At 38.4% G+C, this 72,089-nt stretch overlaps 2 protein-coding genes and 2 long non-coding RNA genes across 4 annotated transcripts; 3 read left to right on the top strand and 1 right to left on the bottom strand.

Moving 5' to 3' along the window:
- The first annotated feature begins 30,850 nt into the window (after positions 1-30,850).
- Positions 30,851-37,972, top strand: LOC109178163. The gene is made up of 3 exons (XM_019327734.1): positions 30,851-30,862; positions 37,228-37,527; positions 37,873-37,972. The coding sequence occupies exons 1-3, from the start codon at positions 30,858-30,860 to the stop codon at positions 37,955-37,957; spliced, it is 390 nt and encodes a 129-aa protein (XP_019183279.1). The 5' UTR covers positions 30,851-30,857; the 3' UTR covers positions 37,958-37,972.
- On the top strand, positions 35,654-36,168 carry LOC109178171 (3-dehydroquinate synthase, chloroplastic-like). The gene is made up of 2 exons (XM_019327743.1): positions 35,654-35,986; positions 36,150-36,168. Exons 1-2 carry the CDS (start codon positions 35,679-35,681, stop codon positions 36,151-36,153), a joined length of 312 nt encoding a protein of 103 aa, XP_019183288.1. The 5' UTR covers positions 35,654-35,678; the 3' UTR covers positions 36,154-36,168.
- Positions 37,973-39,291: 1,319 nt separating the features above from the next.
- On the top strand, positions 39,292-59,066 carry LOC109178182. The gene is made up of 3 exons (XR_002053680.1): positions 39,292-39,371; positions 46,506-46,511; positions 59,054-59,066. It is a non-coding gene; the product is annotated as an uncharacterized LOC109178182 (long non-coding RNA).
- LOC109178178 lies at positions 41,019-43,263 on the bottom strand. The gene is made up of 3 exons (XR_002053679.1): positions 43,033-43,263; positions 42,829-42,934; positions 41,019-41,321 (listed from the first exon to the last, which is right to left on the bottom strand). It is a non-coding gene; the product is annotated as an uncharacterized LOC109178178 (long non-coding RNA).
- Positions 59,067-72,089: the final 13,023 nt, after the last annotated feature.

Here is a 72,089-nt window from a genome sequence, read left to right as displayed (position 1 = left end):
TAAGTGGCTTGGTAACTTTTTTATAAATGTTGCTGCCCTTACTCAGTTACATCTCTGGTATTCTGGAATTCTGGTATATCACTTCCCTTCCTCTCATATTCTCCTTTATGTTTAGTTATGGCTATGATGATGCTTCTACCATTTGTCTGAATTAAAAGGACTTTGGGTGTTTGGTATGTTGGTCTGAGACAAAACTCATGAAGCAATTTGCCCCCAACTCTAAAATGATATGAAAAAAAGCAATCTGAGCCTTTCTTATTAATTATTATTAGTTCTCTACTTCTCTTTGTCTTTATTGCCTTTAAAGTTTAAAGCCTTTAATGGTTTTATAATTGAGCAGGAAGATGAGGAATAGATGAATGCTGATTGCTGAAGGCTGATTGGTGAATGGTGACTAACTGACTAATGCTGATTGCTGACTGCTGAGTACTTTAGTAATTAGTACTTAGTAGTTTAGTGTTGTTTGAGAATTGTTTGAACTTCATTTTTGCTTTTTGAACACCAGTTGGAAACTGCAATATGTAATTATGTATCTAAATGCCTACATAGCTTTGGTAATTTAGTTTAGGGTTATTACTTATTAAGTTTGAACAATTTTACAGTTTTTTTTTGGTATGTTTTATAATCCGACTTCAAATCGAAATCCGACGCCCACCCGACCGTATCCAAACAGGGGAAATCCGAAAGGATTACCCTCTTAATTCGAACGGATTGGGGTAGTTTTCCCCAATCCGAAATCCGATCGGATGGACGGATTGGACATCCGATCCGTCCGTACCCAACCGATGCTTAGTCCTACGGGGCACATTGTCATCCTTACTTGTGAGTCTGGTGGTTGTCCTATGGTCATGAGGAGTAGAGTCTAGGTTGTTCCTCGTGGGTCGTGGGTTTGTATTGTGTCAATTGTTGATAAGGGTTTATGTGGTTGTTCCGCCCCTTCCGTTAACTACCCCATTGTGAGGTATTGTTGAGTATGGTGCGTCGTTGTTGTTATGTGTTGGTTGTTATTGTTGATTGTCCATGGAAAAAAGAAAAGATATGAGATTGGCGGTACAAATCGATAGGCGGATCTGATGGGGCTGTAACATTTTTGGAGTGTGGTGCTACAGTACCTTTGGTGGCAAGGGTTGTAGCACTTTTGGAGTGTGGTGCTACAGTACCTTTGGTGGCATGGGCTGTAGCACTTTTGATGACATGGGCTGTAGTACTTTTGGAGTGTGGTGCTACAGTACCTTTGATGTCATAGGTTGTAGTATTTTTGGAGCGTGGTGCTACAGTACCTTTTGTGGCATGACTGCAATACTTTTGGAGTGTGGTGCTGCAGTACCTTTGATGTGTTATGGGCTGCAGTACTTTTTGAGTGTAGTGCTGCAGTACCTTTGATGTGTTATGGGCTGCGGTACTTTTGGAGTGTGGTGCTGCAGTACGTTTGGAGTGTTACGGGCTGTAGTACTTTTGGAGTGTAGTGGTGTAGTACCGTTGGGGTGTTATTGTGTTTTGGATTGGCGGAACAGATTGGCGGATGGAGTTTGAAACTCGTTGGTGTCTTGTCTTGTAGACTTAGGTTGCATGCTAGTATCTTTATGTGTTTTTATATTGTCGAGTCTGTTGTTATTTTTCGAGTCTTGATCTTGGTTTTAAATTTGGAGTTGTTTAGGACTATATATGTATTCCCGAGTCTCAAAATGATTTTTTTATATTTATATATATTGTACTAAACGCGTGGGAGTAGGTTACTCAGCATTATTCGCTGTCGGTTGTTACACCAAATGTTTTTCAAGTACTGACCAGTAGCTTCGGAGCGCGCTAGATGGATTCGTGGACTTAGCTTTAGTTAGTTCTAGCCTTAGTTTAGATGGCATGTGCGCCTCGGTTGTATTTGGATATTAATTGTGGATTATGCTTAGTTTAGTTAGTTATATCCTGTGCATCTAGGTTCTCAAGCCTAGATGTGGCAAAGCACCCCAATACTTATGTTGTTAACTTCCGCTCTGTTGGGTATTAATGATAGATTCGCTTTTATTTCATAAGTTTTAAATGTTTTAAAAATTAAGAGTGTTACAGTTGGTATCAGAGCCTAAGTTCGACCCTGGGATAATGCCTTTAGGACAAGACTTTAAGATGTTAGGCTTGAGTTCTAAGTGTTTGAGATATTTAGGGAAGGATTTTAGGATGTTAAGCTTGAATTCTTGGTGTTTAAGTACTTAGGACTTAAGAATCTTAGGACGCGCGGTGAGATTGTGAGTTTATTTATCGCTACCTATTAAGTTTCTTGTGCTTGTTCTTTGTTTAGCTTTATTTATTTTAGTTAAGGCACCGGGTAAGGGTGCAAGTAGATAAGTTTACCTCCGTAACCGGATGATGTGCAACTCCTGGTAAGTTGTCTCGTTATTCAGATCTACGCTAACCTCAGGAGTGGGAACCTAAGTTTCGCACAACTGAAGTCCAATAGGAAGCAAGGGCGTCGATTGGATTTTGAAGATCAAGACTTGGAGACCCTCGCTCACGAGGGGTATTCAAGAGCCGTCGCAGGCGCTCTAAGAAGAGGTCACCTCACGCCTAGTGGTCGTCTTTGGATCAACACGATAGAAACCCCCAAGATTCAAGGAACTAAGATCCAACCTTGGTCATCTTAGAGCACGAAGAGTCGAAGTATAAGGAGATGAGGATGTGGATTATGAATGAAGGACATCGTAGCCCGTAACCGGTGCACCCTGGAAGTGGTAACTTGAATAAGGATTCAAGGGGGTGTGGCGATAAGGGGGAGAGGAAAAGTAACCGAGTTGCAATCAATTGATGGAGTTGTCAAAAGACTAAAATCGACAAGAGCGAACATAAATCAAAAGTAGGACTCGGTGCCGATGATCCCTAATAAGAGACCTATCCTTGAATAAAACAAGGAAGGGACCGAGATGAGCTAAACTTGCAATCGAAAGTTTAAACAGTCAAAAGGATAAGGCTGACAAGAGTGAGCTTAATGACGAGTTCCATTCTTGAACTTCTTTAAGTAAAGCAGGTGTGTGCAACAATGGAGATTTCAAGAAAGGCTTGCCGTTAATCAAGGCAAGGAAAAGACAAAGTTGGTTTATAACCGACTACCTTGTAAAGATTACAAGGTTGTTAACTGAAAACAAGACTCGACCTACTAAGCAATATTAAGGACATGCGTGAGTCTTGACTTGTCTAAAACTCGTGTTTAGGGTCCAATAATGTTGTTCGTTGAGTCATTCTATGTATTCAAGTCCCTTTTGTTGTTGTTCATGTGAGTATGGAATTGTTTGGACTTGAAATTGTGCACTCTTGGGATTTTCCCCGAAGTGATTTCTCCTTCACACACACGTACCAGCGGGACCCTGGCAGGTGGTCAACTTCCCACCGTATTGCCCACTGGTACGGTGTGTTGATTTCTTGACTTCTCGTTTTATTGATTCATTACGCACTTGTGTGTCTCGATTGATGAGCGTGAGTCATGAGTAAGGAATCATGGATTGTCTCAAGATGTTGACTTTGGTAAAGACTTTGACCCACATGACGTTTTAGAAAAGGCACTATCAATTATGTTAGACATGGAGTTGTACTTAGACTCTACAATGCAGGGATGGTTGACGAGAAGAATCGTGCAAACCAAGAAGTCGAGTTGGGAGCTTGAGCCATAGACTTACAAAGGCCTTAAGTTAAGCACTAAGGATGGACCAGGTTTCCAACAACCATGGTCATCATTCGAGTATTCAAAGGGCTCCTTACAAGGTTGTGTAAGATCAAGAGTGCCAAAACTCGTGGTGCTCAGGAAAGCATAAAGAACACAGTGGTATCAAGGCCTCAATGGTTTTAAGGACCAATAAGGAAGTAAGATGACTCGTAAAGTCACTGAGTCATTTCGCAACAAGAGTAGGTAACCGACTGCACTTCAAGAAGAAGATGAGCGTGCTAGGAACCTTCACCATTAAAAGTAACACAAAAAGGTGCAACAATCCGAATTCCAGGGAGGACATGAAGTCTTGCTAAGAATTTCATTCACTAAGGAAGAGATGAAATTCAATAAGGCGAGAAAGTCAACCCGAAGTTTCTTGATTCCCAAGAGACCTTGGGAAGAATTTGGAAATGTGACCTAAAGATTGGCTTTGTTGAACAAACTTGGTCAAGACTTTGGGTGCATTAGAGAAGTATGTGGTGGATCATCGCAAAAGATTCCCTCAAAATAGTAAAGAAGGATAAGACTTTAGCTTGGGAACCAAGGTCTGTGGAGATCTTAAAGTCAAGTTGTGTCGAAACCAAAGAAAAGGGATCATCAGCTCATCATTATGTCGTGATCAAAGCTTCAAACCGGAGTAGTCACTTGAGGTCGAGAATCCTTAACCACATTCTAGCCGAATTCCTTTCATTTCTTTCTTTTTTTTTTTTTTTTTTTTTTTTTTTTAAGAAGGAACTCTTATTAAAAACCAAAACAACGTCTTGCCAAGGCCCAAAAGTGACCAAGGCTACAAAGAGATAAAAGAATAAAGCAAAGAGGCCTAAGGCTAACTAATAAAGGAAATAAACTCTAAACCACCAAGTGGGCCCAACACCCATTCTACAAACCACCAAGGAAACATCATTACCTTTCCTTTCCTTTGACAATCGAACACTGTCTTATTGAAAAAAAAACCCTTTTTACCTTTCAAACCTCATTCTCAATTCCGTATTTTAAATGATTCCATACAAGGTGGCAACCTTACTTCTTAAGTTGCAACTTTGGAAACTTTGATTCTATTCCTAATTAACGTTGTCCTCGAGTTGAGAACCTAAGTCTTTCATTCTAATCTTCCCTTTTGCTACTATTCCTGTTTTGGACCTTTCCATCCGGGGCCAAAGTTCTTGAAGTCATCAAGTGTTGCTTCTAAGAGAGGTATGGGCTGCGTGTTAATGCAGGTTTTAAGTTGGCCACCCTTACGTCATCATGGCCCAAGAGTTATGAGGAAGAACATTCTACTCATAATTTCGAGTTGGCAACAACGGCTTCTGTTGAAGGACTTGGAACCATCATGAGCATGAGGTTTAGTACAAGACCCATTTGGATCATAAGAGTTGGACTTAAAACCTTACTCAGAAAGTTTTAAACTGGAGCCCAGGATTTTGGTTCAAGCTCGTTAAAAACCATGTCATAGTGATCCTTTGTCATGAGGACCAAGCTAACGTGGTGGCAAGACCCGTTAAGAGGAAAAACAAGGATTTCCCTCTCCATTCTACTTGGGATTTAACTGTGAAGTGTGTAAATATTCGCAAAGTATTCTCTGGAAGTAACAGATCAGGTTCGAGTGATTGCCGAGACCAGGTTGTTTAATATGAGGATCCTGTCACTATGTTTGGAGAAGATAGGGGTGAATAGTTGAAGGACGCAATCATTGTTCTTCAAACCAAGGCAATCCTATTTCAAGACTTAGAATTTCCCCTTGGTCTGGTTGGTGCTAGTTTGTGATCGATAGGAATCATAAGTGTGTTATAGCTCAGAAGCTAGATGATTTTAGTCATGTGCTATATTTAGAGTTAAGTTGAGTAATCTAGCAAGCTCGGGGACGAGTTTTTGTTGGTTTGGCATGGTGTAAAGCCTCATGACAAGCAACCCTTAGGTTGTTAGCCATGCCTCTAATTTTGCCACAGAACTTACTGTCCAAACTGCTTGTTTGTTTGACCTCATTGCCTCTAAGCTTCGCGGACGAAGCTTCTTATTAGGGGGGAAGAGTGTAACACCCCGTGTTACGCCATTTAAACCCAGATTAATTATTTAATTAATTCGTAAGTTCCCTATCAATATTTTAGTGGTTTCTATTAAAATAGTTAAAAGGATTTAATTTGGACCAGGATCCCTTAAATTATTGCCATGATTAATATGTTGATCCTTGGTTCAACGAATCTGGACTTCATCATTGGTTCAATGAATCTGGACCTTAATCCCTTTTCAGATAAAATAAGGAGGGCCTAACTACCACTAAGATTAATATTAGGAATCCTAAACCTCTTACCTTCTCAAATTAGTACTAGGATTCCTAGATCTATATATAGGGGATTAGAAAGCATTTAGAACCCTTTCCACCAATAAGCTCTATTACTCGAAAATCCCCCCAAAGAAACCTAGCCAAGGAATTCCCCATCACCAAGCCTAGGAAGATCAATCGGAGGAAAATATTGGACAAGGACTTTAGGAGCTAAGGAAGATTTAATTAAGGCTAAAAGGTAACACATGTCTTACCGCTCACTGGTATGGGAGGGGCGGTGTGTCGTTTGTCCCCAGTTGTTGTTCCCCCGTGTCCCGTTGTGCCCGTTTGATGTTTGTGAGTCTAGTTTGATGTTGTGGATACCGAATTAGGATTTGTGAGCCTTGGGTATTGCATACGGTTTAAATTGGTATCCCGTTGGCCTAGGATGAGGTTTGAATGTTCCCTTGTGAGTCTGGTGGTTGTCTTATGGTCATGAGGAGCAGAGTCTAGGTTATTCCCCGTGGGTCGTGGGTTTGTATTGTGTCAATTGTTGATAAGAGTCTATGTGGTTGTTGTGCCCCTTCCCTTGACTACCCCTTTGTGAGGTATTGTTGAGTATGGTGCGTCGTTGTTGTTATGTGTTTGTTGTTGTTGTTGATTGTCCATGGTAAAAAAAAGAAGATATGAGATTGGCACTACAAATTGACAGGCGGATCTGATGGGGCTGTATCACTTTTGGAGTTTGGTGCTACAGTACCTTTGGTGGCATGGGCTGTAGCACTTTTGGAGTGTGGTTCTACAGTACCTTTGATGGCATGGGCTGTAGTACTTTTGGAGTGTGGTGCTACAGTACCTTTGATGGCATGGGTTGTAGTACTTTTGGAGTGTGGTGCTACAGTACCTTTGGTGGCATGGACTGCAGTACTTTTGGAGTGTGGTGTTGTAATACCTTTGGAGTGTGGTGCTGCGGTACCTTTGATGTGTTATGGGGCTGCTTTTGGAGTGTGGTGTTGCAGTACCTTTGGAGTGTTACGGGCTTGATGTTATCACATATGCGCATGCTTTTATAGCTATTCTTATTCATTTCAGTAACAAAGTTATTGAATCGTGCATATTTAATACTTGTTTTCCTTGCTTTCTCGTTAGAATATGGTTTTACACTTGTTTTGAATGTCTTACGGTGTTTGGTAGTGTTTTTTCACCATTTCAGGCTAAGTGTAAAAGCAAGGGGAGAATTTCAAGCACGAAATGATCAAAAGAGGAAGAAGTCGAAGTAACAAAGCCTTGACGCGTCGAGCCCGCTGCTCGATGCATTGAGAATTTCCAGTAGCAATAGTTTGAGCTGGATCAGAAGCTCGACGCGTCGAGATCGCGGAAAGTTGAAATTTTGGAACCTTCCTAAACTAATCCCATTGGGTTGCTACTATAAAAGGATCATCTTCCATCAACCCTAGAGTTCTTCTTTTCCCAGATTTTTGGTATTTGGAAGGCAATCAAGAGCAAGAACAAAGAAGACCAATTTGAAGATTTACAATTAGGTTTGGAGTAGAGAACTGGCTAGGAAGATTCGGGAGAATTCTTTCACTCTTTCTCTTATTCCTTTTGTTAATTGTTTACCTTTAAAGATTGTATTAATTGTTATTATGGCCATGAGTGGCTAGAACCCTTAGGGATTTTTGGGTGAATTTGTTTATGAACCTACACTACAAGAAAAATGCACATAGACAACGGTTAATAACCGTTGTCGTAGAGGTATAATTTATGTTGTTGAAGTTGGTGTTGTTGTAAGTCTCGCGCATAGACAACGGTTTTTTAACCGTTGTCTTTTCTAGAAACAACAACGGTTATTTAACCGTTGTCTATTAAGTGTTGTTGAAGCCGGTGTTGTTGTAAGTCACGCACATAGACAACGGTTAATAACCGTTGTCTTTTGTAGAAACAACAACGGTTTTTAACCGTTTTCTATTAAGTGTTGTTGAAGCCGGTGTTGTTGTATGTCACGCACATAGACAACGGTTAATAACCGTTGTCTTTTCTAGAAATAACAACGATTTTTTTAACCGTTGTCTATTAAGTGTTGTTGAAGTCGGTGTTGTTGTATGTCACGCACATAGACAACGGTTAATAACCGTTGTCTTTTCTAGAAACGACAACGGTTTTTTAACCGTTGTCTATTAAGTGTTGTTGAAACCGGTGCTGTTAAAAGTCACGAACATAGACAACGGTTTTAAACCATTGTCGTTTCTTCCAAAGACAACGATTTTTGACCCGTTGTCAATTCAATGTTGCTGAAACCGGTGTTGTTAAAAGTGATGCACATAGACAACGGTTGTTAACTGTTGTCTTTTCTTTAAAAGACAACCGTTATAAATTGTTGTCTATTGTGTGTTGTTGAAATCGCTGTTGTTAAAAGTCACATCCATAAACTGTTGTCTTTTGTAGAAAAGACAACAGTTTCAACCTGTTGTCTATTGTAAAATAGACAACTTTTAACCTGTTGTCTCAACCCGTTTTTAACCTGCTTAAATTATAATCATATAAAAAAACAATTTATCCATTCACCATGGCCAAGTGTAGTTACATTGCACAAGCTAAGCAAGATTCATAATAACAAGTCTAAATACTGAGCATGACCAATTCTAATCAAATCATCATCCAAGTCATAATACTACAAAAAAACAATATAATTCCAATCCACGAACCAAGTCTACATGATCACAACTTCAAATCATACCTACTCTATATAACTTGATAGAATATCGGCCCGTTCTGAACGCACCAGATCAATAACCGCTTTGTCATAATCAACTTGTTGGACCTACATGTAAATAGTGAGTAAAAGTTTGTCATCCCACCCGACCCTCCATGTAGTTATTTATAAAAGTTTTTATAACTTCATTTAACTTTTTACTATTTTTATATCTAAACTACTAAGTTTATTTTTAAAAATTAACAATAATTGAGTTATTATATTTAAACATTTCTATTATTTTATGTTTTATAATAACTAATGAATATTATTAGTTTATTATGTGTAAGTAATTTAAATATTATTTTTTAAAAAATAATAATAAGATTATAAGTGGTGGGTACTCGTAATGGACACCCGCACCCGGTGGGGGTGGGGGTGTGTTTTGAAAAAGTCCACCCGATGTGGGTTGGGAGTGGGAGTGGGTGGAGAAAATATAAGGTGGGTCGGGTGATGGATGTAGCCCTTTCCGACTCATTGCCATCCCTAGCTGAGGGTCGTGTAAATCTTTTTGTTTAGGAGGAAATTCAATTTTTTTCGCTAATAGGGTGTTTGGTTGGAGGGAAATTATATTCCATTCCCATTTGATTTTTCCCTTTTAACCTAAAATTGATGTCTAACAACAACAATGTACATTTTAAATTTTATACTACTTATTCCCTTTCAATACCTATTTAAACCAAACATTGGAATTCAAATTCCCAGTAATTTTATTCCTGTTAACCAAACACTGGAATTTAAATTCACACTTTATTCACAGTAATTCATCTCCCGTGGAATTGCAATTCATTTCCCACGTAATTTCATCCCTCCAACCAAAGCGACCCGTAAGTGTACCGTGTGATTTTTATTTTTTTTTTCTGGGAAGGAAACATAAAACATATATATGATGATTTTATTGAGACCGGGTCATGACCGGTTGTTAATGCTACCAGCCTGAAAATATAGGAACAAATATAAAGTGTCGTGCGTTAATATATAATTCATGGTGTGGCTTGGTGGGTTGAGGGGCACTTCCCATGCTAGAGGGTTTTGGGTTCAACCTTTATTGCTAGCATTTTTCTTTGTAGTGGTGTATTATTCAAGTGCGCTTAAAGCCAACACACCAACGACCACGGTAAAATAAAATCGTTGTCGTTTTAAAAAAAGAACGCACAAAGACAACGGTTTTTTTAAAACCGTTGTCTTTGTAGTGTTGTGTATTATTCAAGTGTTCTTAAAGACAACATACCAACAACAACGGTTAAAAAAACCGTTGTCTTTTTAAAAAATAGCGCACAAAGACAACGTTTTTTTTTAAAACCGTTGTCTTTGTAGTGTTGTGTATTCAAGTGCGCTTAAAGACAACACACCAATGACAACAGTTAAATAAAACCATTGTCTTTAATTAAAAAAATGCACATAGACAACGGTTTTAAAAAACCGTTGTCGTTGTGGTATTGTCTTTTCACAAAATGCACAAAGACAACACACTTATAACAACGGTTAAGTAAAATCCGTTGTCTTTGACAAAAGTGTTGCATCAAAGACAACGGTTTTGGACCAAACTGTTGTCTTTTATACAAAAGACAACACTTTTGTTAAAAACCGTTGTCTTTCTAGTGTTGTCTATGTGTATTTTTCTTGTAGTGCTATATGCCTAGTTCGTTAATTTCTTAATATATTTATGTTTGGTTTTATGATTTGTGTTGCAATCTTGTTTTAACCTGTTGTTGTTGGTAATTAAAGGCCTAAATTACTTGCTTCATAGCCATGTTTGTGTCACCAACGAGAGTTGGGGCATAATTTACGGCACACACGATTGCACCTAATGGTTGGACCTTGAGAAAGGGGAATTTATTAGGGGGAATCTTATTCTATATTATTGCGCATCGAGAGATGGTAGTAATTAGGAATAATTGAATGCTGATCTTCGATCTTATCGGGTGTTTAAGCCACGAGAGTGGAAATTCACTAGGGGTATTACGAGAGTAATTCTATTCCACTTTGCATTCTCACACAGTTCTTAATTCCAAGCTAAATATTACAAACGTTAATTGGCACTAGGTGATTAAACATTGTGATCTCAAGAATCATGTTTTGCTCTATTGTTTACAAAACCTTGTTATTTATTTTATTCTGCTTGTTATTTTCTGCAATTACCCAATCTTCAAGTTTCATTCAGACTAGTTTCATATGAGTAACCTAGTAGTTAGTGCTTAGTACCCCCATCTCCCTGTGTTTCGACAACCCGAATACTCCGGGTATTATTTGTTTGTCCCAAATTACCGCAATCAGGGCTGCAGTACTTTTGGAGTGTAGTGTTGTAGTACCTTTGAGGTGTTATTGTGTTTTGGATTGGTGAAATAGATTGGCGGATGGAGATTGAGTCTCGTTGTTGTCTTGCCTTGTGGACTTAGGATGCATGCTAGTATCTTTATGTGTTTTTATAGTGTCGAGTATGTTGTTATGTTTCGAGTCTTGATCTTTGTTTTAAAGCTAGAGTTGTTTAGGACTATATATGTATTCCCGAGTCTCAAAATGGTTTTCTTATATATATACCTATATTGTACTCAACGCGTGGGAGTGGGTTACTCAGCATTACTCGCTAACGGTTGTTACACCATATGTTTTTCAAGTAGTGAGCAGTGGCTTCAGATCGCGCTAGATGGATTCGTGGACTTACCTTTAGTTAGTTCTAGCCTTAGTTTAGATGGTATGTGCGTCTTGGTTGTATTTGGATATTAATTGTGGATTATGCTTAGTTTAGTTAGTTGTACCATGTGCATCTAGGTTCTCAAGCCTAGATGTGGCATAGCTCCTCTAAACTTATCTTGTTGGCTTCCGCTCTGTTGGACATTAATGGTAGATTCGCCTTTATTTCATAAGTTTTAAATGTTTTAAAAATTAGTGGTGTTACAAAACCCATCTACCAGACCGGATCATGCATTTCAGAGCGATCTGGACGAATATCCAACAAAACCAAAAGCCAAAACCAAAACCCAAGTTGAGGTTGTTGTTCTTCAGGAGAGGCGACATCAGGTAGGGGGTGGAGGTGGAGGTGCAGGTGGAAGTATAATAGGTGGAGGTGGATTAACAGCGGCAACGGTCACAATCGTTGGAGAGGGGGAAACAGTCAGCACCGCATGAGAGGCGGTAACAGGTGGGGGTGAAAGCATAAAAGGTGGGGGTGGATTAAAACCGGCAACGATCACCACCGTACTAGATGCGGCAGCAGGTGGGGGTGGGGTAGAGGTGGAGGTGGAGGTAGAGGTATAGCAGGTAGGGGTGGATTAACAGCAGAAACGGTTACCACCGTAGGAGAGGCGGCAGCAGGTTGGGGCGGGGGTGAAGGTGGAGGTGGAGGTATAGCAGGTAAGGGTGGATTAACAGCGGCAACGATCACCATCTCATAAGAGGCGGCAGCAGGTAAGGGTAAAAATATAGCAGTGGGGGTGGATTCACAACAACAATGGTCACCCCCGTAGGAGAGACGGCAGCAGATGGGAGTGGGGGTGGAGGTTGAGGTATAGCAGGTGGGGTGGATTAACAGCGGCAACGGTCACCGCCGCATGAGAGGCGACAACAGGTGGGTATGGGGGTTGGGGTGGAAGTATAGCAGGTGGGTGTAGATTAACAGCGGCAACTGTCACCACCTTAAGAGAGGCAGCAACAAGTGGGCGTGTAGGTAACAAGTGGGGGTGTGGGTGGATTAACAACAGCAACGGTCACCGCCACATGAGAGGCGGGAGCAGGTGGGGGTGGATTAACAGCGACAACGGTAACTAACGTAGGAGATGTGGCAGCAGGTGGGGGTGGGGGTGGAGGTGGAGGTGGAGGTATAGCAGGTGGGGGTGGATTAACAGCGGCTACGGTCACAACCGTAGGAGAGGCGGCAGCTGGTGGGGGTGGGGGTGGGGGTGGAGGTGAGGTATAGCAAGTGGTGGTGGATTAACAACGGCAACGGTCACCACCGCAAAAGAGGCGGCAACAGGTGGGTGTGGGGGTTGGGGTGGAAGTATAGCAGGTGAGTGTAGATTAACAGCGTCAACTGTCACCACCTTAAGAGAGGCGGCAACAAGTCGGCGTGTAGGTAACAAGTGGGGGTGTGGGTGGATTAACAACAGCAACGGTCACCGCCACATGAGAGGCGGGAGCAGGTGAGGGTAGATTAACAGCAACAACGGTAACCAACGTAGGAGATGTGGCAGCAAGTGGGGGTGGGGGTGGAGGTGGAGGTATAGCAGGTGGGGGTGGATTAACAGCGGCAACGGCCACAACCGTAGGAGAGGCGGCAGCTGGTGGGGGTGGGGGTGGGGGTGGAGGTGAGGTATAGCAAGTGGTGGTGGATTAAAAACGGCAACGGTCACCACCGCAAGAGAGGCGGCAACAAGTGGGGGTTGGGGACGGGGTGGAAGTATAGCAGGTGAGGGTGGGGGTTAGGGTGGAAGTATAGCAGGTGGGGTGGATTAATAACAACAATGGTCACCATCGTAGGAAAGGCGACAGCAGGTGGGGGTGGGGTTAGAGGTGGAGCTAGACGTATAGTAGGTGGGGGTGGATTAAAAGCAGCACGGTCACAACCGCATGTGATTCGGCAGCAGGTGAGGGTGGGGGTTAGGGTGGATGTATAGCAGGTGGGGATGGATTAAGAGCGGCAACGGTCACCACTGTAGGAGAGGCGGCAACAGGTGGGGGTGGGGGTGGGGCGGAGGTGGAGGTATAGCAGGTGGGGGTGGAGGTAGAGGTGGGGGTTGGGGTGGGGGTCGAGGTATAGCAAGTGTGAGTGGATTAACAACGACAACGATTACCACCGCATGAGATGCGGCAACAAGTGTGGGAGGGGGTGGGATGGAAGTATAATAGGTGGTGGTGGATTAACAGCGGCAACAATCACCACCGTAGAAGATGTGGCAGTAGGTGGGGGTGGGGGTGGAGGTGGAGATGGAGGTATAGCAGGTGGGAGTGGATTAACAGCGGCAACGATTACCACCGTTGGCGAGAGGCGACAGCAGGTTAGGCTGGGGATGGAGGTGGAGGTGGAGTTATAACTGGTAAGGGTGGATTAACAACGGCAACGATCACCATCGCATGAGAAGCGACAACAAGTAGGGATAAAAGTATAGCAGTAGGGGTGGATTAACAGCAACAATTGTCACCACCATAAGAGAGGCGACAGTAAGTGAGAGTGAGGGTGGAGGTTGAGGTATAGCAGGTGGGGTGGATTAACAGCGGCAACGGTCACCACCGCATGAAAGGCAATAACAGGAGGGTGTGGGGTTGGGGTGGAAGTATAGCAGGTGGGTAGGTTAACAGCGGAAACTGTCACCACCAAAGGAGAAGCTGCAGCAAGTGGGGGTGTGGGTGGAGGTAGAGATGGAGGTATAGTAGTTGGGGTGGATTAACAGCGGCAACGGTCACCACCGCATGACAGGCGGCAGCAGGTGAAGGTGGGGGTTCAGGTGGAAGTATAGCAGGTGGGAGTGAATTAACAGTGGTAATGGTTACCACCGTAGGAGAGTCGACAACAGGTGTGGGAGTAGGCAGAGGTGGAGATGGAGGTATAGCAGGTTGGGTGGATTAACAGTGGCAACGATCACCATAGAATTAAAGGCGGCAGCAGGTTGCGGTGGGGGTTGGGGTGGAAGTATAGCAGGTGGGGGTGGATTTAATGCGGCAACTGTCATCACCATAGAAGAGGCGATATCCGGTGAGGATGTAGGTGGAGGTGGAGTTATAGATGGTGAGGGTGGATTAACAGGGGTAACAGTCACCAATGCATGAGAAGCCGCAGCAGGTGGGGGTGGGATTGGGGTGGAGGTGAAGGTATAGCAGGTAGGGGTGGATTAACATCGGCAAGATCACCAAAGCATGAGAGGCGGCAACAAATCAGAGTGGGGCTTGGGGTGAAAGTATAACAAGTGGGGGTGGGCGTGGAGGTGGAGATGGAGGTATTTTAGGTTGGGGTGGATTAGTAGCGACAATGGTCACCATAGCATTAGAGGTGGCAGCAGGTGGGGGTAGGGGGTAGGGTGAAAGTATAGCATTTGGGGTAAATTAACAGCGGCAACGGTAACCACCGTAGGAGAGGTGGCAACAGATGGGGGTGGGGGTAGAGGTTGAGGTGGAGATGGAGGTATAGTAGGTGGATTAAAAGCGGCAACGGACACCATAACATTAGAGGCGGCAGCAGGTGGGGGTGGGGGTTAGGGTGGAAGTATAGCATTTGGGGGTAAATTAACAACTGCAACGATTACCACCGTAGGAGAGGTGGCAACAGATGGGGGTGGGGGTAGAGGTTGAGGTGGAGATGGAGGTATAGTAGGTGGAGATGGATTAACAGCGGCAACGGTCACTACCGTAGGAGGGGCGGCAGCAAGTAGGGGTGGAGTGGAGGTGGAGGTATAGCAGGTGGGGGTGGGGGTGGAAGTATAACAGGTGGGGGTGGATTAACAGTGGCAACGGTCACCACCATAGGAGAGGCGACAGCAAGTGGAGGTGGATTAACAGCGGCAACGGTCACCACAACATTAGAGGCGACAGTAGGGGGTGGGTGTTAGGGTAGAAGTATAGTTGGTGGGAATGGACTAATATCGGCAACAGTCACCAACGTAAGAGATGCGGCAGCAGGTGGAGGTAGGGGTGGGGGTGGGAGTGGAGGTGGAGTTTTAGTAGGTGGGGGTAACTGGTGGGTATAAAAGTATAGCAGTGGGGGTGGATTAACAGCAATAACAGCCGCCACTATAGGAGAGGCGGCAGCAGGTGGGGGTGGGGTGGAGATATATTACGTGGGGTAGATTAACAGCGGCAACGGTCACCACCGCTTGAGAGGCAGAAGCAAATAGGGGTTGCGGTTGGGGTGGAAGTATAACAAGTGGGGGTGAATTAACAACGGCAGCAGTCACCACTGTATCAGAGGCGACAACAGGTGAGGGTGGGGATGAAGGTATAGCAAGTGAGGGTGGATTAACAGTGGCAACATTACCACAACATGAGAAGCGACAGCAGGGGGTGGGTGTTGGGTAGAAGTATAGCTGATGGGGGTGGATTAATAGCGGCAACAGTCACCAACGTAGGAGAGGCCGCAGCAGGTGGGGGTGGGGGTGGAGGTGGAGTTATAGTAGGTAGGGGTGAGTTAACAACGGCAACGATCACCACCGCATGAGAGGCGGTAGCGGGTGGGATGAAAGTATAGCACTGGGGGTTGATTAACAACAGTAACGACTACCATCGTAGGAGATGCGGCAGCAGGTGGGGTGGAGGTGGAGATATAGTAGGTGAGGATACATTAACAGAGGCAACTGTCGCCACCGCATGAGAGGCGGCAGCAGGTAGGGGTGGTGTTTAGTGTGGAAGTATTGCAGGTGGGGGTGGATTAATAGCGGCAACGGTCACCAACGTATGAGAGGCAACAGCATGTGGGGTGGAGGTAAAGTAGGTAGGGGTGGATTAACAACGGCATCGATCACCACCGTAAGAAAGGCGGCAGCAGGTGGGGATGAAAGTATGGAGGTGGATTAACAGCAGTAAGGGGTGGGGGTGGAGGTGGAGGTATAGTTGGTGGGGGTGGATTAACAGCGGCAACGGCCACCACCGTAGGAGAGGCGGCAATAGGTGGTGGTGGGGGTGGGGGTGGAGGTGGAGGTGGAGATATAGTAGGTGGAGGTGGATTAACAGCAGCAACAATTACCACCGCATGAGAGGCGACGGCAGGTGGGGTGGGGGTTGGGTGAAAGTATAACAGGTGGGAGTTGATTAACAGCGGCAACAGTCACCAACGTTGGAGAAGCGGGGGTTGGGGTAGAGGTGGAGGTATAGTAGGTGGCGGTGTATTAACAGCGGCAACGGTCACCACCGCATTAGACTCAGAAACAGATAGGGGTGAGGGTTGGGGTAGAAGTATAGCAGGTGGAGGTGGACTAACAGCGGCAACGATCGCCACCGTAGCAGAGGTGGCAGTAGGTAGGGGTGGGGTGTAAGTGGAGGTGGAGGTTTATCAAGTAAGGTGGATTAATAATGGCGACGATCACCACAGCATTAGAGGCAGCAACAAGTGGGGGTAAAAAGTATAGTAGAGGGGTAGATTAACAGCGGCAACGATAACAACCATAGGAGATGCAGCAGCAGGTAGGGGTGGGGGTGGGGGTGGAGGTGGAAGTGGAGGTATAGTAGGTGAGGTTAAATTAATAGCGGCAACGGTCACCACCGCCTGAGAAGCGGCAGCATGTAGGAGTGGGGGTTGGGTGGAAGTATAACAGCTGGGAGTGGATTAACAACGGCAACCGTCACCACCGTAAGAGTGGCGACAGCAGGTGGGGGTTGGGGTGGAGGTAGAGGTGGAGGTATAATAGATGGGAGTGGATTAACAGCGGGAACAGTCACCACAGCATGAGAGGCGACAACAGGTGGGGGTCTGGGTTGGGGTGGAAGTATAGCAGGTGGGGATGGATTAACAACGGCAACGGTCACCACCGTAGCAGAGGCGACAATATGTAGGGGTGGGGTGTAGGTGGAGGTGGAGGTACGGTGGATTAACAACGGTAACGATTAACCGCATGAGAGGTGGCAGCAGGTGGGGTTAAAAAGCATAGTAGAGGCGGTGGATTAACAGCGACAACGGTAACCACCGTAGGAGATGCGGTAGCAGGTGGGGTGGAGGTAGAGGTATAGTAGGTTGGGGTTGATTAACAGCGACAACGGTCACAACCGCATGAGAGGCGGCAGAAGGTGGGAGTGGGATTGGGTAGAAGTATAACAGGTGGGGGATTAACAGCGGCAGCGGTCACCATTGTAGGAGAGGCGTCAACAGGTGGGGATGGGGTGGAGGTATAGCCGGTGGGGTTGGATTAACAACGCCAACGGTCACCACCGCATGAGAGGCAGAAGCAGATGGGTTTGAGGTTGGGGTGAAAGAATAGCTGGTAGAGGTGGATTAACATCGGCAATGGTCACCACCGTATGAAAGGCGGCATCAGGTGGGGGTGGGTGTGTGGGTGGAGGTGGAGGTCGAAGTATAGTAGGTGGGGGTGGATTTACATAGGCAATGGCCACCACCGCATGAGAGGCGGCAGTAGGTGGGGCTGGTATTTAGTGTGGAAGTATAGCAGGTGGGGTAGAGTAACAGTGGCAACGGTTTCCAACGTATGAGAGGCAGCATCAGGTGAAAGTGAGGTGGAGGTACAGTAAGTAGGGGTGGATTAACAGCGGCAACGATCACCACCGTAAGAGAGGCTGCAGCAGGTCGGGGATGAATGTATAGCAGTGGAGGTGAATTAACAGCAGTAAAGGGTGGGGTGGAGGTTGAGGTATAGTTGGTGGGGGTGAATTAACAGCGGCAACGATCACCACCGCATGAAAGGCAACAACAGGTGAGGTTGGGGGTTGAGGTGGAAGTATAGCAGGTGGGGGTAGATTTACAACGGCAACTATCACCACCGTAGGAGATGCGACAGTAGGTGGGGGTTGGGGTGGAGGTGGAGGTGGAAGTATAGTAGGTGGAGGTGAATTAATAGCGGCAACGGTTACCACTTCTACTACTGTTACTAGTACTACTATTGTCGCTGCTGCTACTGCTATTTCTACTACTGCTACTACCACTGCTACTGCAATTACTACTGCTACTACTGCCATTACTACTACTACTTAGTTATTTGATAAACTGATAAATGTAAAAAAAAAAAAAAAAAAATTAAAAATGATATCTTCATAAAATTTAAATATTTTAAATATAAATAGGTTTGTTCACATATTAAAATGTAATGTTTTGAAATTAAACTGTTAACATAATCATGATCTAACATCACATAATGAAATCATATCAGAAGGACACTTTGTTATTTCCATCAAGCTGCAGTTCCATTATATTGTCTAACGAATGACTGATTCTCTAGTTTGGTTTTGTTTATTAGGCAAACTCAACTGCCAGACACGCCATCCACCTACTTTATTTTCCATTCTCAGGCCTACTGAAAGAAAAGTAATTTCCTTTTCTCTGATCACCTTTTCCCATTTATGTTTTCTTCTACTTATCCCTTCTCAATTCCCATCATTTTAATTTCTCAACTTTAATTATATTCTTCCTTGCCCTAGGGTACTAAGTTATATATATTAAACATATTTACTATTTAATTTTTATATTAAATAAATAACTGTCAATAATATTTTATTCCCTCACATTGCTTAAAATTATTATTAATGAAATCAAAGGATTAAAAAAAACGTTTATCAAAGTAAAAGATCCGAGACTAAAACCTAAAAAAACATACTACTCTTGAGAAACATGAACGCAAAAATAACGATAACGATTTATCCAAGAAATTCAAGAAACCAAATTTGAAAAACGGGCTGAAAATATGAGATCGAGATGATATATATGATGCCAAGAAACAAAATTACACTAGGTTTCTAATAATATAATATAAAATAAAGCTAAGCACATCTACCAGATCGGATCAGATCGGATCATGCATATCAGAGTGATCTGGACACAGATCCAGCAAAACCAACAGCCAAAACTACGTCATCGACCGTGAGGTAGTGCTACCAGAGCTCCTCGACACTGGACAACAGGGCGGCGGAGAGGTGTTTCTACATTATCAGTGGCAGTAATAACATGTTAAGGTTGTTGTTCTTCAGGAGAGGCGGCAGCAAGTGGCGGTGGAGGTGGAGGTGTAGCAGGGAGGGGTGAATTAACAGTGGCAACGATCACCACCGCATGAGAGGCAGTAGCAGGTGGGGATGGAAGTATAGCATGTAGGGGTGGATTAACAGCGACAACGATCACCACCATAGGAGAGGTGGCAGCAGGTTGGGGTAGGGGTGGAGGTATACCTTCTTCTTTGGCTATAACACTTCCAACGTGGGAGAAACCCATAATTTCTAGGATTTGTGCTACAAATGTATCTATGCTAAATCCATAACAAAAACTTCCAACGTCAAAGTTATCGATTCCAACGTCAAAGTTATCCAAATGACCTATTGAAAGCAATCAACAGCAAAACCCTACAACATCATTAACTACGCCCAATATTTCCAAAATGGGATGGTAGAGAACGGACACTTTTATGACAACCACTGGAAGGTACATAATAACAATGGCTATACCCAGATTGAACAATAGAAGTAGGAATTTCACTACGCAAGGTTGTATGCAAAAGGGAGAGGGAGCTGAGGAAGCATATGAAAGAAAGAAACAAATGAAGAAAGATAATGCAGTGAACTACTGCGTATCAATTGTTGCATCCCTTTATGCCCTGCCATGCCCTTCTCTTCCCTATGTATACAAAACTGCATTGCACAGCACACATAAATTGCACAAATTCTATTGGTTGCTTTTCATTTTGTTCTGATCTCCCGTACTACCCATTACCTTAGCATTAATTTATTTGTGTCTTATATATTATGTATATATGTATATATGTTTTAGAGTAGCTAGGTTTCTCATGTCTCATGTTTAACTTCTTGTTTTTTTGAAAACCGTCTCATGTTTATCATTAGTTGAACTAAAATGGTAAATCTTACATTACTATTGAATTAACATATCGAATTATACTTATTATGTTCACTAGCAAACATACCAATAGAAATACTACTGCCATTCATTTTTTACTGAGTGACAAAGTCAAACCTGGGCTCTGATACCACGAACCATGAGCTCTAATATCAGAGTTATCCCATTTAGAAAGCATTGGAAACCTTTGGCCAGCTTTGCTTGAAGAGGTGTTACCATGTTGAAAGTTGCAATAAAGAGTACAACTAGCAAGGTTGTTTGCGAGGCAACTGAGGAAGCAAATGAGATAAAGAAATGAAGGAAGATGCAGTGAGCTGAGCGCTGCCATGCATCCTTCTATGCTCTGCCCTATGTATAGAAACTAAAACTGCACCACCGGACTTGGCAATCCGCATGGCGTTTGGTGGCTGGGGCATGTGGGTTATCGCAACCCACATGCGCGGATTTGGTGGACTTGGTAATCCGCATGGCATTTGGTTGCTAGGGCATGTGGGTTATCACAACCGACATGCGCGGACTTGCCGGACTTGGCAATCCGCATTGCGTATGGTGGCTTGGGCACGTGGGTTATCGCAACCCAGATGCGCGAACTTTTCGGTCTTGGCAATCCGCATGGCGTTTGGCGGCTGGCGAAAGTGGGTTATCGCAACCCACATGCGCGGACTTGGCAATTCGCATGGCGTTTGGTGGCTGGGGCATGGGGGTTATTGCAACGCACATGCGCGGACTTGCTGGCAATCCGCATGGCGATTGGTGGCTGGGGCATGTGGGTTATCGCAACCCACATGCACGGACTTGCCGGACTTGGCAATCCTCATGGCGTTTGGTGGCTGGGGCATGTGGGTTATCGCAACCCACATGCGCGGACTTGCTGAACTTAGCAATCCACATGGCGTTTGGTGGCTTGGGCATGTAGGTTATCGCAATCCACATGCACAGACTTGCAAGACTTAGCAATCCGCATGTCGTTTGGTAGTTGTGGCATGTAGGTTATTGCAACCCACATACATGTGCAGATTTGCTAGACTTGGCAATCCGCATGGAGTTTGGTTGTTGCCCGAGGAAGCGACAAATATCTGGAAAATTTGAAACTAGAAGTTGAGTTTGGGAAAGAGAGGAGGTGGTGATACCGAATTCTACTTCACTTAGGCATCAAGATACCTAAAAGAAGTGGGGGACTGGTGATGGGGATATGGGACCCAGGGGTCCATTTTATTGGCAAAGTATTGATTAACCCAAGTGGGGGTGGTGAAGGAAGGAGTTATCCCAAGTCTTATTGGGCTAAGAAGACAGTGGGGGTGGTGAAGAAAGGAGGTTGACCCAAGTTTTTTCGGGCTAAGAAGACAAGGGGGCATGGTGGCCCAAGAAGGCACAAAGGAGGAGATAGAGGATGTTTCCGGGGCAGAACCGCCGTTTGTCGGCTGGTAACTGGCCAGCGACCCACCGGTAACTGACCACCGATAACTGACCAGCGGGGTAGCCGGCCAGACTCCCAACGGCAAGGTGTGGCCGGCGGGGGCGGTGCGCCTGTGGTTGTGCCAGCGGTGCCCCACCGGCACAGTCAGGGAAATGGGCAGCTAGTAGGAGGATGGTTGGAGTAAAATAGAAAGGAGGAGGTTGTCAACAGGTTTCGACTTGCCGGCGGCGGGTCCCGCTGGCAACCTCAGGCCGAGGCGCGACCAGTGGGGGCAGTGCGCCCCTGAGCATGTCAACGGCACCCCCCCTTTCCCCATGGGATGCTAGGTGGTGTGCGTTGTGGGGGTCGCGTTGTGCGGATAGTAAGGTGTGGTGCCACGACGAATGTGTCCGTAGCGATAAATGGGGGAGTGACGAGGGATTACGTGGGGCACGTGGACGACAAGGGAGGAGAGGGGTATGCTATAAATAGGGGTCCTGAATCCTTAGCAAGGGGCAACAGAGACACGACAAGTGTTATAGTCTAGTGGTCTTGATCTCATTCTTTCAACCCAACTACCTAGGTTCGATTCCTATCAATACCATATCTAGCTATAGCATGCCCACCCCGTGGCCCACTTTTTGGGCTTATACCTCGAGCTTTGTACGTTCTATTTTGGGCCTAGCGCCCCAGGTAATAAAACTATTCTTTGTCAACCCCTCGTTCTATACCTCTATACCCGGTTTATGGTAAACCCGGTCCCAATAAAACCATCACCATTAGTTGGCTTAAAATAAAATGATAAATCGTACAGTACAATTGAATTAACAATCGGATTATACTTATTGTAGTCAATGATAATCAATACTAAACCCCGTTTTATATTTGGAAACCCTGTTTTATATTTGGTAACTGATGTGTCAAATTGTAAAGCTGCATCTTTATTATCAATCATGTTGTTACAGATTATATGGATACTACAAATGATTGTATGTTATCTCTGCTTGCATTGCATATTTCTATATCATTCAGTATACATATAAGATGTCCAACATATATGATATAGCCCTAGAATTTAAATATGTATGAATCCACGACATAACATTATACACGATAATTAATGTGTGTATTTTCTCCTATGGTGGATGCATAAATGTACCATATGGCATGTACTATCAATCTGTTATGGTTATGCGTGCTACAATATAGCCATAGCTTTTTTTATGATCAAACATATATAGCATGTATATATAGCATTAGCATATATAATGTACGTACTTATGGTGCAATCCTTCACAAGTTCGCACTTCGCAAATTAAGGTTGGTTCTCACCTGATTAGAAATATTGAGAGCATAATATAGTTGGGTATTAGGGTTAAAGTATTGTGATGGAATTGATTTTTTTTTTTTGCCAAATTATTTATATTAAGTTCTTATTTGATTCCCTTCATGTGATGAGCAAAAGTAGCTTTGGAGGGAATCCTTGCTGCAAAAAGGTAACATCTTCACATCAAGGTACAAGGGGACAAGATTCCCTTTCATGGGATCACTTTATTTTTCCTTCTTTTCACATCAAGTCATTTTTCTTATGCATTATTACAAATTTCATGAGATTAGGACTAAATTGTGTTATTCTGCAAGGAGTTTGGTTTGGAAAGCATTGGAAGCAAATGGGGCATTTTTGATGCATTAGGAGTCAATGGGAGCAAAGGAGAAGCTAGGACGATGGATAAAATACTTCCAAATGAGCCAAAGGATGGTATTTTCAATGGTTTTGATCATATAGACAAAACAAGGCAAAAGTGGAACAATTGTCAAAAGCGGAAATTCTCGCATAAATTGACATCAAAGTCTGAAAACGAAATCACAGGGATCAAAATCGTGTTTGAAGTTGAAGTTCCAAACACAGATTTCTCCCAAAACTGACCACTATTCAATATTTTGACCATATCTCAGCCTAGAAATGTCCAAACAAAGTGATTCTTGCGCCATTGGAAAGAAAACTCGATGGGCTACAACTTTCTTAAAGACCATAAATCTAAAATCTGAAGTTTTGTAGATCAAATGACACGGAAAAGTGCATGTTCGTTTCCTATGGTCGTGCCACCCATGCTCAATTTGCCCTTATTTAAGTCCATTTTCACTCATTTGTACATAGTTTTTATCCATGGTTGAACCCTAGTTACTCTCCTTCACTTCATTTCATATTTTTAGGCTAGATTTAGCATAGATTTAGGTTCTATAACATTTTGGAAGCTTGTAATCTTAGATTTGTAGCTTGGATTTCAAGATTAATTATTCTCTCATTTTCATTACATAAGTTCTTCTTCTTTATATCTCTTTCTTTTGCAAGATTTATGTTTATTACTTGTGTTTTTGTGTTCTTTATACTATTTAGTCATGAGTAGTTAGTTTTTGGACTTGAGTTAGGGTTGTATTGTTTATCTCGGTACCTTATTTGTGATAATTGGATTAGGAGAAGAGCTTTAACCTAGGGTTCATATTTTGTGAAGGCTTTGTGTTTGAATCTTGTTAATGTTTGTTGTACGGATTCATTAACATGTTTTTTTTGGAGAATTCTTGACTACAATGAGAATTGGGTCAAGGATTTGAGCCACTCCTTGCATAAACCAGACTTCTTCCTATGAAAATAGTGAAAATTTGAGGATTTAGATGCTAATTGTGCTTGAAGAACTTGGAGTTGATTCACCACGAGAGTGGGACAATTCCTTGTTCTAATCCTTATTAATTTGCTCACGTGAGTGACGTATATACTAGTATTCCAATGTGCATCCCCACTTGCTTCATTGGTTATTTGTTGTTCCTAATCTCATAGGTTATTGAAGTATCTAGAAGATAATGCTCCATAACTTGAGTCATATTTCTTTATTTCGTGTTTATATCTTGTTAATATGTCTTTGTGTTATTTTGTTTAGTTGTCGTAGCCTCAACCTCGTTGTGATGATTTTGCTTAGCTTCTTGTGCATTTCGTAGTATGCGCTAGTGCCTAGTTGCTTGTGATGGCATATTATGTGCCATAACCCCAAATCCCCTAAGGACGACATTTTACAGTCGTACACTCACTATCACTTATTTTTGCTAAACCAGTTTACTTGGACTAATACGATTATAGTGGGCTACTGTAAATGTATATTTTAGTTTTGTTTTATTAGGCTTTGAATGTATATTTTTTTTTTTTTTTTTGAAAATAGGCTTTGAATGTATATACTTTCGTTTCATTTTGGATAAACAGTCTATTGGTAATAATATACTAAAAATTAGTTATTTATAATATTTATTAAGAATTAACTTTATAATCCTTATACAAATTTACATATTTTTATTTTATATTATATTTTTTGTTCTATGTATTTATATGTGTACCTAACGAGATCTTTATACAATCGGGCATTAATATTAAAGGATTTGTATGAACGTTTATTTTGTTTTTTTTTTGTTTTGGCCAAGAAATTGTAATGAGATGTTGTTAATATATATATATATATATATATATATATATATATATATATATATATATATATATATATACACACACACACATATATATAAACGTGTGAACATATCTGGATTGTTGGATTTTGGATATCTAAGAATGTGATTAGTTTTTATGTTTTTGTGTGCTCTGTGCACTGTCGTTCATGGACATGTGCACATTGACCCAAATATTGTGGATTCACACATACATACTACGGATGTGTGCACACTCACATTTAGGTGTGTGCACTGTCGTCCACAGATGTATGCACACCCGCATTTAGGTTTTAGTTGTAATATGAACTTTTTTTCTTACAAACACCTATTGATATTTAGTAGTGGTAATTTTCCCCCAACATGTTTAATGTGTTGCGAGATATGTGTCGTAGGTTATCATGTGTAAATATGGAACAAAATATTAATATTTATTATATTTGTATAAAATACTTGGTAAATAAATTATATATATATATATATATATATATATATATATATATATATATATATATATATATATATATATATATATATATATATATATATATATATATATATATAACATGTTTTGTATTATAACTTTGATATTTAATTACAAGATAATGTAAAAAGAAGACAATTGACAATGTAGTGAATATAATAAATTAATAAATTTGAATGTAAGAAATCTTTGAATCAAGAAAATATAGATAATATAACTAATGAAATTATATTTGTTTTAATTTTTTTATAATAAATAAATTTTTTTAAAATCAAAGCATTATAGACATCTAATTCTAAATTAATTAAATGCATATGTATTATTTTTTGGTGTAGCTACTAATTTCTTTATTTTTATTTTTTGAAAACAACTAATTTCAAAAAAATAATAATAATAATAAGAGTAATAAAGTGCCGTACATACTTTTCATCAACAATAATGAAATTATTTTTTTTTTAATTTTCCATTCCTTGTTGAGTCAAATTGTTTTGAGAGTTTGTCAATGACAATTTCTACAATTGCTGTTAATAGAAGATGATAATAAATAATTCAAAATATATGGTTACAATATATATTGTTATAATGATTTAGTAAAAATTAACTTAAAAATTTCTTTAGAAGTTTTCATACATTGATAAAATTCTGATGTGCAAACTTGTTCAATTGGAGCTAGTAGAATGTTAATATTTGTCAATTATTTGAAAATGGCCCTACCGTTTTAGAGTCCATGTGTTATGTGTAATTGTATTTATGATCAACAACTTTGTAGTTACGCCGCGCAGGTCTGACAATGATGTAAGAAAAATTTTGTCCGATAAAAAAATAATAGTATTTGTAAAGTAATGTACAATTGTAATGTGCTTTAAGTAATGTGCTTCCTTCTACGTCTAATTTATATAATAGGAGGGTAGAGGTGCCTCTTGCATGCCCTATGTGTGGTGTACATCATGAGACTATCATGCATTCTTTAGTTACTTGTGTTTATTCTAAGAATGTATGGAATATTCCTGGATTAATGGTGCAGTGTATGGAGGATAATGGTTTTGGTGGATGGCTAGAGGAGGTTATGCAGAATGTTCTTAAAGACACATTTTGAGAAGATGGTGGCGGTCATGCATGCATTATGGCTCCAACGTAACTCGGCCGTATGGGAATCGAAGTTGGCCATGCCGAACCGCGTCTGGGCAGCTGCCTCGGCTGCGTTTGATGCTTGGCGATCAGCAAATGTTGCTCCGTCTACGGCTTCGCACATCGACGGGTGGAGTCCAGCAACTATGTGCCTTTGATGCGGGTTTCGTCTCCGGTGAGGGCACGTATGGGCTCATCTTGTTTGATGCGAATGTGGCCGGGGCTTCATTGTGGCCAAGAATGAGCATCTATCTACCTGCCTGAGTCCTTTTATGGCGGAAATCCTAGCTTGCAAGAAGGCTCTTTCTTGGCTTCAGGAGCGCGGAGTTACGGATGCGGTACTTCATTCAGACTGTTCAAATCTATGTTAGATTCTGTCTACGTCAACAACGACGATCCCGTCGTATGATAGTCTAGTTGTTTCAGCATGCAGAGAATTGATGCATTTTTTTTTTGTTCAGTTTCTTATGATCCCCATACTTCTAATTCTTTAGCACATTCCTAAGCTGTCGCAGCTTTTACATAGGCTAACTCCCTATCCTGGGAGTCAGTGCCCCAAACTTTTTATCAGCTTTGATTGATTAATACAACCACCATGCTTACTTTCAAAAATGTACAATTGTACTATTATAAAAAAAAAATACAAAAAATATTAATACCATAATGACCTAAATCATTCCAATAATGCAAAAGCATAATTGAAATATTAAGTTTTGTTCTAAATAGTCAAAAGAAGATTAATTGAACTATAAAAAATAAAATAAAAAACTTAACTTAAATTTGTTTAAAAAAAAAAAAATCAAGATAATCAAATGATTTTTAAAGTTCCTGATTTATAATCTTTAATGCTCAACTTTGAATGTTATGTATTTAGTCGGGTTAATTATTTGACCAAAGTTTATGTTAAATTTTATATTATATACTCCCTTCGTCCCATTTAAATGTCTTACTTTCCTTTTTATTTTGCCCCAAAATAGTGTCATCTTCCCAAAATTGAACATAACAATCACTCTACATTTCCCAATTTACCCTTTTGACTTTTAAATTTTCTTAGAGGTAAGTACAATTGTACTTTGTACAAATAACACCTACTTTTGTTGTGCAAAATTAGAAAGTTAGTAACATTTGTTATGTTATATTAAAAATCGTGCAAAAAGCAAATGAGACAATTAATTAGGACGGGGGAGTATATTTTTAATACATTTTAACATATTCATAATATATGTTTAACAATTATAACAACTCTAATTGGAATGAGATTCGAACCTAAGACCTTTCTTATATAGATTAATGAGTATGTTTATATATTTAAAGCATTGGGTTTATAAAAATATTAATTTCACCGTCCAAATTTTCTGGATAATCCCCAAGTTCTAGGTATATTTTATTGGCTAAAGTGTCATCCCGCACCATGAACTATTCCTGATTATTCATACCGTACTCTGATCTTTAATAATTGATATTTCGAGCCATAAACCAAATTTTTTTCCCACCTAGCATTTTTTGTAAGTTTTCCAGTAAAGACGATGACATGGCGCCGATTTCCTGCTGATTTGGAGTCCAAGTAAGCTTTATTAAAAATGAAATATAGGTTAAAGTGACATCCTGCACCATGACCATTCCTGATTATTCATGTCGCACTCTAATCTTTGATAAGTGATATTTCAAACCATAAATCAATTTTTTTTCTGCCTAACATTTTTAGTAAGTTTTTCGGTAAAGACGATGACACGGCACCGATTTCCTACTGATTTGGAGTCCATGTAAGCTTTATTAAAAATAAATTATATAAAATTTAACGCGACGGCGTTGAATCAATTTCTAATGAAGTTGTTCAGGGGTGATAGGCACATTTTACACTCATATTTTAGCTACATATTTATAATAATTTTGCATTAGTTATTTAATATTATCTTATAATTAGTTCTTTTTATATATAATATTTAATATATATAATATATAATATATAATATATAATATATAATTTATATAATTTATAATACCTATTACGTACTACTACTATATATATGCATTTTATATATATATCTATATATTATATATTATTTAAATAAATTAAGTGGCCCACTTCTTAGTAAAAAAACAAAACAAATTTAAGAATTATAATTATGTTGTCCTTTTTTGTCTTCAATTCGTGTGGATCATGCAGGAAAGTAGAGGAAATGCGATTCCATCGCCGAGAGTCATGCAAAAGACATTTTCAAGTAGCGATAAAAAATAAGAATTCGATGGTTGAGGTTCATTGAGCCTATTTTTAGAATGCTATAAATAGTAGGAGTTTCCTATTGTAAAATGTTCATTTCTTCCCCTCTCGATTACTCTGTAAAGCTGTTATCAATGTCCATTCATTGCTAATTTCTTTAGCTTGGTTTAGTGAATTGAAGCCCCGGAATTGATTATGCTGTAAGATTATTTATTTATTTTTATTATATAATTTTTATGCATTTGGGTATTAAATATTCTTCTAAGTTATTTGAATAGTTGTATCATTTAATTGCTAGGGAGGCCTACTAGTTATTTACTTGATATAATTATTTGCTATATTAGATAATGTTGTGCTACAAATTATTCTAATATTCAGTAGCAACTGGGTTAATTATTGACGGCTTAGTGATAATTGGACTCGGGTAGAATATTTTCCTAAATTAAATGCAACCGCTTGTGCTTGTGTTATTTAGTTTGTCGGTTTTCCTAGTTCCTATTGCTGCTATTAAATTAAATCTATAGCGCTTGTCTTAGGTTATTTAGTAGTTAGGGGTAATTAAACCGCGTGTGCTTTAGTTACCTACAACTAAGGGAAAATAGAAATGAAATAATTTCACGACAAATATTCAATTGCATATTAATTACTTTATTAATCAATGATCAGTGTTGAATTCCGGTGGTGGATCTTTACTAACCAAGGTTTCTTATTATAAGTGTTTTCGATATATTATTTTCATTGCTTTATTCGTTCAGTTAAATTACTTGTTTATTTAAATTCTCTTTTAATTTATCTTTATTCTCGATATATTCTAAACCCCCCATTATTTCCTTGAGCACAAAAGTTAAACTAGTTACTCCTCGTGGGATCGATCCTTACTCCCGCTACTACGTTTGTAAGGTCTTAATTTGGGAGCCTACGACAGCTCACCAAATTTTGGCGCCGTTGCCGGGGAGAGATTTTCTAGCTTATTTTGTGTTTGTTTATTTATTTAATTATTTATTTTGTTATTTGTTTATTTGTTTTTCAATTTGTCCCAAACGAAAATAAAAATAATAATTTTCTTTTCTTTCATTACTTTTACATAATTGCAAATCAAAATATATTTTCTTCTTGTTTATGCCTATAACTCGATCTGCTAATCAAGAACTCTTGCCGTACTATCCGGAAATTGAAAGAACTATACGCAGGTGGAAGAAACAAGCTTTGAGAAAATTGGAGTTTAGTGATCTGGCTACCGATTCTACCGATTCTACCAATTCTGATTTAGAAGAGGAACCCATGGCTCAAAATCGGACTTTAAAAGAGCCTGGAGCTCCAAATTTGGATCAGCAACCTTTATGCATTACTTTTCCCGCTCTGGATGCTAATATACAATTTGAACTAAAATCTGGGTTAATTCATCTTTTGCCTTCTTTTCATGGACTTGCAGGTGAAGATCCGCACAAACACTTAAAGGAATTTCATGTGGTGTGTTCGAGTATGAAACCCACAGGGGTTACTGAAGAACAAATCAAGTTGAGAGCCTTTCCCTTTTCGTTGAAAGATTCAGCGAAGGATTGGCTATACTATCTACCTTCTGGGAGCATCACCACATGGAATAACTTAAAGACATCATTCCTTGAAAAATATTTCCCAGCTTCAAGGGCGGCCAACATTAGGAAAGAAATCTGTGGTATAAGGCAAAACAATGGAGAGTCCCTATATGAATATTGGGAGCGTTTCAAGAAACTATGTGCAAGCTGCCCACACCATCAAATTAGTGATTAATTACTCATTCAATACTTTTATGAAGGACTTTTTCCAATGGATAGAAGCATGATTGATGCCGCAAGCGGTGGTGCTTTAGTTGACAAGACACCGGACGCTGCGAGAACTCTAATTGCAAACATGGATGCAAATTCTCAACAGTTTGGCAATAGACTTGTCCAACCGTCTAAGCAAGTGAATGAGGTAAATATTTCTGCTCTTGAACAACAAATTACTGGTTTAACTACTCTTGTTCGTCAATTAGCAGTAGGCAATATGCAAACTGTAAAAGCATGTGGAATTTGCTCGGTAGTTGGGCACCAAACTGATGCCTGCCCAACTCTTCAAGAAGAACCTATTGAACAAGTTAACATGGCTGAAGGTTTTCCTGGACAACCTCAAGGTAAGTATGATCTGTTCTCCAATACATATAATCCTGGTTGGAGGGATCACCCAAACCTTAGCTATGGGAACTCACAAGGGAACCAGTTTGTTCAGAGTCGTTCTAATTTTCAACAGTATAGACAACCATTTCCTTCAAGACAACAACCGACCCAAAACTTTAGCTCAGGTACGAATCTAGAAGATATTGTTAAAACTCTTGCTACTAACACTTTGCAGTTTCAACAAGAAACACAACTATTCCAACAAGAGACAAGGGCTAGTATTCAAGAAACAAAGGCTAGTATTCAAAACTTAGAAAGGCAAGTGGGCCAACTAGCTACTACGGTAAGTCGGTTGGAAGCACAGAGTTCTGGCAAATTACCCTCTCAAACGATCGTTAATCCTAAAGAGAATGTAAGTGCAATTACTGTGAGAAGTATGTCGCTGGAAAAGAACGTCGATATAAACAAGGGAGTATGTGCAGGTATCATTGTCAATAATAAAGAGACGTCCCAAGGTATGCTTTCTTATTTTTCTGATTATGAACCAGTACCCCCATTCCCTCAAGCTCTTTTAGAACCAATAAGAGGAAACTCAAATAATGATTTATATGAGACATTTCGTGAATGTGAGGCTAATAAACCATTTTTAGATTCTATGAAAAAGGTACCTCGCTATGCAAACTTTCTTAAAGAGTTATGCACTTTGAAAAAGAAACCAAATAAAGGAGTTGAAGAAGTGAAAGTGCAAGAGAATGTCTCTATGGCTAGTCAAGGCAATCTTCCTGAAAAGTGCAAAGACTCAGGTATGTTTACTATTCCGTGCATGATAAGTGGTGTTAAACTTGAAAATGCTATGTTAGATTTAGGAGCTTCTATTAATGTTATGCCATATCCTGTGTATGCTTCTTTAAATCTTGGACCCCTGAATAAATCTAGTATAGTAATTCAATTGGCTGATGGATCTACTACATATCCTAGGGGTGTGGTTGAGGATTTGCTTGTTAAAGTTAATAACTTGGTTTTTCCTGCTGATTTTTATGTCCTTGATATGGAAAATAATAATCAAATTTCTCATATTTTGTTAGGAAGACCATTTTTAAAAACCGCAAAAACGAAAATTGATATTCATAGTGGCATGCTTACAATGGAGTCTAATGGTAAATTTGTGAACTTTAATATTTATGATACCATGAAATCTCCTAGTGATGATAATTTTGCAATTTTTGTTGATTCCTTGAAACTTGTTAAATTTAATGCAATTGCGTCTATTGAAAATAAAGAAGAACCAAATAATAAATCATCTTTGAGTCCTAATCTGCATGAAGGGGCTGTTTCTTTGAATACTCATAATCATCGAAGGTACTCAAAAAGACGATGAAAATTTAAAGATATATCATAAGTCGAGCCAACGACGATAAACAAAGGCGCTGCTTGGGAGGCAACCTAAGGTGTGTTTGTTCCATTTTTATTTTATTTTATTTTATTTTATTCCCTATTCTCATTCAATAACCCTTTTTCTGCATGTTTTTATTCAACATTGGGGACAACGTTGATAATAAGTGTGGGGGAGGGAATTTAGTTTTATTATTTGTTTGCATATGTCAAAATTTTCAAAAAATTTTCACAAATATTTTCTTAGTATTTTATGCTAAATAAGTATTATTTTGAAAAATAATATTTTTTTTCTTTCTTGGAATGCATAACATGATTGAATAAATAGTTTGGCAAGTTGTGATTAGTTTGTTAGCATCTCTTGTTTGATATGTAGTGGCTATATTAAGTAAGCAATAAACCTGTAAGTGTTTTGAGCCACTGACTGACACTTCGGTCTTATTTTCTTTCTTTTGTGTGATTTCTTCCATAATTTTGTTTCTCTAGAACTTGCCTTGATTCTCTTTTAAAGCTAATTAGACCATGCATGATTCAAATGTGATTAAGGCCATTATTTGACTTTGAGTCTCACTAGCCAAATAACTGGTTTGTCCTATGATTTATTTCCCTTTGTTAACCACTTTGAGCTTTATGGCCATTCCTTTCTTTATTTTGGACCACATTACAAGCCTTTTATATCTAAAGTAATGCCTTCACCCAGCTGAATAACTAGTGGAGCAAATTTTGGATTATTTTTGTAATCTACGTGAGGTTGGGAAGGATAAGTATGGGGGAGATCACTTACTCTTATTAATATGATTGGGAGTGAGGTGAGTTGTATCTTCGTTGCCAATATGTTGTTGGTCTTCTATGAAAAAGAAAAGAGGAAGCAGTTCACGATTCAAAAAAAAAAAAAACATGAAAAATTGAAAAAAAAATGAAATGGAAAAATGGAGAATATATGTTTGAAAAGGAAAAATGTTACTGAAAATGAGAAAGAATCCACAATTAGTTTTGAGTTTGAAGTTACCGCTAAATAAATGAAGCAAGGAGAATTTCTGGTAACATTGCGGAAATCTTTATTTTTGAGGATGATAGTTGAAGTGTCAATGAGAAATGCTTTGAATGAAAAAAAATTGAGGGTGTTAGATTAATTGTATTTATTTTGCTCCTCTAGTTTGAAGGTTTTATTTAAACTACTTTCCGAAAATATTTCCTACCTTAACCCTAGCCCCATTACAACCTATGAAAAGTCCTTATGATTTGTGTCATGCATGACTCTTGTAGTGGTGATTGAGAAGATATGCAAGCCTATGGTAGAACAATTTTATAGGAATGAACTTGAGTGAAATTTATACCTATCAAACACTTGAGTGATGAGTGATATTCTTGTGAGGGCTTACTTATTTAGTTCTCTCAATTTTCAGATACGGGTGCTGCCTTATTAATTGCAGTGTGCTTCAGATTGTTGTTCATGATATGTTATGAGTTTTGAGAATTTTATTTCAATTTACTTCGTAAATAATATTTTTGCTTGGGGACAAGCAAACGTTTTAGTGTGGGGGAGTTTGATAGGCACATTTTACACTCATATTTTAGCTACATATTTATAATAATTTTGCATTAGTTATTTAATATTATCTTATAATTAGTTCTTTTTATATATAATATTTAATATATATAATATATAATATATAATATATAATTTATATAATTTATAATACCTATTACGTACTACTACTATATATATGCATTTTATATATATATCTATATATTATATATTATTTAAATAAATTAAGTGGCCCACTTAGTAAAAAAACAAAACAAATATAAGGATTATAATTATGTTGTCTTTTTTTGTCTTCAATTCGTGTGGATCATGCAGGAAAGTAGAGGAAATGCGATTCCATCGCCGAGAGTCATGCAAAAGACATTTTCATGCAGCGATAAAAAATAAGAATTTGATGGTTGAGGTTCATTGAGCCTATTTTTAGAATGCTATAAATAGTAGGAGTTTCCTATTGTAAAATGTTCATTTCTTCCCCTCTCGATTACTCTGTAAAGCTGTTATCAATGTCCATTCATTGCTAATTTCTTTAGCTTGGTTTAGTGAATTGAAGCCCCGGAATTGATTATGCTGTAAGATTATTTATTTATTTTTATTATATAATTTTTATGCATTTGGGTATTAAATATTCTTCTAAGTTATTTGAATAGTTGTATCATTTAATTGCTAGGGAGGCCTACTAGTTATTTACTTGATATAATTATTTGCTATATTAGATAATGTTATGCTACAAATTATTCTAATATTCAGTAGCAACTGGGTTAATTATTGACGGCTTAGTGATAATTGGACTCGGGTAGAATATTTTCCTAAATTAAATGCAACCGCTTGTGCTTGTGTTATTTAGTTTGTCGGTTTTCCTAGTTCCTATTGCTGCTATTAAATTAAATCTATAGCGCTTGTCTTAGGTTATTTAGTAGTTAGGGGTAATTAAACCGCGTGTGCTTTAGTTACCTACAACTAAGGGAAAACAGAAATGAAATAATTTCACGACAAATATTCAATTGCATATTAATTACTTTATTAATCAATGATCAGTGTTGAATTCCGGTGGTGGATCTTTACTAACCAAGGTTTCTTATTATAAGTGTTTTCGATATATTATTTTCATTGCTTTATTCGTTCAGTTAAATTACTTGTTTATTTAAATTCTCTTTTAATTTATCTTTATTCTCGATATATTCCAAACCCCCCATTATTTCCTTGAGCACAAAAGTTAAACTAGTTACTCCTCGTGGGATCGATCCTTACTCCCGCTACTACGTTTGTAAGGTTTTAATTTGGGAGCCTATGACAGCTCACCAAGGGGTTAGTTGATTCAACCCCACCGAAACTAACCTCTAAACAGCTTCATTCACTAGTACAAAAAACATCAATAAAATCGACTAATTCGCGTCCAAAGTTAGAACTTTGGACGCCTAAAGTGTAATGCGGTGGCATTTTTGTAATTAAAATGTCACTATATAAATAATTTTCTTTTTTTTTTTTTAATTTTAAAACAGTATTGGCGTCCAAAGCTCTGTACTTTGGACGCCAATAATAAAAGTCTTCTATTATTCGCGTCCAAAGCTCAATACTTTGGACGCGAATAATAGAATCTCATTCATCACCCAGTAGCTACGCGTAAACCATCTCCATCCGCTCTAATCTTCATCCACTCCGACCTTCATCCGCTCCGACCTTTCTCTCTCTCTCTATGGCGTCTTCCTGTTTCTGCCCACCCAATCCCGCCTTCTCCCCACACTCCCACCGCAAAGCCACCCTACGTGACTTCGCCGTGCGCCTCCCTGCCTCCGCTACTCTTCCTTCTCGGTGCCGTTTGGAGTCTAATGCTCCCAACCGACTAAAGGTGTTTGCAAGCTCCGCGGTTCCCGTGATGGATCAGTCTCCTCAGAGTAAAGCATCTTCTCCCGTCCCCACGGTTGTTGAGGTTGATTTGGGTGACCGGAGCTACCCGATTTACATCGGCTCTGGTCTTCTTCATCAACCCGAGTTTCTTCAGAGGTAACTCTTTACTCTTCTTCTTCTTCTTCTTCTTCTTCTTCTATGGTGTTTCTCTGATTGAATTTTAGTTAATCCATCTAAAGCTCTGTTTTATTTTTTAATTACTCTACGTTGATTCTCGGTATGCCTAAGTGTTTGTTTGTTTGTTTCCTTCACGATGTAGCTAGTTTTTAATTACTCTACGTTCAGCTATCCAATATGCGGCCTCCTATACCCAGATTTTTTCATTGGAATCTGGGTAGCACCAGAAATTTTCAATCTGGTATGTAGCTTAGTCTTTCTCTTACTGTATTTTTTTAAAAAAAATGTTCCATACGATGAATTTGGGATTCAGCTGAGGAGGTTGATCTATCTCCCGATGTGCAGCAGTTGGAAGCTCTGTCTGATTCTGAAAAGCACTTTATTAGTCATGTTCTAGCCTTTTTTGCTGCATCAGATGGAATCGTTTTGGAAAATTTGGCAGCCAGGTTCTTGAATGATGTTCAAATTCCTGAGGTGAATGGATGCCTTTCTCTTTGGAAAATTTGGCAGCCAGGTTCTTGAATGGATGCCTTTCTCTTTGGTATCTCTATTGAATTGTTTTGCAATGATGTATAAAAATAAAATAGCATTTGATTTTAGATCATTACTCTAGTTCTTCAAACAACATACTGTAGTGTTTAATAGCACTTAGAATCTGGAAAATCTAAACATGCTGAAGAAATGGTTTACTGTTAGGTATGATGGAGTACTTAGACTAACATGTTAAAAACTTACTGTTGTCTATTTTTTAATTTTTAGTACATTATGTTCAATGTGTTTCAAAGTAGTTGTTTATAGTTTGAGTTTCTATAAGCTGTTGCAGTGGGAATTCAATATTTCTGGTACATATAGAGTGCAAATCTTACTTAAAATTACCCATAACACATTTAAAAAAAAAATTGTTTAAACTAGAAGTAATAAATACTTAAATAATCAACAGAAACCTATGATGGATGTTGTTTGTAAGTGGCAGGAAATACACAGATAAAATGAACATCATTCACTAATATTTTAAGAACTTTTTTTTGTATTAGGAATTCTCTCTCTGATTGATCATTGCAAGATAGTTAAATAGATGTGGTGTTATCTTTTAAATTTCATACCGGTGACAGCTGCCATCTATTTATGTAATACTAAATGCTGCCTTTATATCAGGTTTGATGCATCAATGGCAGTGCAAAAACTCCAGCTCCCAAAGATGATGTTGGCAAATTCTACAGCAGAGATTGCTATGTAGTTCTATACACCTATCACTCTCATGATAAGAAAGAAGATTATTACCTGTGCTGGTGGATTGTAAAGGATAGTGTTGAGGTAAACTATTGTCAGTTGAATAAGAGAATCTTTCCACGGCGTGTCACTCAAAGTCAACAACAAACCCGCTCACCAATCGCTCGCCCTCCGCGCCGTCTCCGCCCCCAAGCCCCTCACCGTCGTCGCCTCCTCCAAGAAGGTCGTCGCTGTACTCAAAGGCACCTCCAATGTCGAAGGCGTCGTCACTCTCACACAAGACGGCGATGGTCTGTCTTCTCCGTGCTCTGAACTCACTTGATTTTTGCTTTTTTAAATCAACCATCGACGAAAATAACAAGCGTTTTCATTCTAGGTTTTGATTTTTTAAGATTTTAGCTGAATTTGTGTATGCAGAAAACTTCTATGTGTTCCAGATATGAAAATTTCGGCTGCAATTAAATTTATTTTATTGTTTTCTGCTTGAATAAATCGATTTTCGCCCAGGAACTGTAAGTATTGTATTGAAGGTTTTGACATTGGAGCTGTTAGTTAAATTTGTATATGTAGTCTATTAGATACGAAATTTGTGGCCATAGTAATAACATTTATGCATTGTCTCTTGTTTCAAATAGGTCCTACCACTGTGAAAGTTCGTATAACTGGGCTTACTCCTGGACCTCATGGATTTCATCTTGTGAGTATTTAGTTAAAACATAACAGCTAGTATGTTAATTTTCTGCTATTGTATTGAATTGCTTATATCTAAAATGTATGGGTGGATATTTATAATGTCTTGTACTGTTATGGGCTGTGTTGTAGCATGAGAAAATTAGATGATGTGTGTAGCTCTTGATAAGCATGAAATGCAAGGCTTCTAACTTTAGCAAAAATAAAATGAGACAGCTCTGCACTTATAGGCAAAAGCCTATGTTGTATGCTTGATTTAATTTGTTGAAGACTTGAGGTGACTAATTTTTGTTATAATTTAATGGTCGGCCTTTTCAGCTTTGCAGTGTTGATTTTCTTCTGTTCTTTACTATAATTAAAGTGTGCCTTAGGCCCTTAGTTAATATGTAAGAATTTTAGAAGATGAAATGAATAGAGCAAAGATTTGCTTTTGAAATTCTTTGTTTCCTAAGAAACTTTTGATGCTTCAATGAAACAGAGATTGGGCTAGGCTTGTTATTATCTCATTTGTTTTTGATGCTTTTGAAATTCTTTGTTATTATCTCATTTGTTTGCCAGTTTGTGTAATTTCTCGAGTTTCTTACATTTATATCCACATGCCAGCCATTAACGTGCCGTCATTTTACTGAACCAGATCCTCTTCGTATAAGGGGTTGCTTTAACGATTGGTCTGAAGCCATCCATGCAGTTCTTCATGAAACGTAGCAACTATAAGGTTTCTGCTTATTTCTTCTGATAACCCCCTGACTTTCTTGCTTCCTGCTTTCCCTATATGCTTCCATGTATCCCTCTCATATTGATGATTTGTGTGCCTTTGTAATATATGGCATGCATTTATTTATTTACTTCATTTACCAGTTGGTCTTGTTTTTTAATCATTGCATAGGGAACAATGTTGTTTGGTGCTGGCTTTCTATTTGCTCTAATTCTCTTCCCATTCTTATTTTTACCGAGTTCCTCCCAAGGTTACTCATCAACTTTCTATTTGCTCTAATTCTCTTTCCTTCTTATTTTTCTTTGGCTACTTCCAGAGCAATTGGCATTTATCATTAACATGAATGACCTTCCATGGGTATAGAAGTAGGATTCTAACTGGTTCACCTTGAGAATTTCATATTCACTATTTGTAATCAACATGCTGCATGTACAATTTAGCCCTGAAAGTCTCTATTCTTTTGTTTGTTCCCATCAGATTATCATTCATTTTTTTTTTTTTACATATTTCTCCTTTCTGCTACTACGTCTAGCATCTTTTTGTGTTTATTTGTTGAGAAATTAGTAAGTATTAATGTAGTTCATTTCATAAAAGTTCTCATAAGTTTCTTTATATTTCTGTTTGCAGGCACGGGGGATGAATTATCTCCTATATCATCTCAGCCCACCACTTTTTCACCGTGATTTGAAGTCTTCAAATCTTCTTGTTGACAAGAACTGGACTGTGAAGGTCTGATTTTGTTTTTCTTTCTTTCATCATGAGTAGTTGTAGCTTACTCTGCCAAGTCAATCTCCTTGCTTCATTTCTTGTTGTTTGGAGGTTCTAGAAATATTGATATTTCAAAATAATCTCATTTTATGATCTTAACAGGTGAATTCTCAGTGGAATAGACTCTGCTGGTTGTTGTGTTTGATCATCTAGGATTAATATATTAGTGCTGATTTCAGTTTTTTATCTTAAATATAAACAATATATATATAATACGTATAATACGCATGAACTTTGTATGCGTATAGTATTTTTTTTTAATACAAGCACTATACGCGTCCAAAGTTCATGAACTTTGGACGCGTATAGTGTTTATTTTTTTTAATAAAAAATACTTTACGCGCGTCCAAAGTTCTTCAACTTTGGACGCGAATTATCATTTTTCGCGTCCAAAGTTGACGAACTTTGGACGCGAATTATCATTTTTCGCGTCCAAAGTATATACAATCAGCGTCCCAGCTACTTTGGACGCGAATTAGGCTTTACTTTGGACGCGAATGACTGTTTCTGTACTAGTGATTAGAAATTGATTCAACGCTACTGCGTTAAATTTTATATATTTTATAAAAATAAAGCTTACATTGACTCCAAATCAGCAAGAAATCGACGCCATGTCATCATCTTTACCGGAAAACTTACGAAAAATGTTAGGCGGAAAAAAAAAATAGTTTATGGCTCGAAATATCACTTATTAAAGATCGATGTGCAACATGAATTATCAGGAATGGTTCATGATGCGGGATGACACTTTACTTATTTTATTTAAAAGTTAATTCCAGCATTGGTCTTTCGACTTTTAATTTGGACAATTTAGACACTTGACTATCAAAATGATTCTGGTCCTTCCATCCCAAGCTGGTTAAGTAGATTAAAATGAGGACTAAAATAGTCTTTTAACATGCTATGCGTATATTACATCCTCCTCCATCATATACGTGATTAAAATCAAAATACCCCCTTTTTGTGTTAACCCGTAGCTGTGGCTGACATCGTTGTTCTCCTCCATCCACGAAAATCCTAGCGACTCTATTGCAACAAAATCGTCAACGGCGGCAGCGCTCCGAAAGTCGGGATTTGAACTGGACGCGACAGAGACTTACCCTCCAGTTTCGAATCGCGGAATAGATGTTGGCGGCGTCGACTTTCTGGCAGCAGATATTGGTGCCCCCCATGGCGGCCATTCCCCAAGGGAAGCTCCAGCCGTTAGCGTGGAAAATGGATAGGGTCCACATTCAGGACCAAGCAATCATCATCTTTTCTAAACCAATGATAGCGTCTCTTTGCAATATAGTCATAGACAACATTCCTTAAAGGTGAGGGGATAACGATGAAACTACTTAGGATAGAGTAAGGCAATGGCAGGTGGGACAAAACCTTCAATGCAGCACTAGAGCCTTGATAGTATAGACCTGGGCCTTCAATGAACAAGAAGCGGCGAAGAACATCATTTCGATCAACACCACATAGACTCATGTATGGTTCAATAGCTTTTGACTGAAGGCAACAGAACTTAATTTTTCTATCTATGTCTGTCCGAATCACCCACTTCACACCTACAGAGATGGCAAACGCCATCATAAACATATATGATTGTGTGTGTACCTTTGTGACAGAGATGGCAAATGCCATCATAAATGACGTCGGGTTGAAGCAGAGTCGGAATCGTATCAGGCTTGGAAACAACGTCGTCGTCGTCGTCGATCAGAAGATTCTCTTCGGTCAAGTCGGCAGCGGGGCTGGAAGCCACGGCCGCGGCATTGGACGCCGGTGGAGACGTCGAAAACGACTTCGCGGAGAAGCTACGGTAAACCGGCTACGTGGAAACGGAGCTCAAGCTCCCTCTCAGCATTGTCAATGTCCGCAAACCTCTTCTCAGCATCATCACGGTCTTCCTTAGAGTCAACTATTGAACTACAGGTACAGATTTTCGTAGATGGAGGAGAACGACAAGTTAACAGAAAAGGGGTATTTTGATTTTAATCGCACGTATATGGAGGAGAAGTACGATGTATTATACGCAAAGCATGTTAAAAGACATTTTAGCCCTCATTTTAACGTCTACTTAACCAGTTTGGGATGTAAGGACCAACATTGGAAACATTTTGATAGTCAAGTGTCTAAATTGTCCAAATTAAAAGTCAAGGATTAATTGTGAAAAATCATAATAGTCGAAAGACCAATGCAAGAATTAACTCTTTATTTAACAAGCACTGGTTCTACCAATGTTATTTAATTACCGCACAAACTTAAATTTAAAAACGGAAATGTATTGATATTTTGTAGCCCAGTGTAAATGTGAAAGGAAAGATTACTAATTGCAGCCCTAGATTAATTGTTTGCAACACGTTTGTTTAATCTAGGACTGTTGTTTAAAAAATCGAATCGATTCGAGAATCAATGACACCATTTAATACTCTGGGAATTAATGTACGATCAGAACTCTTAGACTATTTACCAACTAAGGCTCTGTTTGGCAGAGCTTATTTAGGAGCTTATAGCTTATTTTAGAGCTTATAGCTTATTTTAAGCTACTAATAAGCTATAAGCTCTGTTTGGTAATGTTCCCAAAATAAGCTCATACCTACAAGACTAGCTTGCACCCATACATGTCAAAATTCAACCATGAAACATTTTTGAAAGAATTAAATTCAGAAAAATTTAAATGGCACATGAACTGTCTAAGGCCCTTCCCCAGTTTGAAAGGTACCATGTAATGAGAGGGCTATTTTTGTAAAACAAATCGTGGCTGTGAGCTTACTTAACATAATCTAGCTCATATAGGAACTGTGAGTTGAAAAACTGATTTTTTGGCTCACATATGAATGTGTAAAGTTTTGTTCTTTTTCTAATTTACTATAAAGTTTGTCTTAATCGATCTTTTCTCAATATTATTAGTAACTGATATCTACATTTTAGGATTTTACAGAGATGTTATTGCTAAATACATGTATTAGGAGTGCAAAATATGGTGACTTTAATTTACTGTAATTCAGAGACTCATAGGCCTTCAAACACATTAATAGTATACTACTATAGAGAATACCTACTTCAAAAACCAAAACCATGATATTATAGATTGAAACAGCATTACCAACTCAAACAGTATAACGTATAAGGAAAACTATAATTATAGCATGTAAAAAATAAATAAAGATTGGCAGTATAACAGAGAAGTCTGAAAAGACATAGCCTACATATTGTAACCGGATATTAATCACAGTCTTAGCATACATTTTAGGGTTCTATAGAGTTGAAAATTAGAGTACAATTGGTAAAGGTAATGAATGATTTTCAAACAGTATGTAGGGTAGAAAGTTAACTTGTAAAAACAATTAAACCAACAAATTGAAATAATTTTGTAGGTTTAAAACGGCGAATCCTGCCAATATACTAACAAATACCAAAAAAAAATACTAACCTCAGAATATCATTCATAGTCAAAATTGTTCTGCATATGCTTTCGAATGAATCATTTCAGAAGATCTATACTGTAATGCGACTTAGGAAGTAAACAAAATATAGAACTGCATTATAAACAATTAGGGTTGTCAGTATCTATTAAAATTCTTAAGATTTGTATGATAGAATAGAAATTAATTGAAAGATATACTATACAACTTACCTTTACTGCAAGATTCAACCTAGAATTTTAACATCTACACATCTAAAATAATGGGGCTTAGACACCCTAGACAAACTGGGCCATACGACCATACAATCGCAGAGAAGAATAAATTGCGCAAGGATCATCTTTGTAGGACTTTGCTAGCTAAGATGGTAGAGATTCAAAGTGACGAAACATAAAAGCTCAGCGAAGAAGAAGAACGAGTGGACCTTCTGGAAATGGATTAAGAGTTTGTAGAGTGAATGCAGAAAGTACATTAAAGGGGGGTTGTGAGGCTATTTTAGTCACTTTGATGCTATTAATAATAATATTAATAGTATAGTATTAATTTTATTAATTTAATAGTCTATTAATATTAACAAGCACACTACACGAAAATACACTTTTCAAGTCTCAAAATACTTCTGCTTCTACTCCTTTCTTTGCCTAAACTGTGTTCAAGGCTTTGTTCTAGTTCGCCGGGTTCGTTCGTTTGGGTGCTCGAACGTCGAATCGTAGCGCGTTTTATCTTGGGAAACCTAGACCACGACGTTCCTAGCACTTTTGGAAGGTGGCAAATAAGGTTTTAAGAAAATAGTGGTCTCTTGACTCACGCTAAAAACCCTTACCCAAATACGAGCCAATCTTTCCTTCTCTCGGTTTTGGATTATGCTTCTAAGCAAAAATCCTCCTTCTCTGTTTTAGTTTGGTTGGAATTATAATCTGTGGATTATAAATTTCATTTGGTTGATATATATATATATATATATATATATATATATATATATATATATATATATATATATATATATATATATATATATATATTTGGAATATAGATATATCGAATACTATTTTATATACTTCGTGTGTGTATATATAAATATTATTTTACGATATTAAATCGATTTTTGGTTCATTATTACCAACACTTTTAATATAAAAATAATGTATTTTTAATATATTAAAAATGTATTTGATATTCATGATTCATACAATTATGTGAACCATCATTCACACAATAATTTACCAGTAGAAATTGAAATATAAATATAAATATAAATATAAATATAAATATATATATATATATATATATATATATATATATATATATATATATATATTAGAAACTGTCAGTGGAAATTATTATCATTATTATTATTGCAATTATTATTATTGTTATTGTTATTATAATTAACAATATTATTATGGTCTTGTGAAAATTAAATGTTGATTATCAACATTTAATTTTCACAAGACCATATGACTTTATTATATATAGGATATATTAATATATTAATATAATTAGTGGACTACTAATAATAAGACATTCTTTCTTAGTACGTATAATTTCATTAACAGTATCTGTTCAAATATACTTTCTCAATCTAATGAAGCACAAAAAGTCAACAATGTCTCCTAGTAATATGTAATATAATGTTAGGTACACTTAGTATTGATAATTTTACTTGCACATGTAATACATTTTACTTGCACTAGTAATACATTTTGCTTGCACTTAGGTGCACTCTATAAAATTATTACTTGCATTTGTAATACATTTTACTTGCACATCGATGTTCAATTATTTACAAAAATACCACTGCATTTTTATTTTATATATATATATATATATATATATATATATATATATATATATATATATATATATATATATATATATATATATATATATATATATATATATATATATTAGGGACGGAGCGGGGCGGGGAGGGAAGAATACTCACCATATCCTCGCCCCTGTCCCCAACGGGGAATTCAAAATTGTGTCCATCCCCATCCCCGATCTCCAATTTTTGTGCCCATTCACTCCCCCAAAGAGGTGGAGAGTCGGGTTCCCCGTCTAATACGGACCCACAATATCGGTGTACAATGAGTTATACTAATTTATGTACAGTGTACACATTGACATATAGGTTACAATAATTTAATATTCACATTGTGGCTATGTTTGGCAATTTTAGCTGAAAAGGTAGCTAAAAGTTGAAAAACAATAAGCTAGAAGTTGGAAATTGAAGAGCTGTTAAGCTAGTTAATTATGCTTAAAAGTGTTTGGTAAAACTAGTTTTTAGATAAGCTGATAAATGTAAAAACACTAAAAACGATATCTTCATAAAATTTGAATAGTTTTAAATTTAAATACGTTTATTTACATATTAAAATTTAACATTTTGAAATTAAACTGCACTGCACAGCACACAGAAAGTGCACAAATTCTATTGATTGCGATTAATTTTATTTTGATCTCCCCCTCGTACTACCCGGCCAATACTTTAGCATGAATTTATTTGTGCCCTATATATTATGTATATATGCATATATGTGTTAGAGTAGCTAGGTTTCTCATGTCACATGTTTAGCATTAGTTAACCTAAAATGGTAAATCTTACATTACTATTGAATTAACCTATCCGATTATACTTATTATGGTCACTAGCACACTTATCAATAGAAATACTAATACCATTTATTTTTTACTGAGTGACAAAGTCAAACCTGGGCTCTGATACCATGAAACATGTGCTCTGATACCAGAGTGATCTCATTTAGAAAGTATTGGAAAACTTTGGCCATCTTTGCTTGAAGGGGTGTTACCATGTTAAAAGTTGAAAGAAGAGTACAACGGTAGCAGTTGGTGTGGAGGTGTAGGTATAGCAAGTGGAGGTGGGTGAAAGTATACCAAGTTGGGGTGAAGCTATACTTTCTTCTTTGGCTATAACTCATTCATTGCGAGAGAAACCCAGAATTTTTTAGATTTGTGCTACAAATGTAGCTACGCTAAATATATAACAAAAACATCCAACGTCTAAGTATTGCCGCATCCGTCTATGCACTGCCCTTCCCTTCCCGTCCTTATGTATACAAAATTGCACAGCACAGCACACAGAAAAAGCACAAATTTTATTGGTCGCTTTTAATTTTGTATGGATATCCCGTACTACCCAGTACGTTAGCATTAATTTATTTGTGCCCTATATATTATGTATATATGCACATATGTGTTAGAGTAGCTAGGTTTGTCATGTCTCATGTTTAGCATTTTTGTTTTTGAAAACTATCTTATTTTTAGTATTAGTTGACCTAAAATGGTAAATCCTACATTACTATTGAATTATACTTATTATAGTTACTAGCAAACTTATCAGTAGAAATACTAATGCCATTCATTTTTTATTGATTGAAAAAGTCAAACCTGGGCTCTGATACCACGAAACATGTGCTCTGATACCAGAGTTATCTCATTTAGAAACCTTTGCCCAGCTTTGTTTGAAAGTGTGTTACCATGTTGAAAGTTGAAAGAAAGAGTACAACGACAGCAGGTGGTGATGGAGGTGAAGGTATAGCAGGTGAGGGTGGATTAACAGCGACAACTGTCACAAACGCATTAGAAGCGGCAGCAAGTGGGGGTGGGGGTTTGGGTGGAAGTATAGAAAGTTGGGGTGGAGGTGGAGGTTGAGGTATAGTAGGTGGGGGTGGATTAACATCGGAAACGATCACCGCCATAGGAGAGGCCGCAGCAAGTGGGGGTGGGGGTGGGGGTGAAAGTATAACAAGCTAGGGTCAGGGTGGAGCTATACCTTCTTCTTTTGCTATAACTCCTTTGCCATTGGAGAAACGCATAATTTTTAGGATTTGTGCTACAAATGTAGCTACGCTAAATCCATAACAAAAGCCTCCAACATCAAAGTTATCGAAATGAATTATTACAAGCAATCCACAACTTGAATAACTACGCCCGATATTTTCAAAATGTGTATATGGAAGAGAATGTGCACTTCTATGACAGCCACGGAAAGGTACACAAAAACAATGATTATACCCAGATTAAACAAAAGGAGTATGAATTTTACTAAATAAATAGTTTTGTGTATATAGAGGACCAACGAGATAATTAGAGCTATCACATTTAAAAAGCATTGAAAACGTCTAGCTAGCTTGGCTTGAAGGGGCATCACCACATTGAAAGTTGAAAAAAATAAATGAGTAGAGCTAGAAAGGTTGTATGCAAAGAGGGAAAGGAAGCTGAGGAAGTAGATGAAAGAAAGGAAGAAATGAAGAAAGATCTGCAGTGAGCTACTAAGTATCCATTGCACTGCCCTTCCCTTCCCTATGTATACAAAACTGCACTCCACAGCACACAAAAAGTGCACCAATTTTATTTATCGCTTTTAATTTTGTTCTGATCTCCCGTACTACCCAGTACGTTAGCATTAATTTATTTGTGCCCTATATATATATATATATATATATATATATATATATATATATATATATATATATATATATGCATATATGTGTATCATAGGAAACTATCATGTCTCATGATAGAGTAGCTAGGTTTCTCATGTCTCATGTTTAGCATTTTTTTTTAGAAAACTATCTCATTTTTTAGCTAACTTGGCTTGAAGGGGCGTCACCACGTTGAAAGTTGAAAAAAAAAATTAAAAAAAAGTAGAGTTAGCTAGATTGTATGCAGAGATGGAGAGGGAGCTGAGGAAGAAGATGAAAGAAAGGAAGAAAAGAAGAAAGATCTTGCAGTGCGTTACTGGGCATCCATTGCCCTACCGTTCCCTTCCCAATGTATACAAAATTGCACTGCACTACACACAAAAGGTGCACAAATTCTATTGGTCGCTTTTAATTTTGGTTCTGATCCCCCGTAATACCCAGTAAATTGGCATTAATTTATTTGTGCCATATATATTATGTATATATGCATATATGTGTTAGAGTAGCAAAGTTTTTCATGTCTTATGTTTATCATTTTTTTTTTTGAAAACTATCTCATTTTTAGTATTAGTTGACCTAAAATGGTAAAGACTACATTAGAATTGAATTAACCTATGGAATTACACTTATTATGGTTACTAGCAAACTTATCAATAGAAATACTAATGCCATTCATTTTTTATTGAGTGACAAAGTCAAACCTGGGCTCTGATACCACGAAACATGTGTTCTGATACCAGAGTTATATTGATAAGTATTGGAACCTTTGGCCAGTTTTGCTTGAAAGTGTTTTACCATGTTAAAAGTTGAAAGAAAGAGTAAAACGGCAGTATGTAGGGATGGAGGTGGAGGTATGGCAGGTGCGGGTGGATTAACATCGGAAACGGTCACCACCGTAGCAGACGCCGCAGCAGGTGGGGGTGAAAGTATAGCAGGCTGAGGAGGGGGTGAAGCTATACCTTCTTCTTTTAATTATAACTCCTCCGCCATGGGAGAAATCCAGAATTTTTAGGATTTGTGCTACAATTCTAGCTACGCTAAATTCATAACAAAAGCATCCAACGTTAAAGTAATCGAAATGAATTATTGAAATCAATCCACAGTTTGAATAACTATGCCCGATATTTCTAAAATGGGTATATGGAAGAGAATGTGCACTTCTATGACAGCCACAGAAAGGTACACCAAAACAATGGTTATACGAATATTGAACAAAAGAAGTATGAATTTTACTAAATAAATAGTTTTGTGTATATAGATAACCAACAAGATAACTAGAGCTATTACATTTAGAAAGCATTGGAAATGTTTAGATAACTTTTGGCTTGAAGTGGTGTCACCACGTTGAAAGTGTAAAAAAAAAATAAAAAAAGTAGAGCTAGCTATATTGTATGCAGAGAGAGAGAGGGAGATGAGGAAGAAGATGAAAGAAAGGAAGAAATGAAGAAAGATCTTGCGGTGAGTTATTGGGCATCCATTGCCTACCGTTTCCTTCCCTATGTATACAAAATTGAACTGCACTGCACACAAAAGATGCACAAATTCTATTGGTCGCTTTTAAATTTGGTTCTGATCTCCCGTACTACCCAGTACGTTGGCATTAATTTATTTGTGCCATATATATATTATGTATATATGCATATATATGTTAGAGTATCTAAGTTTTTCATGTCTCATGTTTAGCATTTCTTTTTTAAACTATCTCATTTTTAGTATTAGTTGACCTAAAATGGTAAAGCCTACATTACTATTGAATTAACCTATGGAATTATACTTATTATGGTTACTAGCAAACTTATCAATAGAAATACTAATGCCATTCATTTTTTATTGAGTGACAAAGTCAAACCTAGGCTCTGATACCACGAAACATGTGCTCTGATACCAGAGTTATCTCATTTAAAAGTATTGGAACCTTTGGCCACCTTTGCTTGAAAGTGTGTTACCATGTTGAAAGTTGAAAGAAAGAGTAAAACGGCAGTATGTGTGGATGGAGGTGTAGGTATACCAGGTGCGGGTGGATTAACATCGGAAACGGTCAACACCGTAGGAGACGCCGCAGCAAGTGGGGGTGAAAGTATAGCAGGCTGGGGAGGGGATGGAGCTATACCTTCTTCTTTGATTATAACTCCTCCGCCACAGGAGAAATCCAGAATTTTTAGGATTTGTGCTACAATTGTAGCTACGCTAAATTCATAACAAAAGCATCCAACGTTAAAGTTATCGAAATGAATTATTGAAAGCAATCCACAGTTTGAATAACTACGCCCGATATTTCCAAAATGGGGATATGGAAGAGAATGAGCACTTCTATGACAACCATAGAAAGGTACACAAAAACAGTGGTTATACCCAGATTGAACAAAAGAAGTAGGAATTTTACTAAATAAATAGTTTTGCTATATAGAGGACCAACGAGATACCTAGGGTTATTACATTTAGAAAGCATTGGAAACGTTTAGCTAACTTTGCTTTAATGGGCGTCACCACGTTGAAAGTTGAAAAACAAATAAAAAAAAAAGTAGAGCTAGCTAGATTGTATGCAGAGAGGGAGAGGGAGCTAAAGAAGTAGATGAAAGATAGGAAGAAATGAAGAAAGGTCTTGCAGTGAGTTGCTGGGCATCCATTGCCCTACTGTTCCCTTCTCTATGTATACAAAATTGCACTGCACTGCACACAAAAGGTGCACAAATTCTATTGGTCGCTTTTAATTTTGGTTTTGATCTCCCATACTACCCAGTACGTTGGCATTAATTTATTTGTGCCATATATATTATGTATATATGCATATATGTGTTAGAGTAGCTAGGTTTTTCATGTCTCATGTTTAACATTTTTTTTAAACTATTTCATTTTTAGTATTAGTTGACCTAAAATGGTAAAGCCTACATTACTATTGAATTAACCTATGGAATTATACTTATTATGGTTACTAGCAAACTTATCAATAGAAATACTAATGACATTCATTTTTTATTGAGTGACAAAGTCAAACCTGGGCTATGATACCACGAAACATGTGCTCTGATACCAGAGTTATCTCATTTAGAAAGTATTGGAACCTTTGGCTAGCTTTGCTTGAAAGTGTGTTACCATGTTGAAAGTTGAAAGAAAGAGTAAAACGGCAGTATTTGGGGATGTAGGTGGAGGTATAGCAGGTGCGGGTGGATTAACATCGGAAACGGTTACCACCGTAGGAGACGTCGCAGCAGGTGGGGGTGAAAGTATAGCAGGCTGGGGAGGGGGTGGAACTATACCTTCTTCTTTGATATAACTCCTCCGCCACGGGAGATATCCAGAATTTTTAGAATTTGTGCTACAATTGAAGCTACGCTAAATCCATAACAAAAGCATCAAACGTTAAAGTTATCGAAATGAATTATTGAAAGCAATTCATATTTTGAATAACTACGTCCGATATTTCCAAAATGGGTATATGGAAGAGAACGGGCACTTCTATGACAGCCACAGAAAGGTACACTAAAACAATGGTTATACTCAGATTGAACAAAAGAAGTAAGAATTTTACTAAATAAATAGTTTTGTGTATATAGAGGACCAACGAGATAACTAGAGCTATCATATTTAGAAAGCATTGGAAACGTCTAGCTAGCTTGGCTTGAAGGGGCGTCACCATGTTGAAAGTTGAAAAAAAATAAAAGAGTAGAGCTAGCAATGTTGTATGCAAAGATGGAGAGGGAGCTGCGGATGTAGATGAAAGGAAGGAAGAATTGAAGAAAGATCTTGCAGTGAGCTACAAAGCATCCATTGCCATGCCCTTACCTTCCCTATGTATACATAATTGCACTGCACTGAACACAAAATGTCCACAAATTCTATTGGTCGTTTTTAATTTTGGTTCTGATCTCTCGTACTACCCAGTACGTTAGCATTAATTTATTTGTGCCCTATATATTATGTATGTATGCATATATGAGTTAGAGTAGCTAGGTTTCTCATGTCTCATTTTTTTGCATTTTTTTTTGAAAACTATCTCATTTTTAGTATTAGTTGTCCTAAAATGGTAAATCCTACATTACTATTGAATTAACCTATGGAATTATACTTAGTATGGTTACTAGCAAACTTATCAATAGAAATACTAATGCCATTCATTTTTTATTAAGTGACAAAGTCAACCTGGGCTCTGATACCACGAAACATGTGCTCTGATATCACAAAACATGTGCTCTGATACCAGAGTTATCTCATTTAGAAAGTATTGGAACCTTTGGCCAGCTTTGCTTGAAAGTGTGTTACCATGTTGAAAGTTGAAAGAAAGAGTAAAACGACAGTATGTGGGGATGTAGGTGGAGGTATAGCAGGTGCGGGTGGATTAACATCGGAAACGGTTACCACCGTAGGAGACGTCGCAGCAGGTGGGGGTGAAAGTATAACAGGCTGTGGAGGGGTGGAGCTATACCTTCTTCTTTGATTATAACTCCTCCGCCACGGGAGAAATCCAGAATTTTTAGGATTTGTGCTACAATTGTAGCTACGCTAAATCCATAACAAAAGCATTCAACATTAAAGTTATCGAAATGAATTATTGAAAACAATCCACAGTTTGAATAACTACGACCGATATTTCCAAAATGGGTATATAGAAGAGAATGAGCACTTCTATGACAGCCACAGAAAGGTACACAAAAACAATGGTTATACCCAGATTGAACAAAAGAAGTAGGAATTTTACTAAATAAATAGTTTTGCGTATATAGAGGACCAACGAGATAACTAGAACTATTACATTTAGAAAACATTGGAAACGTTTAGCTAACTTGGCTTGAAGGGGCGTCACCACGTTGAAAGTTGAAAAAAAAATAAAAAAAGTAGAGCTAGCTGGATTATATGCATAGAGGGAGAGGGAGCTGAGGAAGAAGATGAAAGAAAGGAAAAAATGAAGAAAGATCTTGCAGTGAGTTACTGGGCATCCATTGCCCTACCATTCCCTTCCCTATGTATACAAAATTGCACTGCACTGCACACAAAAGGTCCACAAATTCTATTGGTCGCTTTTAATTTTGGTTCTGATCTCCCGTACTACCCAGTACGTTGGCATTAATTTATTTGTGCCATATATATTATGTATATATGCATATATGTGTTAGAGTAGCTAGGTTTTTCATGTCTCTTGTTTATAATTTTTTTTTTGAAAACTATCTCATTTTTAGTATTAGTTGACCTAAAATGGTAAATCCTACATTACTATTGATTTAACCTATGAATTATACTTATTATGGTTACTAGCAAACTTATCAATAGAAATACTAATGTCATTCATTTTTTATTGAGTGACAAAGTCAAACCTGGGCTCTGATACCACGAAACATGTGTTCTGATACCAGAGTTATCTCATTTAGAAAGTATTGGAACCTTTGGCCAGCTTTGCTTGAAAGTGTGTTACCATGTTGAAAGTTGAAAGAAAGAGTAAAACGGCAGTATGTGGGGATGGAGGTGGAGGTATGGCAGGGGCGGGTGGATTAACATCGGAAACGGTTACCACCGTAGGAGACGTCGCAGCAGGTGGGGGTGAAAGTATAGCAGGCTGAGGAGGGGGTGGAGCTATACCTTCTTCTTTTAATTATAACTCCTCCGCTATGGGAGAAATCCAGAATTTTTAGGATTTGTGCTATAATTCTTGCTACGCTAAATCCATAACAAAAGCATCCAACGTTAAAGTTATCAAAATGAATTACTGAAATCAATCTACAGTTTGAATAACTATGCCCGATATTTCCAAAATGGGTATATAGAAGAGAATGTGCACTTCTATGACAGCCACAAAAAGGTACACCCAAACAATGGTTATACGAATATTGAACAAAAGAAGTATGAATTTTACTAAATAAATAGTTTTGCGTATATAGATGACCAACAAGATAACTAGAGCTATTACATTTAGAAAGCATTGGAAATGTTTAGATAACTTTTGGCTTGAAGTGGTGTCACCACGTTGAAAGTTTAAAAAAAATAAAAAAAGTAGAGCTAACTATATTGTATGCAGAAAGGGAGAGGGAGATGAGGAAGAAGATGAAAGAAAGGAAGAAATGAAGAAAGATCTTGCAGTAGGTGGGGATGGAGGTGGAAGTATAGCAAGTGAGGGTGGATTAACATCGGAAACGGTCACCACCGTAGGAGAGACCGCTGCAGGTGGGGGTGAAAGTATAGCAGGCTGGTGTGGGGGTGGTGCTATACCTTCTTCTTTGGCTATAACTCCTGCCCCATGAGATAAAACCCAGAATTTTTAGGATTTGTGCTACAAATGTAGCTACGCTAAAAACATAACAAAAGTATCAAACGTCAAAGTTATCGAAATTAATTATTGAAAAGCAATGCACAGCCTGAATAACAACGCCTGATATTTCCAAAATGGGTATATGGAAGAGAATGTGCATTTCTATGACAGCCACTGAATGGTACACAATAACAATGGTTATACCCAGATTGAACAAAAAAAGTTGGAATTTTACTAAATAAATAATTTTGTGTATATTGAGGACCAATGAGATAACTAGAGCTATCACATTTAGAAAGCATTGGAATGGTCTAGCTAGCTTGGCTTGAAGGGGCGTCACCACGTTGAAAGTTTAAAATAAATAAAAGAGTAGAGCTAGCAAGGTTGTATGCAAAGAGGGAGAGGGAGCTGAGGAAGTAGATGAAAGAAAGGAATATAGATCTTGCAGTGAGCTACTGAGCATCCTGCATATATGTGTTATCTCATTTAGAAAGTATTGGAAGCTTTGGCCATCTTTGCTTTAAAATGTGTTACCATGTTGAAAGTTGAAAGCAAAATTACAACGGCAGCAGGTAGGGATAGAGGTGGAGGTATATCAGGTGAGGGTGGATTAACAGCGGCAACGGTCACAAACGCATTAGAAGCGACAGCATGTGGGAGTTGAAATATAACAGGTTGGGGTGGAGGTAGAGGTTGAGGTATAGCAGGTGGAGGTGGATTAATAGCGGCAACGGTCACCACCGTAGGAGAGGCCGCAACAGGTGAGGGTGGGGTGAGGGTGAAAGTATAGCAAGTTGGGGCGAGGGTGGAGCTATACCTTCTTCTTTGGCTATAACTCCTCCGCCGCGTGAAACACCCAAAATTTTTAGGATTGGTGCTACAAATGTAGCTACGCTCAATCTATAACAAAAGCATCCAACGTCAAAGTTACCGAAATGACTTATTGAAAGCAATCAACAACCTCATTAACTACGCCCAATATTTCCAAAATGGGTATATGGAAGAGAATGGATACTTCTATGACGACCACTAAAAGGTACACAATAACAATGGCTATACCCAGATTGGGGGGAGATATGGTAGATCTTGTAGCTAGGGGTGCTAAGTCGAATGGCCTTAGTGTATTTTTGGCCGAATGGCCTTAGTTTATTTTTGGCCGAATGGCCCTCATGATTTGTTGGCTCTTTTGGTCATAGTTTCACTTAATTTTCTTTGTTGTTTGTTTAGGCCGAATAGCCTCTTTTGGACCAAGTATGATTTGTAAGGCTTTTGCTTGTTGCTTTGGACTTGGTCACTTTTGGACCAAGTAAACTTTGTAGGCTTTATGGCCTTTCTTCTGATGATATACACTTCTTTTTGTTTTTTTTTTCTTTAAAAAAAAAGAAGTAAGAATTTCACTAAATAAATGGTTGTGTGCATATAGAGGACCAACGATATAACTAGAGTTATCCCATTTCACTAAATAATGGTTTTGTGTATATAGAGGACCAACGATATAACTAGAGTTATGTAATACCCACAACCTTATAAATAAAATATATATATGTTTAGTAAATGAGGTCAACAAGTCAAAGCTTATTAAAATTTGATATTAGATAAAATTACTAAATTACCCTTCTCTACCCTTAAAGATTAAGGAATCCCTTGGTCTTGGAGAAAGATATCTTTTAAAAGAAGATAAGGAGAGTTGACTAGAGAGATAGGGGAAGGAAAAATCTTGAAGCTTTGATCTCCATCTTCTTCAAGTTTAGGTCTCAAGTTATTGGGAGTATTCTAGGTGAGTTTGATCTCCATTTTTTTTTCACTCTTTTTGAGTTGGGTTTATCATTTGAGCCCTAAGATTGATGTTTGAAAATATTAGGGATTTTGACAAGGAGTATTTGGGTGAGCTAAATAGCTAAGATTTGGATGTTTTAGGTAAGTGGTTAACTCTTCTCTCCTATTTTGCGAAACCCATGTATAACCTATTTTGAAATCTCTACTATTTTGAATACCCATTTTAGGGTTAGTATGAGTTTAAAATATTTTGGGCTATGATATGTTTTTGGGTCTGAAAATACTGAGCTATGTATTCTGAAGCCTGGATTGAAATTGTTAAGCTGTATTCGGGATTGAATTTGTTTTTGGATCAGTCGGACTGTGTTTTAGACTGGAATATGATGGATTCTGGACGTAAGTTATCACTATGTGTATTGATGGTGGATTGGTTAAGGTGTTGCTGTGTAAGTGGATAGTCATGGGTTTGATTCTACCTGCTAGCATTCTATGTGTTTGTTTTGTATATATTATGCTTACAAAATGGATTATTTTGTTTAAAGTAGGATTGAACCCTTGACCTCATGTTTAATAACTTAAGTTCTTTCCAATAAGCTAGCTCAACTCTTTTGAAATTATTTTAGTGTAATAAACTATTATACGATTTTTAAAGAGTTATGTACTAAGAAAATTATTATTTTGAGAATGGTTTATACCTTGCATATTTCTTAGTTTGATAAACTTATTATCTATTTTGGAAATAGGTACTTTGTTATGTGATTTTAAGGAAATGATTTTTGCTACATCGGGATATTTGATTATAAGAACTATTTTGATTATTTGATCAAACTCATGAGGCAACCTACATTTGTTGTTTGTTTTGTTTGGCTTGGAACGTTCCTAATTGCTCATTCCGAATCGTCGAGCTTGACTCATTCCGAATCGTCGAGTCTTTTGAAGTGTTTGTCGGAACGTTCCATCCGGCTCATTCTGAATCGTCGAGCCTGACTCATTCCGAATCGTCGAGTCTTTTTGGACCATTATACCGATAATGGCATGTGCCACAGAATATAATGGTGGTTGTAGGTTGCCAATGAGTCATATGTTAAGGAATGGTTTGTGCTTTTGAAAGTATTGTATTATGAAATATTGTTGATGCCCATGTAGCTAAAGTTTCTTGTTTTGTGAACTTGTGTATAGTATGATGAGAGTATATTATGACTTCGATATAGTTTAAAGATCGAGTTTTGCATCGAGTTATTACTCTAAAGTTTTTTGTATTGTTTCTGGGTTACTTGATCTGGGGTTGAGAGGAGTATCACTTACTGGGCATTAGCTCATTATTTGTATTTTATTTTCTAATGTTTCAGAGTAGTAAGGACATGTGAATAGCACGAGCACAAGTGGTGGGGTTTCGAAGGTGACTTTTGAAACTTGGAGACTTAGTCCTAGTTTTGGAGCTTATCATGGACTTTTGTTTATTTAGACTTTCCCTTTGACCCTTTGTGTTTTTGGTAGGCCATTGTGCATGGCTTTGGTGCTTGTGATGCATTTTGGACATACTACTCTTGATTGTAAATATCTAAAAGTGGATTTGATGAGTTTTTGGGAAGAATAAGTCGATTATATTTTGTCATTTTGGGTTGTGGAATTATTGTATATTCAAGTGTTATTATGAAGATTCTGAGAGGTATGTATGATTAGGCTTCGTATTGTTACAGGTCTTCACGTAACGATACGGCCGGGTCATGTCCTAGAAGTGGGGCGTGACAAGTTATCCCATTTAGAAAGCATTGGAAATTTGTAGCTAGCTTGGCTTGAAGGGGGCATCACCACGTTGATAGTTGAAAAAAATAAAAGTGTATAGCTAGCAAGGTTTATGCAAAGAGGGAGATGGAGCTAAGCAGATGAAAAAAAGGAAGAAATGAAGAAAAATAATGCACTGAGCTACTGAGTATCCATTGTTGCATCCCTCTATGCCCTGCCTTGCCCTTCCCTTCCATATGTATCAAAAACTTCACTGCACATTGTTGCTTTAAATTTTGTTTTGATCTTCCGTACTATATATATATATATATATATATGTGTGTGTGTGTGTGTGTGTGTGTGTGTGTGTGTGTGTGTGTGTGAGAGTAGTTAGGTTTCTCATGTCTTATGTTTAACATTTTTTTTTTTCAAAAATTGTCTCATGTTTAGCATTAGTTGGCATAAAATGGTAAATCCTAGATTACTATTAAATTAACCTATCAGATTATCCTTATTATGGTCACTAGTAAACTTATCAATAGAAATACTAATGTCATTCATTTTTTACTGAGTGACAAAGTCAAACCTAGGCTCTGATACCTTGAAACATGTGCTTTGATACCAGAGTTATCTAATTTAGAAACTATTGGAAACTTTTGGTCAGCTTTGCTTGAAGGGATGTTACCATGTTGAAATTTGAAAGAAAGAGTACACCGCCTCGCCTCCGACAGTGTCGTCGCCACCTCCAACCTCTGCCGCCGTCGTTCTCTCCCCACCATTAAGCTCATACAGGTTAGTCTTCAATTTTTTATCTAATAATTGAATAGCGTTGTTAAGCAAAGTAGTAAATGATTTACAAGTGACAGATTGATTTTGTTGCTTTTAGCCTCGTCAGTGAGTGCGAAGCCTACGGTTAATGGTGCATTTGTTGCAAAGCTCTCAGAAAAGAATTCTGCTGAGCCCTTGAAGAGAATTTCATTTACTCCAAATCCAATTTTTCTCTCAAGCTCTCAGAAAAGAATTTTGCTGAGTCTTGGAAGGAAATTTCATTTACTCCAAATCTTATTATTCTCTCAAGTAATGCGCTTCTTACCCCTGAAATTTGTAATAATCTAAGTTCTGTGCCTTTAATTTCTGAAAAAGGGGTCTCTGGATTTTCTTGCTCACAACCTGTTTGTGAAAATGTGTCTATAAGTGCAAAATGACAATGCTAACCCTTTTGGTGGAAAACTTGGGAATATATATGTGTATAATGATGTTGGAACGCTAATAATACTACTGTGTGTATGAATTCTGTGAATGTTGCTTAGGTATTAATGTGAATGTGGATGTGAATCCTGTAGATAAATCTCCACAGGACTGATTAGTAATTTCTCTTCTCTAAAATAAAAATTCAACTTTTCTTGATTAATAGAAACTCATTTGGTTGGTTTAATTGTAGATGTACATGCATGCATATGCAGAACATTCATGTCAAATGGAGTAGGCTTTTTATGGGTCTGAATCTTGTACAGTGAACTAGTGAAGTGTACACATTATAATTATTTTTTATCAAATTGAGAAAACATATACTTGTAATGGCGGTTCAAAAATGAAATTCATAAAAATATTGAAGACCTTGGTATAAAGATCTAAACTATTTTACTACTTTTATCATGACGAACAATTTTCTTTTTAGAATGGCATTAATGGCTTAATTTACAAGCAATATTTTAGTATTCGCAAAGTAGAATTTCCTTGTGTGAAAAATAGTATTTTAGAGTGTCATTTCCCTCTTATTGTAACATTTATTCTTTCTTTATTTAGGTCTTCTTGGCCAATATATTGCATGCTTACTATTTGTATGTCCTTATCTTTTCGTTTTTTTTTTTAATTTTTAGTGCTAGTGGACTGCTAAGACATCCTTTGGTAATGGCCACCTGACTTGAAGGAATAGTAGATCTTAATTTAGTTTTGACCTACTTGGAGCTATAGTCTAGTTACTGAGTTATTACTGGCTCAATTAGTTTTGCAAAATTTTTGCGAGATGATAAAGGAATGAGTAAGGGCTTTGGATTCTACATGCAAATTATTAATCTTTTGCATTCTCAATGTTCTTGTTTGCCCATTCATCTACCTAAAAAAATTCAACATGTGTGTAATTTTTAAGTTCATCTTTATTTTCAAAGTCTTTTTTTTTTTTTTTTTGTGTGTTCTAATACTGTGATCTTTTTGGTGCTATGTACTATATATGAACTCCTTAAGCCAAGAGTTGTTACCTTTATTTTGTATCTACTATCTGTTTTTCTTTCTTTTTCAAAAAGATAAAACTCCTGTATTTGTCTTCTGATTAATTATATATACTTGAACTTATTATTAGTGAGCATTTTTTTTTGAAACTTATTATTTTTTGTGATTGTTTGCATCTTTAACTACACACTTCCTCCTATGGTCCAATGTTGGTGGCAGTATGCAGATAATAGTTCGGAGAGATGCGAAGGTATCATGCTGTAGAGTTTATTATCTCTCTTAGCTCTAGACTTCACATTCAGAAAGACTAAGAAATGAATTTATGCTAGAATGATGTTTGGTTGTACTTGTTTGGTTGGGACATTAGAGGATGTAAGGTAATCAAATGTTAAATATTAAATAAGTTAGTTCAATGGGAATCTGTAACTAAAGCAGTAGTAAACTGTACTTATTGATAAAAACTAGAAAAAAGGTTTACTTGTTTGAGTAAGTGATGTAGTTTTAGTTAGCACTCAGAAGTTCAATAATGCATATCAAGGGAAATTTGCTAGCTAAAGCAGTTGATGTGTCAAGTTTACTTTGAAGAAAAAAAACTCTAAATTACCAATATGTGTAACTACATGAAACTGAAGATGAGCTAAGCTTGAAAAAACACAAGAGTTGGCTAAAGTTGAATTAGCTACAGCTAATGCAAGTGAAAAGGCGTCCCAAATTGAAAAGATGGCTGAATTGAAGCAAATCTTCATGTATGACTTCTACCAGTACTAATTCACTGTGAGGATTTCTTTCTTTCCATTGTTGTCTCTTTTCTAGATTAATTAGCTCTACGTCATGTAGTTTGAACAAGTTGATTACGACAAAATGATTATTGATCTTGTGCGTTGACAGTGTATCAGGTTATATAAAGTAGTATGGTTTTGATGATTAGAACTTTGTGAACATTTAGACTTGGTTCTTGGAATTGTATTTTGAAGTATATATTATGACTTGGTGATTGAAATTGGTCATTGAAGTATTTAGACTTGGTAATTAGTTCTTGTGTATTTTGAACCTTATGAACATTGCGTATCTACACTTGGTGATGGTGTTTGGATAAATTATTTTTATTATATGATTATGATTAAAATGTAATCAAGTTAAAAACAACAATTTAAAACCGTTGTCTTTGATATATAAGACAACGGTTAAAAATTGTTGTCTATACTTGAAATTATCGAGAATACAGCAGGTTTTGACAACATACAATAGACAACGGTTAAAAACTGTTGTCTTTTCTAAAAAAGACGACAGTTTAAAACCGTTGTCTATGTGCGCGACTTTTAACAACAGCGGTTTCAAAAACACTCAATAGACAACGGTTTTAATCATTGTCTTTTCTAGGAAAGACAACGATTTTTAACCGTTGTCTATGTGCGTGACTTTTAACAACACCAATTTCAACAACACTCAATAGACAACGGTTCAAAAATCGTTGTCTTTTTTAGAAAAGACAACGTTTTTAACCGTTGTCTATATGCATGACTTTTATCAACACCAGTTTCAACAATACTCAATAGACAACGGTTCAAAAATTGTTGTCTTTTCTAGAAAAGACAACAATTTTTAACCGTTGTCTATTTGCATGACTTTTAACAACACCGGTTTCAACAACACTCAATAGACAAAGGTTCAAAACCGTTTTCTTTTCTAGAAAAGATAACGGTTAAAAAACGTTGTCTATGTGTGTGACTTTTAACAACATCAGTTTCAACAACACTCAATAGACAACGGGTCAAAACCGTTGTCTTTTCTATAAAAATCATTGTCTATGTGCGTGGCTTTTAACAACACCGGTTTCAACAACACTTAATAGACAACGGTTCACAAACTGTTGTTGTTTATAGAAAAGACAATGGTTAAAAACCGTTGTTTATGCGTGGGACTTACAACAACACTGGCTTCAACAACAGAAATTTTACCCCTACGACAACGGTGAAAAACTGTTGTCTATGTGCATTTTTTTTGTAGTGAAAAACCTTATTGGTTCCTTTTAATTTTGTTCTAATCTCTGTACGTACTCGATACCCTTAGCAAGAATGATAGATGAAACTTGGGAAGATTTGGATAACAAGGCACGTTCAACTATTCTTTTGTGTCTGTCTAAAGAGGTTCTACGTGAGGTGGTAAGTGAGACGATTGCGTCAGATTTATGGTCCAAGCTGGATACGCTTTACATGGCCAAAACTCTAGCGAATACACTACGCCTAAAGGAGCGTCTGTACACAATCCGTATGACGGAAGGTACTTCTATTAAGTCTCACTTGGATGAATTCAATTCTATTTTATTGGACTTGGAAAATATATTGATGTCGTAATTGACAATGAGGATCGTGTTGTTTATTGCTTGTCTCGGTCTCTAAATCATACAAGTATTTCAAAGAAATTATGTTGTATGGTAATAGTAGTGATACCCTTACTTTCGACAATAATGTTAAGTCAAACTTATTGTCTAAAGAAAAGTTTGGCTTTGAAATTAAGTCTGAGGACAAAGGTGAAGGCTTGACCATACGGGGGCGTTCACTTGAAATAGAGAGTAACAATAAAAAAATCTAGATCCAAGTCAAAGGACGTAAGTCCAACAAATCATGTGAGTACTGCAAGAAGCATGGTCACGATGTGACTGAATGCTTCAAGCTGAAAACAAGCAAGAGAGAGAAAAGAAGGTCTGCTGAAGCTAGTGTTGTTGAAAGTGATTCAGAAGGCGATGTTATGTTATCTGTTAACTCCGGTTGCAAACGGAGCAAAACTGAGTGGATTCTGGACTCTGGTTGTATATTCCACATGTGTCCTCACAAAAACTGGTTCGTCTCTCTGGAACCGGTTGATGGTGAAGTTGTGTTGCTGGGTAATGATACCCAATGCAAGGTGAGTGGAATTGGAAGTATGCAGATTAAAACTCATGATAACTTTGTCAGGATTCTTACCAATGTTCGGTATATTGCTGATTGAAACACAATCTGATATCATTGGGCACCTTGGAATCTCTGGGGTTCAAGTACATAGCTGAAGGTGGAGTTCTAAAGATCATAAAAGGCTCTCTTGTTCTCATGAAAGCTTCTCGTTCTGGAAGCTTGTGCGTCTTGCATGACAGTACAATGACAGGTTCAGTAGCGGTATCCTCATCGATGTCTGATGCGGATCTCACTCAATTATGGCATATGCGTCTGGGGCATATGAGTGAGAAAGGTATGGATCTCCTGAGCAACAAAGGCCTCCTTGGTGGTTCAGGTACGAGTAAATTACAATTTTGTGAGCATTGTGTTGTTGGGAAACAAAAGAGGGTTAGTTTCTCTATTGCTACACACCGTACCAAAGATGTATTAGAATATATACATTCTGTTTTATGGGGACCAACTAAATTCCAGTTTATGGGAGGTTGTACATATTTTTTGTCTATTATTGATGACTTTTCTTGCAAAGTCTAGGTCTATTTCTTGAAACACAAAAATCATGCATTTTCTATTTTCAAAGAGTGTACAATACTTGTTGAGACTCAGACAGGGAAAAAAGTCAAGAAGCTCAGGACAGACAATGGCTTGGAGTTCTGTGAGTCAGATTTCAATGACTTCTGTGCGACAAATGGAATCACCAGGCACAAGACCTTGCCTGGTAAACCCCAGTAGAATGGTGTTGCCGAACGTATGAACATGACTCTATTGGAAAGAGCTCGTTGTATGCTCTCTAATGCTGGGTTATGGAAACGGTGTGATTTTTGGGCCGAGGCCATTTCTACTGCTTGCTATTTGGTAAATAGATCTCCACATTCATCCCTTGATTTCAAAATTCCAAAGGAAGTTTGGTCAGGTAATCCTGTTGACTACTCTATATTAAGAGTTTTTGGATGTCCTGCATATGCTCATTCCAGTACACGTAAATTAAACCCGAGAGCTGTAAAGTGCATTTTCCTTGGTTATGCTTCTGAATCAAAAGGGTATCGTTTATGGTCTCCTAATTTTCAGAAAATCATTTTGAGTCGAGATATCGCTTTTGATAAAAGGTATGGACGAGGTGTGAAGATTGTAGGAACCGTTAGTAGGAAACCAAATAATAATCAAATAAAATTTGACTATTATTTTTCTGGAAAGAAGGGAAGAGAAGATGAAGAAATTGGCTAGTGTTTGGTGTTGAGTTTTTGCAAGAGTCAAGTGTGCACTCTTTCCTTAAAACCTTATTTGCCACCTCCCAAAAATGGTAGGAGCGTTGTGACCTAGGCTTCCCAGGATAAAACTTGCTAGTGATTCAATGTTTTGAGCATCCAAACAAAGAATCCGGCGAGCAAGACAAGGTCTTGAACACAGTAGGCTTAGAAGAGAAGGAGTAGAAGCAGAGTTTTGAGGCTGGAAAACAAAGTTTCGTGTGCAGTTTTCTGTGTGTAAAAATTGTTGCCTCTACCCTCTCTTATATAGGGTTGAAGGATTAAATAGCTCTTAATAGGGCACTTTAAGGCACCCCCCACTACACCTAGTAACAGCCACCATTACCATGGGTTTGAATTCAAAAATAAAGATTGGAATTAATTCTGTAACAGTAAGAATTCAACCCAACGGTCACAGAGAGCTGTACAGGTGGAAGTTTCGGCCATGTGCCTTGTCTAGTCTCGGCCTCATTGACTCGAGACCACAGTTTCGGCCCATGCACCTCTCGTGGTCTCTGTTGCACGAGAGTTGTGCTCTCGGTGCACCACAACCTCTCGTGCTCTCTTGTAGCACGAGAGTGGTGCTCTCGGGCAAGTGACTATACGGTTGGAAAATGATACCGAAGTTTGGCATAACTTAGCCCGCAAGGCCAGCCAATTTCCGGACGACATTCGTGCACCCAGGTGTCGGCGCACACGAGCTCGGGCTTGAATCAAGCCTTTTCAATCTCGTCTAGTTGGAATTTGATTTGCCCCCCCCCCCCCCCCCCCCCCCCCAGAATTGTATAGCATAGAGGCTCTCTCGCACGGGGGGAAAATCTTCATTCCAAAGCAATGTGGGACAAAAGCTCACTTTTTCCCTTCATTTTCCAACTCAAATGGGTCTACTTTGAGAATCAATATCTCATTCACCCATTATCCGTTTTGAGCGTACAATATATCAATCTCTTCATCTCACTACGAAGAATCCGAATCCACTTTGACCCGACCCAAATCGGAAGTGGACCCCACTGATAATTGTACCACAAAATAGCCACTTAACATGCCATTTTATGCCATTTTAAGCTATTTTTCCAACAATCCCCCACATGAATGAAAATTGATTTTTGGGGTATTTTGAAATCGGAAACAACTGTGTTCAAATGGTCAATCCCTGCATAGGATAGGTAGGGAGTCACTATACCCTTTGAACCTTCCCTTGTGAAGACATGTTTACTCTACTGGCTGTATGGTAGAACGCGATGTCTTTGAACCGACTGCCGTTTGTGTAGACGATGACATATCTCACACAGGAATCTCCCAACCATGCTCTTGCTCTCATGAGTGTGCCCGTTTTGGTCGTGGGTCACCGTTCCTGGTTCTGCGAGAGTTTCTAAAGAATTGTGCCCAACAATTCTCCTTTGAAGCGACCCTCACTTCTCTCTAACATAGGTGATTCTTTCTCGAGTATCCCGCATACTCAAGAATCATTAAAGCATTAACATGCTAGCCTCTTGCGGGAGTTACTGTTTTAACGAGGAGTGGTAGGGAGTCCGAGACCCCCACAGTGACGCGCTCCGTTCCATAATTTAGTTGTCCCATTGAACCTAGGTGCCAGCTAGGTTGGGTATCCACTATAGAACTTTTTAGTCCAAGGGCATTAAACCCATTCCTCGTGTCAACTTCTCCACAACTTCTCTTCCTAACCCTTTGGTCAGCGGATCCGCTATATTGTCTTTTGACTTCACGTAGTCAATCGAGACAACACCAGTTGTGAGTAGTTGTCTAATGGTATTATGTCTACGACGCACATGTCTAGACTTACCATTATACATATGACTCTGTACTCTCCCGATTGTGGCTTGACTATCGCAATGCACACATATTGGAGGTACTGGTCTTTCCCAATTAGGAATATCCTCTATAAAATGGCGAAGCCATTCAGTCTCTTCACAACCTTTGTCCAATGCTATTAGCTCAGATTCCATCGTAGATCTAGCTATCATAGTTTGCTTAGAGGATTTCCATGCAACGGCTGCACCGGCTAGTGTAAACACGTAGCCACTCGTAGACTTAGAGTCCTTAATATCAGATATCCAATTCGCGTCACTATACCCTTCAAGTACAGCGGGATATCTCCCGTAGTGCAGTCCAAGGTCATGAGTATACCTCAAGTATCTCATAACCTTTACTATTGCCTTCCAGTGCATGGCACCGGGGTTACTCGTATATCTACTGAGTTTACTAACCGCATAGGCAATATCCGGCCTAGTATAGCTCATAAGATACATCAAACTACCAATAACCCGAGCATATTCCACTTGTGAAATACCTTCTCCGTGGTTCTTGGTTAGATGAATGTTTGTATCAAATGGTGTCCTAGCCACTTGACTATCATCCTTGTTAAATTTCTCAAGCATTTTGTCAATATAATGTGATTGGCTCAACACGAGACCTTCAGGCCTTCTAATGATTCTAATCCCGAGGATTAAATCAGCCAAACCCATATCCTTCATGTCAAATCTCGCATTTAACATGTTTTTAGTAGACTTGATCATCCGATCATTACTACCAACAATGAGAATATCATCAACATATAAAAAAAAGGATGACGTAGCCGTCTATCGTTTCCTTAACGTAGACACATTTGTCACTTTCGTTTATTTTAAACCCGTTAGTTAACATCGCATGGTCAAACTTCTCGTGCCACCTCTTGAAGTTCGAACCAACACCGGTGAACTTCTCCGGCTTTTCAGCCGAACCACTTGGTACCGAAGGTACCCGAGACATGGGAATATATCCCTCAATGCTCCCACCATCTTGTGAACCAACGTTCACTGGTGTAGCTTGGGAATTAGCAACGTTGTTGCCGTTTCCTCCATTGTTGTTCTCAACAACATTTTCTTCCCCATTGTTAACGACCGGCAACTCCGGGTTCTCCATTTCTTCAAGGAAATTCGAGAAAAACCAACGGGAAAAAACAAGAAATAAGGTTTTAAGATTGTAGGAACCGTTGGTAGGAAACCAAATAATAATCAAATAAAATTTGACTATTATTTTCTGGAAAGAAGGGAAGAGAAGATGAAGAAATTGGCTAGTGTTTGGTGTTGAGTTTTTGCAAGAGTCAAGTGTGCACTCTTTCCTTAAAACCTTACTTGCCACCTCCCAAAAATGCTAGGAGCGTTGTGGCCTAGGCTTCCCAGGATAAAACTTGCCAGTGATTCAATGTTTTGAGCATCCAAACAAAGAATCCGGCGAGCAAGACAAGGTCTTGAACACAGTAGGCTTAGAAGAGAAGGAGTAGAAGCAGAGTTTTGAGGCTGGAAAACAAAGTTTCGTGTGCAGTTTTCTGTGTGTAAAAACTGCTGCCTCTACCCTCTCTTATATAGGGTTGAAGGATTAAATAGCTCTTAATGGGTCTACTTTGAGAATCAATATCTCATTCACCCATTATCCGTTTTTAGCCTACAATATATCAATCTCTTCGTCTCACTACGAAGAATCCGAATCCACTTCGACCCGACCCAAATCGAAAGTGGACCGCACTGATAATTATACCACAAAATAGCCACTTAACATGCCATTTTATGCCATTTTAAGCTATTTTTTCCAACAAAAACAAATATAGTATACCATACATGTATAGTATGTAACTGGTATTAACATAATAGTTAATACTCGTTACGTACTATACATGTATGGCATATATATTCTTACATATATATATATATATATATATATATATATATATATATATATATATATATATATATATATATAGTTGCACTCGGGTGCGAACGGCTCGCCCAGGCGCGAAATAGGAATGGATTCTGTTCGTCCACGTGTCCAGATCTAATGGATGAGAAACACTGATTTTTTAAAAAAACGCGGTGGCATTTTCGTAAATAATTGAACATCGAAGTGCAAGTAAAATGTATTACAAGTGCATGTAAAATGTATTATAGGTGCAAGCAAAAATTTACACTGAGCATCAATACTTAGTTGCACTTATAGTTCTAAGTAGTTGCACCAATAGTTCTAAGTAGTTGCACACATAGGTATAAGTAGTTGCATCTAGGTGTATGAATGTTTGCGAGTGGTTTTCAGGAGTATTACTACCCGCTGAACTCAGATCAATGAATGTTAACAAGACAAAATTACATGCACTTATAGGTGAAAGTAGGTGCACATATAGTTATAAGTAGTTGCACCTATAGTTATAAATAGTTGCACATATAGTTATAAGCACACCCAGGTGCATGAATGGTTGCGGAAAGTGAATGCTAACAAGGCAAAATTACATGCACTTATAGGTGAAAATAGGTGCACTTATAAGAAATTTTACTTGCACTTCGATGTTCAATTATTTACGAAAATGTCACCGCGTTTTTTTTTTAAGTTATTAGATCTGGACACGTGTCATGCGCTGATTCGTTCGCATTTCCTTCCTGGGCACTTATTCGCACCTGAGTGTGCCCCTATATATATATATATATATATATATATATATATATATATATATATATATATATATATATATATATATATATATATAAAAGGTCCAAATAAAAGAGTGTAAGATTAACATGATAAATATATAAAGTAACACTTCAATATCGTGTGTGTGTGTGTATGTATATATATATATATATAGGGGCGGATGCAAGTGTGTATTGTGAGGGGCCTTGGCCCCCAACCCCACCCCACTCCCAATATTTTAAATATTATACATAATATTAAATTTTTTAAAAAATATTATATAGAATATTAAAATTTTGTGTTTCCTTCAAATTATTTGGCCCCTCCCACTTAAATTAATCTCAGGTTAAGTTATAAATTTCTTCATTTTTCCAAATTTTCTAGTTCTCTCCCATTTCAAATTATGTTTAAAATCTATGCATATTTCTCAAGTTAATTTTTGTTTTTTATTTTTTTGTTTTGTTTTTTATTTTTATTTTTTTTTTTAATTTCTAAGTACTTGTTTGGTTAATTTTTGTTTCATATTCTATTGTTTATTTTAAATAGTTGTTTTGTTTGATTCTAAATAATGCATATCAAGGTGCATTTGTTTGGTTAATTGTGCATATTTGTGGTTATGTGATAAATTTTGTATTTAATTTAACATGCATAATAATGTAAAAATTGTGTAGTATATGTATTTGAGAAAACAATTGTTATTATGTTATGTTGTGAAGAGAATAGTTTTCAATAAATAATCAATAGTCTTTTTTTTTTTTTTTGAGAAGAAGGAATTAATTCATTAAATCAGCTTCAAGAACGTTTACAAGAAAAGGAGGTGGTGAATCCAACCACTCCCCGCAATCTGACATAGAAAAGGCCGCCCTAGCAAGAGTATGGGCTGCACTATTCGCAGACCGCCTAACACAATTAAATTCAACATCTCCTATGTCGGATGCTAAATTTTTAATATCATCCACCAGTAATCCAAAAGCAGAATTAAAAGAAGCAGAACGGATGGCATGAAAAAGTACTTTTGAATCCATTTCAATTTCTACTGCTCCCATACCGGTGCCCTTCAACCAACTCAAAGCCTCCCGTAGACCCATGGCCTCGGCCTCCTTCACCCGGTAAAAACCATCTACAATCATATTCTTAGCAGCCATGAACCTCCCCCGATCATCACGAATCACCCAGCCTAGCCCCATACGGTTTGTACCATGGTCCAAAGAAGCATCCGAGTTCAGTTTATACCACCCTTGCCGTGGCCCCATCCAGCGCACAACAGGATCAGCGACGCCGTGATCAGTCCCCATCGCATTCGCTCTCAACCACCCCTCCAAAAAACTAAAGGCTCTTTGGACGAGCACAGTAGAGTTAAACACAATGCTATTCCACACACTGTCGTTTCTCCCTGACCAAATAGCCCAACAAGCCATTACAAAATAAGGCAACTTAGCAATATCCAAAGAACTCAAACAACAGAAAAACCAGTCCATAATATTATTACCAGAATATAAACATAAATGCGGCAGCCCCATATTAGTCCAAATGCGTTTGGCTTCCACACAGTAAGCAAAAAGATGTAGCGCAGACTCATCATACAACCTGCACATGTAACAATCCAACCCACACTGAACATTTTTAGAGCACAAAGCATCCCGTGTAGGGAGATAAGCCGAAGCAAGCTGCCATCCAAAACACTTTACCTTCGGAGGAATATGTAAATTCCATAACTTTAACCATGGTTTTCCGTCAGCCTACATGTATGTCAAATGTTTGTAACATGATTTCACAGTATACATGCCCTTCTCATCCCAATGCCAAGCCCAGCGATCCAGAGGCCTCCTCAAACTAACAGGAATATTCAAAATAAGATTAGCATCATGAGGATCAAAAATATCACGAACACAATCAACATCCCATGTGGTACCTTAAGGATCAAGTAAAGACGCAACAGGGGCGTCAAGAACAGACTGGTGCAACTCCGTTGTAACATAGGGATTTTGATCATCTGGCAACCATGGATCCCTGCCAATTATAATATCAGTCCCAGCACCCACAACCCTTCTACAGCCCTCCTTCATTAGACTTTGAACCGCAAGCATGCCCCTCCATATGAAGGAGGGATTAGACCCCTCCTTGGCGCTAAAATAATCACAGTTGGGGTAATAACGGGCCTTATAAACACGTGCAACCAGCGATGAGGGCATAGTGACTAGACCCCAGGCTTGCTTCCCGAGCAACGCTTTATTCATATCATGCAACCGACGATACCTTAACCCACCACACGACTTCGGCAGGCATAAACCATCCCAAGCACGCCACCTTATACCACGGCCCCCTCCTACACTGCCCGTCCACCAGTACTGATTCATCACAATTTCAATCTCACGGCATAGCCCAAGGGGCAACAAAAAAATCATCATAGCATACGTGGGAATTGCCTGTACTACATTCTTCAACAACACCTCCCTCCCCGCCCGAGACAGGTTCTTCATATTCCATGATTTTATCCTCGACAGAATACGATCCTTAACAAAAGAAAGAATTGCCTTCTTTCGCCTGCCAACCAGGGATGGCAGACCCAAATACCTTCCACTCGTATCACCCTCCTCGACCCCCAAGATATCCACAACCTCATTCCGTACATTCTGCTTAACATTTATACTAAAACAAGCTGCAGACTTATCATAATTAATATACTGCCCAGAAGCCTGTGAATAAGTATCTAAAACATACCTCATATGCTCGCTTTCGTCTACAGTTGCACGATGGAACAAAAAGCAATCGTCCGCAAACAGGAGGTGTGAAATAGAGGGCGCACCCCGAGCTACCGTGATACCATGGAGCTGACCCCCGGTCATCCGCTTCTCTAACAATGCACTCAAACCTTCTGTAACAAACAGAAATAAATGAGGTGAGAGCAGATCCCCTTGTCGCAGACCCTTTCCCGGGATGATAGGACCTAACTGCTTGTGTTCATGTAACACATGATATCGCACGGAAGTCACAGTATGCCTAATTATATCAACCCACCGCCTGTCAAACCCCAACTTAACCATTACTGCCTGTAAAAACAACCACTCTACCCGATCATAAGCCTTCGACATATCCAGCTTCAGTGCCACAACCCCATCTCTGCCCTTAGTCTTCCGTTTCAAATAGTGGTGTGCTTCAAATGCTAACATAATATTATCAGAAATGAGCCTGCCGGGTATGAATTCACTTTGTGTAGGCGAGATCAACTTCTGTAACATATTCTTCATTCTATTAGCACACACTTTTGCAGCTATCTTATATACAACATTACATAAAGCGATGGGACGGAGATCCCTCATAGTTTCCGGGTTTGGTTTTTTTGGAACTAGAACAATAAAAGTTTTAGAAGCCTTATCAGGTAGCATAGCAGTATCAAGAAAGAGCTTACAGAAAGACCATACCTCCCCTCCGACTATGTCCCAAAAGTGCTGGAAAACCCCCGGTCCGAAGCCATCCGGCCCCGGTGACTTGTCCGGATGCATCTGGAAACTGCACTTCGAACCTCCTCCATGCTAAGTGGGCGCAACAAAGAAGCATTGTCACGACCGTTGACCTTTTCTGCCACCGCATCAATAACCTCCTGCATTTCTCCATTATCTGGGGCAAACAAACCTTCAAAATAGGCCACCATCAGCCGTCCCAGGCCCTGCTCATCATCAACCCAATCACCACCATCATCTCGCAACCTCCTGACCTTATTCCTCCTTCGCTGGGCTTTGACAGAATTATGAAAGAATTTGTTATTGGCATCCCCTCCCTTGTACCAGTGCTCTTTAGCCCGCTGTTTCCAGTAAATGCTCTGTTGCTCAAGCAAATATAACAACTCTTTCTCAACTGCAGCATACTCATTCATACTAGCAACATCACGTCGCGACCTCAGGACCTCAATTCGTCGTTTACATTGCTCAATTCTCCGTTGGAAATTCTTATTATAGTGTCTGCCCCACCTCCCAATATCCCGAGCACACTCGTGGACCCTTGTGACAGTATCCATCCCCGCCGTCCGTACCCAGCTTTGCGTCTCGATCTCCCTGCAAGCATCTTCCCGTAGCCAAGCGTTATCAAAACAGAATCTTGGCCGCCTATACACACCCGGCACTGCAACTGGCGTTAACTGTAATGGCATATGGTCACTATACGTAACAGTTAAAGATTGAGCACTCACACCCTCGAACATAATCAACCAGTCCTCTGAAGCCA

The sequence above is a fragment of the Ipomoea nil genome, unplaced genomic scaffold (genome assembly GCF_001879475.1).
Source record: "Ipomoea nil cultivar Tokyo-kokei standard unplaced genomic scaffold, Asagao_1.1 scaffold0176, whole genome shotgun sequence".
Lineage (NCBI taxonomy): Eukaryota > Viridiplantae > Streptophyta > Magnoliopsida > Solanales > Convolvulaceae > Ipomoea > Ipomoea nil.
This window is presented reverse-complemented; position numbering and strand designations above follow the sequence as displayed.

Coding starts and splice junctions, on each gene's coding strand:
- LOC109178171 (XM_019327743.1), top strand. CDS start 35,679: ATGGCGTCTTCCTGTTTCTGCCCACCCAATCCCGCCTTCTCCCCACAC.
- LOC109178163 (XM_019327734.1), top strand. Junction 37,528..37,872: donor TCTCACACAAGACGGCGATG/GTCTGTCTTCTC, acceptor TGTTTCAAATAG/GTCCTACCACTGTGAAAGTT.